The sequence below is a fragment of the Homalodisca vitripennis genome, chromosome 2 (assembly GCF_021130785.1).
Source record: "Homalodisca vitripennis isolate AUS2020 chromosome 2, UT_GWSS_2.1, whole genome shotgun sequence".
Taxonomy (NCBI): Eukaryota; Metazoa; Arthropoda; class Insecta; order Hemiptera; family Cicadellidae; genus Homalodisca; species Homalodisca vitripennis.
The window spans coordinates 25,437,840-25,509,928 of record NC_060208.1 but is presented as its reverse complement, the minus strand read 5'-3'; positions in this window follow the sequence as shown (position 1 = coordinate 25,509,928).

Sequence of the window (72,089 nt, the reverse complement as noted above, 5' to 3'; positions counted from 1 at the left end):
TGTGATGCGTTACCACTTGCTAACCCAGTAGACAAGAGAGACGATGTGCAGAAACATTTCTTGTGGTGTAATACATTTCTCTGACAGTACATTTGGAGTTCTAATTCATGTTAAAACCATAATGTACATTTTATCGAAGAATAAAAAATCTTCACAAGAAACTAGATGTAATATAGAAATTTTTTGTATAATATTCACAACATAATTTTTGAATTTTTTATATATTTAAGAATATATGTTTATTTTTGTTCTCTTAGCACTTATAAATTGCACTTAGTCCTATAGGAACCTAAGCGCTGCTTCCCCAATGGCAGGATATTCATGATGGGTGCAGTTAGAATGAGGAGGAATTAGGACACTATAATCTTACAGTTATGTCCCCCACCGGAAGAAGGGGAGGCCAGCTCTGAACCAGCCTCTCTAGTCAGAGCTGGCAGGGGATGGCACACCCTCGTTGAGGCAAGGAAAAATATATATTAAAACTGACTATTGTGATTTGCTACAAAATAGAATTTTTTTGTATCGTATCACAAAAATAAATAAAAAAGTAGAACATTTCTTATTTGTACATATTATTTTCCGTAGTTTTGTACCACCCCGTCTGAGCCAAATCCGATTATGTACGGTTCATTTCAGGAAGCAGAATGCAATGTGAGATCTAGAGGTGTTACCACGCATTAAACGGCGCGGATTAGGCACGTCCCTAGCCTGTCACTGTGGATTTGCAGTTGAAATTTCCGCAATATTTAGTACCTAATTTGCAGCATTTTTTCCAAAGTATGAAATTTGTACCCTGCAGAAACATAAATCACACATAATTTAAATTTGCTGGTGCATGTCGCTGGCCTGCACAGTATGGAATTTCTAATTGAAATTTTAGCTACATTATTACCTGATTTGCAATAATTTCTACCAAATTATGAGTTTTTACTCTTCAGGAAAAGTAGCGACAGCATATTCAACACAAAAATGCTGCTACACACTGTAGGCAGTCCTTGGTGACTGCTCTCAGATCAAAATGTATAAATTGGGTCAATACTTTTGTTGCGGTTTTTGTTAAAGCAAGCAGATGCTGGTTGCCGTAGTTAAATATAAAAAAATTATTATTTTAATTCAGTGTTAGAAGTAGTGGTGTACAAGAATGACCGTCCAAAAAACACTTAAAAAGCAGTCTAACAAGACCAATAGCGAGATTGTTTACACCAAACTGTCAAGAATAAAGATTACGATGGTTATTTAATAATAAATGTTTCTGATATAACCTTACACTTAAAAAAATTATACAACTAAAAATTAATACTAGTTCCTATGTTGCACACAAATTCGGTCTTAATCGGATGACAAATTTCCTACTTAAGAATTTTAATAGTTTCAGTTTTCAAGTTATGAATTTTGCAGTTTGGTAGAAAAGCGCCAATATCCGGTACACTTTTCCTTTGTTGTCACCATAAAACCTAGAAGTGATTGTTTTAAAAATATTTCATATTCATACATATATGCAGAAATAAACAATTTAGCTAGAATTTAGTGTATCTTCCGTATATTTCTGTGTTTATGGCTAACCTTCAAACTCGGCTATATAGATAGACGATTACTTATTTTGATTACATACTGGAGTAGATTTAAATGCCGCAAAAAGTATCTAAAACTATCTATGTTTGTATTTGTAAATTGGCTGCTGCCGTTGAAAAAAAAATAGAAAAATATAGATAGCATGCAAAAAGTTTCTTCCATAATAAAGATAAAACGATTAGCAGAATATTAATAATTCTTTTTATTAGATTGAGAGTTATGCACGAAACATTGGACCTTTCTCATAATGTTGCTGATTTAAAAATGTTACTTTTTGTTCAAATAATAAAAAATGGGGGTCTAAAGAATAACTGGCATTAGTTTTGATTTGACCGTAGTAGGTTTTGATTGAATTAAGTCTTTATGAAGTGATAGGTTGTTCTGTAAGTATCATCACTGTTTGATTGATGTCTGTTTCTGATTTTGAAACATTATCAAAATATATCTTGGTTATCTAGAGATGTATAATTTCCTACTTGAACATAAAGTATTGGATAGCGGTTATAGAAAAAGGGATATATCTTAAATATTATTAAATAAATTAGTAATACATTAAGGCATTGTATGTTGTAAACAAAGTTGGAAATTGCTTAGATATAATATCATACAATTCTTTCTTGGTGTTAAAAGTGGGTTAATATAGGTGAAAATATTTTGAATTTATGTATAAGCAGCTTACATATGAAATACCATGACTCAAACCTGCAAACTACAGCATCCTTGTATATTGACATTGAAAATATATATACTGCGCTACGTGTACGAGATTAGAAGAATAGTAAATAAATCATATTACACAAGGTTTAATTAACAATTTCCCATCAAATTCGTTTTACTTAACAAAATATAATTGCCTTAAGTAATTATGTAGTAAACAGGTTACCATGTATTATATCGTTACAATAAATAAATCATGTAGGCCTACGTCCTTTTGAAAAACAATTAATTGCTTTAAATTTTAAATCTCTTTGGAAAAAAAATCTACTACCAGAGAGAAACCACCAAATAGCCTACCGCCTCTAATGAAATTGACAAGGTAAGTGCCGCTTGACAGGCCAATATCGAGTCAACAGAAATCCATTATCTTGTGTCACCCCTCATTTTTCCCAGCTTCAGGCATCAGGCGACTTTTACCGACATATCCGATTTCTGCGTTTCAAAAATAGAAGGAATTTAAACATACACAATTCACTGCTATTCAAACAAAGACTCCTAACATTTAACTTCCCAAAAATACATGATTTCCCAAGTAAGTATTTTTAAACCAATTTCACAACAAATGTTATACTTTCAACTATTGTAAAATTTAAGAAAATATTGTTTAAATATTGTTTTGTAACTCTCAAAAATGTAAATTACAAAATGTAGTTGTTATTGCTGTTTCTCTGTTCTATATTTTCTTACTTCTTCCCTCACATGAAAAGTGTAGCATGTGTAAGAGATTCGGACGACGGCACTACAACCGGACAAAGCGTAGTTGGAATTATATACCTTGGAAATATTTCTGTTTCCAGAGAATATGAAGAATCTACGAGCCGATTAAAATCGATAGTAAATAAAAACACATTTTCACATAATAATTTTATTCTTGCAAAGCCTTACAGACTCTGATTCCACCATCATGCAACTTCACAAATGAATCAAAAGTTTTTTTTTCTTCATTGCATTCAAAGAATTTGTGTATTCATCTATAGATTATAATAAGTAAAATAAATCCGTCACTTCTATAACGTTTAACCTGTAAAGTGTTGATGCCTCCCGTTACGATGGTGGATAAACGAAATGTCCACTATTCGTTGGCACTATTAAATAGAGCTCTCAATATAATTAGAGTTGTTTAAATACAAATGAAACATATGAAGAAGGAAATAGGAAAAATAAAGACGAACTACTTATTATATTCAGCAAACAAATATGTTGAATAGAAGTGGGCAAAAGTGTTAGTTTTAAATAAAAGAGATATGTCTGAATAGAAGGGAAGACAAATATAAGAACAACGCAGGCATCAGGAAAAAGAATCGTTTGTATTACACCAGAGGATGGGAGCAAAAGCATTATTCTAATACCAATACACCTACTTGTACTATATTCTATATTTTTGCGAAAATACAAACTTAAATACATCTAGAGTTAAATCTGTAGCTTACTAATATTTCAACACATACATAGAATTTACCTATTCAACATTATTCTCAAAATATTAATTTAATTTAATTACAAATTTGTTCAATACTGTTCCATGAATATACAGTGTTTGAAAAATATTATTATAATGTATAAACAACAAGAATTAATTATACACAACAAGGTGTGATTAAAATTAACAGTGAATTTTAGGAAAAGTATATTAATTCAGTATGGAGTATATGGGTTACCTTGACAAGGGAGTAAGTAGACATACCTGGAACAGAACAGAATTGTAAGTGCATGGAAATGTATGTGAATAATTCATTACAACAGATTTAGATATTTATGTGTTATACAGTACCTGGAATAAACAAACATTTCAGAAATGTATTGAGGTTGTTCTGAGAATTTTAATTACACAACATCCAATAGCAAATTTTATCTTAAATATCAAATTACAATTTTTATTTTATATCCAACTGAATATGGAATGTTACAGTTGGTGGACATGTACTTAACGACAAAATCAGTGTAATATACGTTAGTAAAAAAGCGTTAACGTTAATTTACCTATTTACACTTTTGTGGTTTAGGTCTTTTTATTCTAACCTAATGATTTGAAGTATCCCTAAGATCTTGAGAAGAGTTATATAATGGGGCTACGCTCAAATAAGACAAGATAAGAGTACACTCCGTCACGTAACAGGCTTTGCTGAGGTTGCACTCAACATTTAAGGTCTGTGGGTCATTTCGTTCTCGAAAAGTCCTTTGGACAGATGGAGAGGCAGACAATTCATCCAGAAAATTAATTTAAAAAAAGAGAGATTTTGTCAGCATACAGAGTGCCTTCAATGATGCTCACCCAAATTCCATGCACAAATATGCACCATTATAACACTCATTTGCGTCTATCTAGAATTAGAGTTTCATGTAAAATGTAAAGTATGTAGATGATTTTTATCGACCTATCTTTTGGAATGTTAGGCTATATGACTGTGTTAATTAGATTAGGTAACGGTCACATGATTGTACTCAGCTTGTTTACTTTCGAATTTTCTCATTGGTGCCATGGTTAACTATAAGAGCAATATAAAAATGTTCACTAAAATTCAATATAAACCGTCATTTACTTCAACGGACAGATGTTAGTAATTGTATTGATGTTGTAATAGTAATTGTATGTATTAAAATATATAAAATTAAATAAATTAAATTATATATATATATATATATATATATATATATATATATATATTACAATTTAATAAACACTGAATCACCACTGCAGTACAGAGTTTTTAAAATTAAATTATTTTTTATTCGGGCATTTTTGTCACATACATGTTTAAATAGCCAAACTATCATATGATCGGAATACCAAATATCTGTCAATTGTCTTTTATTGTCATGCATTAAACACGTATCAGGAGCAATAGCGTAATTTGATTTCAACAAACATTGAATCAAAAATAGTACGCTAAAACATTAGGTTATTGCCACTACATAGAGTGGAGGGAAATAATAATTTCTTGAATTGAAATTACTGGAAATAACATGCAGTAGTTGACAACGCATGTCAATATTGAACGTTTGCGAGTATTGTGAAAGCGATTTTAATGTAATTACTAACTCTAACTGTAATTAATCAGCTTCTCAAAGTACGTATCATAATGTTTATCGCTCAATTCAGTAATTAAATTAATAATATTTATATTTTGCCGTTATGAAGAGATTATACTGTTATTGAAGCTCAAACAAATTCTTGTTTGTTATAATAAAAGATAAATTAGTGTTAATATCCACCATTAAATCTAATAAATTATTGAGTAATAAATATAAAATCTTAGTGTTCCGTTTTTGAACACTAAATAGTAGTTTAAAATTTATAGAGTAAATAAATAAATAAAATGTATTCAATATTTTTTAGGTTTTACTAAACAAAATTTGATTAGATGTGTTAGTCTATTATAAAAAATGACAGTTTTAGAGAATAATGTCTTGGTTTGATAATATCTGTGAACAAACCCTTGCTGTAGTTATTGTTAATAACAGAACCCGCACAATATGTGCGATAAATATATTTGACAAAAAAAAAAAAAAAACAAGACATAGGTTAGTGTACATTTTTAAACTGTCTGTTTAATGTAACGCAGTTTTACTGTAATAAAAAAGTAAAAATTAACAAAAACGGTGAGGTGTAGCTTAGAACTTGTATACATGAACTATTGTATTGCATTCGTATTTGTTATCATATTTAACGGTATTAATTTATATACTTCTTTTTGATAAATTCTTGTTAAACTTTATTAATCCTCGTTAGTGTGAAATTTGGAATATTTATGTTTATTATTACTTATTTATTTACTTATTGAGGCTAAAATTCGTTTTCTCATGGGACGTTCAACATATTTAGAAGAATTTATTAATCTCTGATATTTATTATGGATTTCATCACTATTTCATTATTGATGTTATATAATTGTTAAATCGTATCATTACTAAGTTATGTTGTTTCCTTTTAAGTGTCTCCAGTTGTATTATTGATTATTATTATTATTAAACTGCTAGTGCTATTGTTATTATACTTCATTGTCGCATTTCATTAGTCCATTATATATTATTGTTGTTAATTTATAAATTGTTACTGTCTTTATTAATTGGTTTTTTATACTGATCTTTGTTGTCTCATATCATTATTTGTTTAACAACTGCTGATAAGAACTTACTTGTTCTATTAATTTCTCTCTTATTATGGTAGTCATTACCTTTTCAATTTTATTTTTAATTTTATTTATCAATAATTATCTTTAATGTTTATTGTTTGTTATAATAGCATTCTATCTTGCTCTGTTAGACGCTGCATTATTTGCTTTGTTATACTGCTCTGATCGTTAGTCACTTTCTTTTCTTTACCATCACTGCTTTTACACTCTAGCCATCTGAGACTACGTTGGAATGTAAATAGTTAAATATAGCTACTATAAATATAATATTATTTCGATGTAAAACTCTTGCGGGTGTGATATTTAAAACTGTAGGTTAGTAAAGTGAGCCTGTACATAAATATTTTGGGGATAAAGAGATTGATTAAATTGGAAGAAGTGTTAAAATCCATCTGTGTCATCCACTGCATGGTGCTTTTAGATCTAGAACAAGCACGTAAAAAATATTATAGGAATATTACTTTAAGATTGGCAACGATAGAGGTCAGCTCGTATAGAACTAACTTATTAATATATTTATTATTTTATATAAATGAATTATTTAGTTTTTTATAGAGCTGTAAAATAAATTTACGAAGTCCTTAATTTATGTAAACCCTCAATTTATGATCTAGGTCCACCAGGGAAAGATCGGATCAAGTAATGGTAACTTTTAACAAGTTCTGTAATCACATTACAGCACCAACGACGCCTACTTTGAAACTTTCAAGCAAGTTAGACGGTGGGGAGTTGTCGTCGCTACTCTTCTGTGGTAATTGGCGATAATATACAAATTGTATCAGTGACATAATATATATTAAAGATCCCTTTGATATTTTGTAAAGGAGGGGTACGACGAATATGCAGATAATTTGTAATGGACTAGCAAACATTTTCAAAATTAGTCAAATAAGTGTAGAGAATATCTAAAGTTGAGGATAACATTTATGAAAAACAAAATTTAGAACAAGTGCTATAATGAGAATTCCGAATTGTCTAAGAGTTCAACGTGTAAAGTTCAAGCTATCTATACCAGATACTCAAATTTGCTTGTTTTAACACTATTTAATGAATGTTGATGATTGTAAGAGGTAACACACCTACATAAATATAATGTTTTTATATTGTTATGGAAGACATCGAGGATTTCATAAAGCCAAAATCATCAAACAAGAACTATTGCAACGAAATTTTTAATTATATAGATAAATCTATACTTTCATTTGCACAAATATTGGGTAAAAGTTATTTATTTGAAATATTACAGTTTTAGTTATGTTATATTTTTTAAGAAGGAAAGTAGGTAATGGATTGCGTTACAATTTTTAAAATCATATTGATTTTTAATGGCATTCCATTTTTGTAATGTAGTTAAATGACACAGTAAATGACGTTACTGTTATCTGCTGTAAAAGTAATGTTTTATTTTACAAGGCGAAGTTAGGGCTAATAAGTCCTCTCTAACACTTAAGCTGGATACCAACTGCTTTAGGGTATCTTCTGAACCACCATCAATGGCCGGGGGGCTGCTTGCAAGGACAGGATCGCTCAGCCTTCACCCATCCAAACAGTAGCCACGCTCGACGTTGCTTGGTTTGGTTATCTCGCGATAACCGCCTTAGACTGTGCCATTGGCAACCGCACTACCGACTATATTCGCAATTCGCAATCGTTAGTAGAGAGACTTAATCGTCAGATGTCTGCCATTGTCGTGTTTTGAATCCGAGAAGGCAATATTAATACGAACTCGCAGTGTTAAATATTATATAGTAATAATAATAATAATTATATATATATATATATATACATACATATATGAGTATATATATAGTACATATATATATAATATATACACAATATTATATATATACTATATTATATATATATATATATATATATATATATATATATATATATATATATATATATATATATATAGTCAAACCGATGAATGCAGAAGCAGGAACCTCGAGTTAGAAGTATTATTTTATCATGTTTAGATTCACCAAATGAGAATTATAAAGTTATATAAAGCCGAAGTGGTTACAAAAATCTTTTTAGATAGTATAAACTGCGTTAACGCTTAAATGAAAATAATACTTTTAGTATTTTCATCTCAACATACAACATCAAAGAAGAACAAAAACTTAATATACGGAAAAACATGGCACGTAATTTATTACTTTCGCAAACGCTTACACCTACTACAACAAATCACTAAGTGTGGTGCAGAACTCTGCAATAAACAGATGACTACAGGTGGGAATATTCTTCTCAGAACATAAAAGTTTGCATAACTTCGAGTTATATAGGTAAAAGTTATTGTAGGTTTTACTATACAGGTTCGTATAACTAGAAATTTGAGTTTCAAAAAATGAAAAAAGTCAAATTCTTATGCTGTTTATAACAAAATACTCCCCTTATAACAAAAACAAAGTACAGGTAGATTAGACAATTTCGAAGTTTTGAAAGATTTTGTACTAAGTTTATTCACAGAGAAAACAATTAAAAGTAAAAAAACCAGTAACCTAGCCAGTAAGGTTAATTAGCGTAACCAGTAATCTTAACATGTAAACTTTATTGGAAAACGAGGTAATGATATGAACCTGGTTGCATTTTTATATATTCCGTAAACAAAATTTAAAAATCCGACTGAAAACATTGAAATAGTCTTTTTATTCCCATGTTTAAATATTAAATATCCGAGTTTAAACTATAAATACTTAAATAAACATGTAAATATTTACGGTAATTTTGCTAATAAATATGAGTAAATAAACTCCAACATCTAAACATCTTGATTCAAGAGTAGTCCTTTTGCAAGAAGAAAATTTAAGGCACCCATTAAAATATTCAGAGGAGAATTAAGGTAAACAAAAAATTATATTGCGAGTTTCGTTTCTTAGTAAGTTTTTGTTAATAGCGGAATGTATTGGAAGTTCGGGTAAATTGAATCAGTCAGAAATCCGACAGCGGTTTAAGCTAGAGGATCTATCGGCGCGACTGACGAAATTCTCTCATAGTTAATTGAGATAGTATATTGTAATATTGGCGTCTGGTTATATAGAAGAAATTAACAAATAATTAAGAGCCATAGACGATTTAAGTTAAGTTAGGTTTCACTAACGCTCAGCAAAATCCGGTGGAGGTTCATGCACCACCATCAAACTAGATCTTTCCTGCGTAGAAATGGTTCTTGCAAAGTTTAAAGCTCAATTAACTTTCAAAGCATTCTGCGAACAGGATGACAACACAGAAGAGAATTTTGACCAGTCCTTTGTATGCTTTGCTTTACTAACGTTCAGGGAGTGACAAATAGACTGCCTTAATGAATTGACAAAGAATCGTTATTTTCATTATAAATAGCTCTCCCTTATCTGTCTTTCTTGTTACGGTAATTAACATGGAAACAACAACATAACAAGGACATAATAATGAATGTCATCTGACTTAGCTCTCTTGGTAACATTACCCACTCTCTATTGAACTATAGGGCTGAGTTTAAGGGGAGTGTGGCTAAATTTAAATAATTAAAATTCTATAAATAAGTTATAAGGTTTTTTATTTTAAAATTTTTATTTTAATCTCAATAACGCTTTTTGTTCCACTGAGATATATTGAGATATTATTCAAACCATGAAGGAAATCTTGCATGTTTTGTAATAACTTGATAAATTTACACCAAGGAAAATTTCAATATTCCATTAGATGTTACAAGACATATGAAGAATTACATTATTATAAACCTCAACATTCAAATAGAGGAACCCACTGCTGTAGATAACTAACTACAAGTACCAATAGACCTATTTACAAGAATAGAGATTTATGGATGTATCTGGCTCAGGTAATATTTGTATTATCGTTCTGATCTCCAATATTTATTGTTATTTTAGTTACATATCACATATTTATATCGTTTTTGTTATGCACATTTATTATTTGCTTTTATTATAGTTCCTGAAATTAAAATTTTTAGTTATTTATTCTATTCATATTTATGAAATAATTATTGGTTGAAGCAATATAACGGTTCTGAAATATTCCTTTTAGAATAAATATGTTTTATGTCATGAATTTCTTTTAATAACGGCGTTTTCATTTGGCTTGATAAAAAATGACGTACAGTTTGCTTTAAAATGTTTAATTTTGGATAACAATACTCACATAATGTAAAATATTGTATACAACCAATAAAATGGTAATGCCAATAAACGAAAAATAACTGTATAAACAGAGGGAGTAATATTGAATAAATGAATATGTTGTCGTCGCTTTGACACACAAATACGATTCGTGGCGTACACGTCATGGCGCTCAACACGAGTCTGTGTGTCTGATGAAGAAGGTTTATTGTAGTCCGTAAAATAATTTTTATACAAATAACCAATCTGTAACAAAAAGATCCCTTTTCCAAAAGTAAATGAATTGCGAAAGTGATTTTGTCTCTCTTGTCTTCTTGAGCCAATCTTAGGTCTATTACATAGTTTCTCGCTGTAAAACCGTCTATCAGAAAGTTCTCAGGTCACATGGACGCTAACCAAATATATAAAGACACCCAGCAGGGATCACTTCTGGCTGGTTTATACCTACCAGTTGAACCCACCACTGGGCACAGCAAAAACCGATGTGCCACTTCAATCTGGGCAACCTAATGGATGTCCAGTAGCGGCACATCACTAACCGTAAATGTTGAGATTCTGGGGTTCATGGGCAATTCGATAGGTCTAATCTACTGTGGAAGATGACTGTTGGAGTTGGTGGGGTTTGTTCCCTTACCTCAGAGGTTCTTGTTTACCTCAACAAGGGTGTGCCACCCCCTGCCTACTTTGACTGGAGAGGCTGGTTCAGAGCTGGCCTCCCCTTCTTCCGGGATGACTTTGAGATGTAGTGCCCTAATTCTTCCTCATGGATCTCGATAGGAGGCAGCCCCTACTCCCTAACCTTACCCATCCTGAATATCCTATCACTCCGGAAGCAGCGCAAAGGTTCTTACAGGACTAAGTGCAATTTATAAGCTTCTTGTCCTAAGAGAACAAAAAAAAACTATATGTATATATATAAGTATAAAGAAGAAGAGTATTTGATACGTTTCTTGCAATTAATTAGCTTTATCGGGGAAAATACTTGAATATTTTGTATATAATTATAATAGTATTGTAACAGCAACAATAAAATTCCACCGAAAAAGTCTTCAAATATTTTATTGTTTGAATACAAAATGAACGTCATTTTCTTCGTAGGATTTCGCTTTTATAAAACTCTCCAACATTTGAAATGCCGTTTTCAAACCCAATATTATAAATGTTGAAAGCTACCTCTCTGTGAAAACCATGCCATTGAGTAATACGATAAACAAATGTGTGACTTCTCACAGCATTTTCCACTTAGAGTAATGACGTCAGTCTGTCTGGAACACATAACCCATTATGTACAATTCATTACAAGAAGTGGGGATACAATGTGAGAGCTCAATGTTGCCAACCATACACACGCTACCGTCGTTTTTCCTACTGACTTATGAAAAATGAATCTCTTCCTTTACGTATATCGTAAAACACTTATTTGTTTGAGAAAAACTAATATTTTCCACGACTATCATTTGGATTTGGTCTAGAATCAGTTGTCTATAAAGCTTTCCACAAATAGAAATGGTTTTGGTCAACTAACGATCATATAAGAGTAATAGTGTATGGTTTTATGGTTTTTAGTCGAAATGTATATGATTTATATTTATTTAAATTATCATTCATTAATAAAGTATTTACCTGAAAAAATGTATTTATTTCAAAGTTTTTGAATGGATGGTTACTAAAGTGAAACAAGTGTGTTAGAAGAAATAAGAGGCTAATTTTCATTTCAAATAATTCATAAAAAGAAATATGACTCAAGTGGACATAAACTGTACGTATTTACTAAGAAGATTTATTAAATTTATATAAATTGGTTAGATAGCATATTAATTATATAGATAAGAGTTTTAAGAGATTTCAATTAGTTTTTTTTCAACGGATTTAAACGTTTAATTATAGGGAGCAAAATAATTAAAACAATTTTCATTTTTAGCTTCATTTGACGTAAAACGGGCTTTCATGAAGTTAAATTGTGGGTACTATTCTGTTATTTCAGTTATGCACAAAAAATCAGTCTCTTTTATCAGCCAGAAATGAAATAATTATTCTATTACGGTAAATATATTCCATTATTCAAGTCCACGCTCTAAAAATTGACTGTTAGTTAATTACAAGACGATAATATATTAAAAACTATTTCGTTTACTAGTTGGTCACTGATTATTACATTTTCAATAGTCAGTTACAAAAATATTGTCCTACGCCAATTTCCAAGGACATGGGACAATAATAATTATACATTAACTTAAAATACCATTATCTTGTAGATCAGATATAAAACTGATAGCATTATGTCGGAACGTAATCTTATAATATTAAACTGCGAGACAAAAGAGGAGATGTTACATCGGAAGTTTTCAGTTCAATATACAATAACTCGCTTCTGCTTGTCAGCGTTGTGTTTGAAACAAGAGATGTGATAATGTCATTTTGTGGGATTAAAGTTCCATTTGTGTCTTAATCGCATATTACAGACATATTATGAGATAATCTCTGTGTTACTTTATTCGTTCAGAGGATTCTTTGTATGTGCACATCAAGATTACTTCATTGCCATTATGTAGTTGGGATTACAAGGTAACTACAATAAATAACGGAAGTTAAATATATTCAATGTAAGTAAAGATGGTACACCAAAGAACCAGGAGAAAGTATTATTTCTGTTTTGAGCACTGGAAATTTTGGTATAAATAACATCGGTTTATTCATTTCGATTGCATTCCTCAGTAAAGCGGAAATTCTACTGGGAAACCACAAAATCGCTTTCGGATTCCGCATTTATTGGAGTGGCATTTGAAAAAAAGCTAGATTTAAGTCGACTCAGTCTATTTCGATCTATAGACGAGTAGATTAACAAAAAGTCTACTTTACATAGGTTAGTTATACGTTTTCACAACTTAAAATATAATATTAGTAGTATCGGAGTATTTTGGAAACCACGTTGATTTAATTCTTATTAAATTATTTTGAAGAATATTTTAATGAGTATGAATATTTTTGTGTGTTCTTTCTGTGTTTCAAGGATCGTACTTATTGTAATTTAGAGAATAGTCGGAAACAGTAAATAAGTGTTCTTAAAATATTTTATGAAATACCTTATTAGTAACAAGGTGTGTGTTTAAATTATATGAGAACCATAGGTATGTTATATGTATTTATTCATAAAATAGTAATTTGTGCTGCTTTTTACAATGTAGGGGTTCTAGAATGAAATTATTATTTATAGCTGTGCTATTTCTTTCTATTTTTGTGCGAATAAACAGCTATAAAATAATCTATTTATTATAATAATGCTATTTTTAACTAAACACAAGAATACATTGTTAGAATCTTAATTGACACGCAATTGGTTTCCTAATCTTTGTTTGAAGTTTGTTTTTGACGATGGAAGGATTGTGAAGGAAACAGGATTTTTCCGGACATTTCCCATTGTATAGTGATAATTTCAGTGATCACTTCAGTTAAGTGATCACTTCAGATATGATGGAAATGTCTGGATACATCCTGGTTTCATATTTTAGGGAAAATTATAAGAATTCATCAATTACAATGTGTTTATACATTATAGATCTATACAAATCGAACTAATGTATAGCATATGCGCACCAATCGTAACCTTTTTTTACCATAGAAAATGGTGTAGATAATATTTATTGTTGTTTTTATTATTCAAACTAAATCATGGGCTATACATTCTATTAAATTATACGGTAATAGTGAAAACGAGAGACCCGTTATATTAATATCATTTTGTTATAAGATAAACTTTTATAAAGTTACAGAATGGACTTAGTTTATATCAACACTCAATCTCCACCGGATGACCAACAAAAAATAACTATATTTACTATTCTCTCCCTCTCCAGATTTTAAAAGTGTGTGTTTCACCTCATCGTGGTTGTGTTCTCCTTACGCTTGCCAGACGTCATATTTGTTATACCTTTCACTCTCTAGAGTGCTAAATATTTATACTTCCGCCTCTCCACTCGTGGTCCTGTTTTTCATACTCTTTCAATTCTCGCTAGTTACGCACAACATTACCGATCCACTGTTAACCTTATCCATCTATACTAGGCAGCAAGAAATATGACGTCACATAAGATATTCTCTTTAAACTCCAGGGCCAAACATTTGTATTCAACTCTCTCACATCCTAAGGGCTTGTTTTCTTCGTGCTTACACTGCATCAGTACTCTATCCACCTGCTCAGCATTCCCTAGATGTGGATTTGGTTAAAATTAATCTTTTATTGCAATTTTATTGGTTATGATGGTTTTGAAACTTTGCGTGTCTTTCACAGTGCATTGGGCCGTATACAACAAAATTTATATAAAACTAGTTGCATCTATTTATCATTTAGTTATTACGATTGTTAATTCAGGATTTATTTTTGTTTTAGAAAATTTCTTTTGTTAACTTTGACAGCGTTGTATAAACAATATGCATTGCTGTATTAAAAACTGCGTAAAATGGGTTTATGGCATACGACATCATTCAATATTAATATTTAATACGAGTATTATGAACCAACTACGTATAAAATGAAACTATATGCATTTTTACACATCTGGTCCCTCTGTGTAAGAGCAGCAGTAGGATGTGTAAACAGGTGTCCTTATTCTTATTTATCTGGATATTTTCCTGAGGTGGTAAATCTAGGAAGACTGACAGCAGAGGTCGGGACAACTACTTTAGACAATTTTTGCAAGGTGAATAACGAGAACTAATGATGGGCCGGAAAGGGATGGTAGGTTTGTGGATTTTGCCAATTATAAAAAAATAACATAAAAATAAAACCAAAAGTATCAAACGGATTAGATATTTGTAATAAACCATTTTCTGAGTCACAGTATGGTTTTAGGAAGTTCATGCAGCTTAAACAAATGTTAAAAAGGGCCCATTCCTGTCCCCCTTCCTCTTTATTGCCGTTATCTTCTTTCTGCCGTGACGATTGCCATTAGCTATTGGTCTCTGGTCAGTTGTAGGTGGTTGATCGACGAATGCAGAGATGTTATGACCTGTATTCTGTAGTTCAGTTTTAATAATTAAAGTTGTGTTTAGTTTTTATTAAGTGGATTTTTAGAGCAGTGAAGTTGACATACAACATGGTGGTTGTGGTTCCTGACGTGTCACAACGCTCTGGTATGATTTTTTTATATTTTATATTAGCTTTTAATTATGTGTTAGGTTAGTTATTTACCTTAAGAAGAGATCAGATTCCAGATCTCGAAACGTTGTGTTACTGATTCTTTTTTTCAATGAACGTTCGCAAATGTCCGGAAAAGTCCTGTTTCCTTCACAAACCTTCCGTGGTCAAAATCTTTAAAGTATATATGATCTTCAGCAAAACAGGGAGGAGGTTACATGTAGGGCTAGAATAAAGATTACTGAGAATATATAGGAAAAATTAACTATTTAGAATATCAAACATGTCTTTTAAATAGATCTTACAGCTCTGATGTCGGTGGGAAAGGATATAAATGTTCAACAAGTATTCAATTACTTGTAATAGGCGTTTTCTGTTTCGTCCCGGAATAAAACTTTAAAATCGTTAACTTTAAATTAAAGTTTAAAAAAACTTTAAATTAAGATAAATCTGATTTGTAATAATACTTAATTATTTACGCATATATCGTCCACCATATATCGTTGTGAAAATATATATCTTGAACAGTACATCAAATATGTTTTAAATCAGCGCTTAAGCTGTAATAAACATAAAATTGAATATTGAAAACAAACCGGGGTGTATTGCTGTAATGTACAATGAATGAAATGACATATTGATCGAGTATGGAATATGTGTACTGCCGTAATGGATATTAAAACATACATCGGACAAAATTGAATTGTTTGTCAGTAGGCATACACGCAAATATATGCAAATATTGTGATATAAATGCGTGATACTGCCAGTTCACAGGCCACAATCTGTCATACAATATTTCGCATACAGACTGGCGTTAAAAGCACCAGTGCTAAACTAATGGAATATTTCTCTTCCATTTTAAGTTCATCTTCTCATAAAAATACTGATATATTAATAATATGATATCTGATAAATCTATACACGATCACAAACTATAGAGGTGTGGTTATTTTGGAAATGATTCCTCACAAGAAATTTTTTTCTGAAGTAATTCTTATTCATAACAAATAGTATTATTCCCTTTGTTTCAGTTTGTTTTTGACGATGTAAGGAAGCTTGTGAAGGAAACAGTAATAGCGTAATTGTAACTCTACATTAAACAATTTAAACTACCTCCCATAAAGTCCATTTTGGGAAAATTTGTTCGCTTTTTTTCTAAAGCGTTGTCCTGAATTATATTTTCCTATCTTTGTCCATTACATGTTGAGCAGGATCCATCCGTGCTTTTTACTTAATTAATTACAATGAGCTGCGATTTTGAACTGAGTTGAGAAAGAAAGCTCTAGTTTTCGCTGTAGTTTGTCTTTTATGAAGACCTTTCAAATGAGGTGTCATTTAAACTTAATCTTTACGTTTAAAAATATTTTGCCGCACCCCCAAAAATCCCATTTTGGGGAAATAGGCCAAGTTGTGGGAATGACTAATATTTTCATTTCTATTTCCTAGAAAGGTGTCCCTAGTTCCATCCCTCCATCTTTATCCATCAAAACCTAACAGAGTTTATCCATACTTGTAAAAAACTCATACCGTATACGATCGGTATATATTTCACTCTCGCGGGCTGAATTTATTTTACAGGGGCTTAGTAATACCTAATTACCCCTTTTGAAATTTAGGTACTAAGTTAACAATGTGTCAACATCCAATAATAACAGGTGTTTGCTGAAAACTTTGACAAGTTTAATCAACAATTCCAATTAACTAAAGCGATGACATAGTTTACTGCAGTATCACACGTGGAAGTTATAACATTACATTGTGCAGTAGTATAACACTATAACGAAGAGATTGTATACGTTTATGAAATTATACACCTTCTCTTTGTTCGCTTTGATCATTAAACTAGTTTCACGAACAAGCAATCAAACAATGCTGCACGTGCAGTTTTATTGTTATCCGTTTTAGCATTTTTATGGTAGTTACGGGATTTCCCTATTAGAATCATATGAACTACAAATCAAACTGCACTGCAAATTCCGTGAAAAGATTGTATATACAGATATATGTATATATATAATAGAAAGATAAAGATAATTGGAAAGAATTAAATTTGCTTGAACATTTTTAATTACTTTACTTTTTATGTTAGAACTCACATTGCGAGTAATTTTGTAAGCAATTTTACATTACTGCTTACTAGGAAATAGCAAAATTGATAAAGATAGATAATACAACTATGAAATTAATAGAATTAGGAAAATATATTATCTTTGACTATAGTTTAGGAACAAGCTTTACTTTTATAATAAAACCCGCGCCTTCACAAGAAATTCCATAGGTTTGTGTCCTGTATGAGAAATATATGAGTGAATTTTGGTTTCAACGCCCATGTTGAGTTAACCTTCTTGCCATGATCAAGAAAATACGTAAAAAGGTTTATCCATTATTATTAATAGCTATTGCAATTTAATTCTTTTGTAGTATTTTTTTCACAGATGATTCTTTCTTGTTTATATTATATATATATATATATATATATATATATATATATATATATATATATGTATATATGTATATATATATACATATTCTAAGTACTTTATAACATTTAGAGCTGGAACTGGTACCTTAGTTCAAATGCATCATCCAGTTTTAGTCCAGTGAACTTTCATCTAGCATAGTTCTTGCCAATTGCTTTAAAGCGAGTCTTTGGAGTCAAATTCTGACCATCGTTTCAGGACCTTTTATAACGTAAATATGTACTTATCTAATCGCTGAAATCTATAAACGGCTTGTTAACTTATGTTTACCCCTTGAAGAATTTACACACTATAAATGTAGTGTATAACCATAGATTCAGAAAGTGGTTAATTGAACTAAACATATGGTTGTAATGTTATAAAATAATATTTATACAGGACAGTTAACTATATTAAAAGGCTTATTTAAATAATATTTAAAAACTTTAGAGACCAAGATTTGATTTTTACTGCTTTAGTAACCTGTTGGGCGTATGCCGGATGATTTTTGAAATAAGAATAGGTCTATATACATCCTAGGGATCATAAGAATTTCCATGTAGGGTTTCAGTGCAATCAGCTGAGTAGTAACCGTGTGAAAGCAAAACAAACAAACAAAGGCACTTTCGTATTTATAATTTATTAGGATTATTGATGGTTATTGTGTGGGCGTTAGTGATACCATAATGACAACGAGAAACATAAAAAAAGCTAAGGAACATTATATGACATTATTTGATCACGTGACATACTAACACACGTAGCCTAATAAAATAACCAATTGATCCGAAATTCAGCATGCAACCTCTATACGACTCGTCGTGTTGCGTACTCTTACGCTGTAATAGTTTGTTTTCATAAATTTCATTAATAGTTGATTTACCTTTTTCTATATGAAATAAAATAAATATTACTCTCTTTAAATCGCAATAGAGTTTGTTGTGAAGAAAGTATTTCATACATTATAAAGTATTGACTCTTTATACGCAACATTTTTTAATTAGTGTAATGTAGCCGGCGTGACGGGGATACAAAACCCATTATGTTCTATTCATTACAAGAAGTGGAGGTACAATTGGAAAGTTCAATGTGTCAAACGTATGCCGCCCAGCTGGCCGGTGAGCTGTTGAACATGAAGTTTTAATTAGTGCTTCATAAACATTTAGACTGTTCTAGTTTTTCAATGAACAGTTTCCTTTTAATAGTTAAACAATAGAGTTAATTCAAAATCCATGTTGTTTGCCTTTATATTAGTTTTGAAAATTTAGAATAGATTTACTGTTTATTTCCCAAAATATTTGTTCTTATAGTGCTTTAAATTCCTGTTATTAAAAATGTAATTAGTCTATAACTTGTGGAACAAGAAAGTTTTTATATATATGTCTGTGTTTTCTCACGATATCTCGAAAACAAACTGACTTATAGACATGATATTTTACATGACGTCTTATTTATATATTGGCAACACTGAGTTTTATGATGATCCATATCTCTCCATGGGATTTGCCTGAGCATTAACGAAAAGTGTTACATCATCGTTATGAGTAAACATGATAGCAAGGGTAAAATAGCAGAATGAATACATTTGAAAAGCATTTTTTTTTGTAAATAAAAGTAGAAAAACTTGTTCGTAAACAAACTGAATCACATAATTTAGGATGTGACTTTTATTCGTAGAGTAAACAGAAATGTGAAAATTCAACGTTAAAAGTCGGTGGCAAGATTTGATTTCAGCGCACTCTTGCGTTGGAGTACCCTCTCTAGGTCAAAGGGACTTTTATTGTTTGGAAAGAGCTATGATACCTTATTTAATTTAATGCATTGTTTGCAAAATATCTTAAGGAATATTTCATCTGTTGACTTTAAAGTTAGCGTAAAATGTAGCGGCTGAAACGGGTTTTATTTTGTCTGCCAGAAGGAGTTAAAAAACACACACACACACACACACACACACACACACACACACACACACACACACATATATATATATATATATATATATATATATATATATATATATTGAGATCCCGAGGATTAAATGAGCTATAGACTTTAAAATTTTCCTACGACCTCCGAGAAGCCTCTTACACGACAGCTGGTGATGGTGTCCTAATATTAGGACAGAAGTTGAGTGTTGAGTCAGAAATATGGTAAAATATTATAAGACGTGATTGTAGAGCTAAAAATAAGAAACAAATGTTAAATAAAGGTAGGTCCGGAAACGCTCCATTACTGAGTAATGGATGGCGAAAGATTTTGCTTTGTTTTCAGTTCACCTGGTGAAATTAAGTGATTCTGAAATGTTTTGTTCTTACTTTTTAACTCAAATAAGATGGATATATAAGTAAAATCACCTGAAAAATGAAATAAAACCACTCTAGAGGTTGTAGTGTTAACAGTTTTTGAGAAAAAGTGTGAAATTTGCCAAAAATCTAATAACAAAAATACCGTCTTAAATGTTTGATGTAGAATAATATTGTTAAATGACCAGTAAACAAATTGTTTTTCCTAATACAGATTGTAGAGAATTTAATTCTGAAAACAACCATAATAAACAAAGTTAACTAAATGTGTAAAAAAGTTTTGAAATTGATTCCTCACGTATTACACTACACAGCAAACTTCTGCTGTTTTATAATAAGGAATGAGTGTACTAGTGATTGGTAACAGCTGGTAATAATTAATTATTTGAACAACAACTGTTTAAACATTTTTAAATAATAAATAATCAGCTGGGCATTTATTATTAGATGACATATGTCACCTCATTGTTGAACAAAACAACTAACTGTAAAGATACTATGTGCTTGTGTTAAGTATTTTAACCAGTTATTTCCATCCATTTTGTTAGTGATTTTGTGTTGTGTTTCATTTATTAAAAATGGAAGGTAGTATTTATGTGTATTCAAACTCTGAATTAGCAGAAATGCATTTTAATGTATGGTTTGGGACGCTGCAATAGTACTTCAGCAAGACGTCTGTCTAGCAAGAGAACTTTCCTAACCGCAGGTGTCCAAGCGCAAGATTTTTTTCCACTATTCATCAACGCCTATCTGAAACAGGTTCTTTGAAGTCTTCGGAGCATAGTAATGCAGGCATCGCCCGATCATGTAGGACTGTTGAATTAGAAGAGTTGGTTCTTAATGAAATTTCTGATTATCCTGAAAAGAGCACTAGAGAATTGTCACTACAGTTCAATGTCAGCCAATCTAGTATTCGGAGAATACTATACGAGTACCAGTTACACCCATAACACTTCCAGCATGTTCAAGCAACTCCATGTTCCAGCAACTCTTTTGCCACAAGACTACGCTCCCCATGTTTTTTTCTTTTTGTCAATGGCTCCTGTTAAAATGTGCTGATCCAAACTTTTTAAATACAATTTTGTTTACCAATGAGGTTCACTTTACAAGAACAGCTATCATTAACTTAAATAACAACCACATTTGGGCAGACAGAAATACTCATGCTATCAAACCTAATCGCCCACATCATCAGTTTGCAGTAATTGTTTGGGCTGGAATCTTAGCAGATCCTTTTGTCGTATTCGTGCTTCCTCCTAGGCACCCCAGGCCAATGGCGTGGTGTACTTGAACTTTTTAAGAGACGAGCTACCTAACCTGCTTGATGATGTACCTCTGCATTTGCGCCAAAAAATGTTTTTTATGCATAACGGGGCACCTGCGCACTACTCTCTGGCTGTTCGTGGACACCTAAATGAGAGTTTCACAAATCAATCGATAGGCCGAGGTGGACCAATTTCATGGCCAGCAAGATCACCGGACATAAAACCTTTGGACTTTTTTACCTTTGGGGACATTTAAAAACATCAGTTTACTCTTCCCCAATAGATACCATTGAAGAACTCCGATTAAACATTTCTAATGGAATAGAAACCATTAAGCAGACACCTGGAGTTTTTGAACGGGTCCGAAACTTGATGAGAAGACGCCTGAACGCGTGCATTTTGAACAACGGAGGTCATTTAGAGCATCATTTTTAATCTTCCGGTGTGACTTAAAGCGATTGAATATGTTTATTGTATTTAAAAATAACATTTTGAACTAAAAATGTTTATTTTTCACCAGCTGTTACCAATCAGATACTCATTCCTTATTATAAAACAGCAAAAGTTTGCTGTGTAGTGTGGTACGTGAGGAGTCAATATTATAACTTTTTTTACACATTTAGTTAACTTTGTTTATTATGGTTGTTTTCAGAATTAAATTCTCTACAATCTGTGTTAGGAAAAACAATTTGTTTTATTGGTCATTTAACAATTTTATATTCGACATCAAACATTTAAGACGGTATTTTTGTTATTAGGTTTTTGGCAAATTTCATACTATTTCTCAAAAACTGTTCACACTAAAACCTCTAGAGTGGTTTTATTTCATTTTTCAGGTGATTTTACTTATATACCCATCTTATTTGAGTTAAAAAGTAAGAACAAAACATTTCAGAATCACTTAATTTCACAAGGTGAACTGAAAATAAAGTAAAATATTTCGCCAGCCATTACTCAGTAATGGAGCCTTTCCGGACCTACCTTTATTTAAATTTTTTTTCTTATTTTTAGCTCTGCAATCACGTATTAAAATATTTTATCATATTTCTGACTCACCCTGTACGCGTACAAATTAGCAGCGACGGAAAATATAAACGAACATAAAAATTATAAAAGTAATTATTTCCTTAACTTTTTAAGCAGTTTAATTTTAGATAACAAATCTACTACCAGAGGGAAACCACCAAATAGCCTACCACCTCTAATGAAATTGACAAGGTAAGTGCCGCTTGACAGGCCAATATCGAGTCAACAGAAATCCATTATCTTGTGTCATCCCTTATTTTTCCCAGCTTCAGGCATCAGGAGACGATTATCAACATATAATTTAAACTTAGTCCAAAATATTAAGCGATTCCAAATATTTACAGTTATAGCTTTGTATTATAATACCCAGATAAACAGCAAGGTCAAGCGAAAACGGTGGTAATTTATTAAATAGTAGATAGAAATGTTCTTATATGATCTTATGTTGATTTTATATAGCTCTAAATATACGTTTTAAGAATTGCTGATTATTTCTCAATATATCAAACCACCATTGCAAAAAAACATGCATTTAACATTTTTAGTTTTTGTTGTGTAAGAGTTAGATTTAGATGAATATAAGAGTTGTACTTTTACTTTCCACTACAGCAAATAAATAAATATTTTAAAATAAAAAAAACTTTTCACTCTCCTTGTTTGTCATAGCACCAGGTAATATACTAGTTTCAAGACTTTCTGTTGGTTTTTACAGTCTTTAGCGAGCATTCTATAGAGCCACAGTATACTAACCATGTAATGGGTTAAATCTCTATATTATAATGAACAATATTTTATCTCATTTCAAAAAGAATAATACTATAACATTTGGTTTGAATTAGTATTTATAAACGTTATCTGTTGGGTCTAAAATTTAAAAATAGTGTAAATTATTCCCACGTTTTAAAATTACGTTTTGCTGGAATAATAAATCGTGCCTATATGTCAATATTTATGGAAATGCAACCACTGATTTTTAACTACTTTTTAACTATGACAATACGTTCAGTTATAAATATTTTATTAAAAACATAAGCATTTATTAAAAATTTTAAAAAATAATTAAGGCATTAGAGTACTAAAAAACATACACGCAATTTAATAGCAAAATAAAAGTTTAACAACTCATTGAAAATATGGAAAATAAAATAAAAGTTTAAATTTGTTGATCGAATACAAAACTTCAACTCTAACTCTTTTTAATTTTTTTTAGTTTTTTTTATTAATAAAAAATGCATTGCTTTTAAATAATATCAATACACGGATAAGGATGTTAACAAGAAGGCAATGCAACCTTAGCAAATCGCTGTCACGTTTCTTCCATTAGGAAACGGGCTACTACAGTGTAATCACAACACAATTGATACAGTTGTTTCATTCTACCGGACATTACTTACCATTTCAAATGATTGCATCCTTTACCATACTATCACGGTTAAACAAAGAATCTGTGGTATTCTGATTTATATTCTTAGAATATGCACATCAACTTCTTTTGTAATACTCGTGTATTATTCATTTTCGTAAAAGCACATCGGTTTACATCAAGATATTATGTGACTCAAAGTTTTCATTGAACACCGTGCACCATTTTTTTGAGGTAATGGGTTTGAGAAAAGGTCTTGCTGAGACGGTTAAATTGTTTCTACAATTTATGCTCAAAAAATTTAGTTTCGTATCAATAATACCTACAGTCTTTTGTTCTATATTACGTGTTCTTTTATATTTTCTAAGTAATCTCTGTCTAATTTTATACTTATTCGCTTATAAAAAAGTTCGCATAGCTACGAATTGATAAAAATATATTAGGCTATGAACAGGTTTTCGTTTAAAAATGTAACTGGCATATATGAAAAATAAACTAGACGAGTATACGTCAATTTTAGTATACGTCATACATAAAAAATCAGCTGTTCAGTAATACACTTACACAACAATTTTAAAAATCCACCACACATTCAGACACGTCATGTTTTATCAGGAATTCGTCATAAAATCGAACTCATACACGTCATATTTGATGTGTGCACGACACGCACTCAAGGATAATTTTGTAAATTTTAAGCAATAATCCAGCCCAACCAATAATTTTGGAAGTAAATTGTCCCTAAAGAAATACGAAAACACTCTTTGCACGAAAGTAATTATACCCACCTAATATCTTTTGTTTATAAGAAAAATCATAATTTCATTATGAAGAAGAAATAAATTTTAGATCGTATTCAACAATAACTTTACGAAATCCTTTACATAAACTAAAAATGTACCGGTACAATAATAATCAACTGCAATAAATTATGTTCGAATTAATACGTTAGCATATCACTAAGGTACGAACCGTGAACCGAGATTATGTAATCATCATGTAATTGAAACAGTTTGCTGATTATTTCTGTCATTACCCAACCTATCGAAACATGTAATTTCACATCTAGTTTGTACGGTTTAATAACGAATATCCAAAATTTCTATATACATATTTGATTGAATATGCATAAAAACAAACAGTTGTGACATATTGGATATTCTTGTAGATTAAAATAAAAGTATGTCCAATAAAATAAGTGAGCTGTATCGGTTTTTACGCTCTTAACGAAAAGAAAAAATGAATAGTAAATTTAAGTAATATAAATCATTGAATCAATATTGCAGTTAATGTAAAAATATATAAATACTGGACATATTCTATTCCATCCCTCCACACTCTTGCAAACTGAGGGTTAAAATATGAACGGGATCGTCAGTAACAAAGTGCAAGGTATGAATTATGTAATTTGTTAGATACATGTTACAACATTTTCAACTATGTGTCATAACATTGTATAGTTATTGTGTAATGTCAACTTTCGAGTCAATCCTAACGAATATTTAAATGAAAAAACTTCAAGTACTAGAGTATATTCCAAACTGATAGCTTTGTTTTAGCATCATACGTACGATATGAGCTTGTGAGACAAAGGAAGTGACGTTACATCGGATGTCTTCTGTGAAATATATCTGGCTTCCGGTTGCCAGTGTTGTGTGTGAACCAAGAAACGTGATATTGTCATTCGTGAGATTACATTTTCAATTGTGTCCCAATCACAAAGCAACGTGTTTGAGCCACATTGTATGATAAGCTATGTATCACTGTGTTCAGACAGTTTTCTATAGGATGAGTATCGAGATATAATGGTGACTAAATTTCCTGTATAACTTATATTGCATGTAATAGAAATGAATAAATAGACATATAAAACAAGTGGACATACTATTTCTACTATAAACATAAAACATTAGGTGGATATTATCAAATTTTTTTGACGTGACAACGTCTTAAATTAGGTTGCGGCTTCGGAGTCACTCATGAAAAAGTGTAACGCCCGGTAACGTTACGATGCCCGTCCAGTGGGTCCGCCGCACGGGATCCGCACGGGATAAAGCAGATAACTGTGGGTCCGCCGCACGGGATAAAGCAGATAACTATGTTTATTCGTGAAAATGTGGAGTGCTTAGATTCGTCATTTACAACAACTACAACAATAAAGGTAAATAATTGTACACTGATATTTCATTATCGTAAACTATGATTGATTGATTAATTGTTAGATTGACACAAAAGTTGAGAAACTGAGTTTATAGGTTATGTCATACTATTGACAAATGTTGATAGTGTTAAGTAAATTATTAGTTTAAATCACTCTGCAATCAATCGTAATTCAGTCGATTGCGAAGAAACAGCGCGTATTGCTAGTCAAACATTTAAAATAACAAATTATAACCTCTAACCTGTCATAACAGTGCGACCAAACAAACGAACTAAACCGACCAATCACCACGCGCGGAGTTAGAATTTAACTGTGTTTAGCAAGAATTTCAAATTCCAATTTTAGTAAATGTTTTATTCAACTTTACCATTTACAATAACAAATTTTAATTAATTTCAAATTATGTACAATGTTTTAGTAAACAAAACATATTTCTATAGTTAAAATTTGTGCAATTCTTATTTTCATTCAATTCCTTGTTCCTATTGTGCAATTTAATAATATTCATATCAATAAATATTCTACCGAGAAAAAGACGTTGTCACGTAAAATCTTCGCCCGTAAAACCGACTTTACAGGCAACCATAATTTTTTTTTTTTTTAATTTTTAGTACAAAGTTGAATGATGGGTGTATCACAAAAATGGCGGAAAGGATCTAAACTACCGCCGAATTAATCTCAGTATTTAAAAATTAGGCAATTAATCAGATCAGCATCCAATTGAATGGATGCATGAAAAGTAAAAAAAACTTGAATGTGATTGGTTTTAACTATTGTGATTCGTAATATAACGAAAAGACGGTTGAAGGTACTTGCGCATGTTATGGCATTGTCACTCATAAAATAACATAACATAGCAGTAGCAGCTATTGCCACTCTCGGGTAGCTTATAACAATTAGGGCAAATGATAGAATATCTTGATGATCATTGAACTAAATAGACCCCTTAAAAAATTGTAAGAAACGGAATTATATAAGATTTATGGACTTTTATAAAAAGTCTAGCCTTAATTAAAACTATTTAATTAATTGCACAACATATAGGAAGTAGAATTGAAAACTTAACGAAGCAATTGCGTACGATTGAATACTTTTTCCGTTTACACTGAGATAAATTATTTTGAATATTATATACAAAAACTTTAAAAAATAAACGGAGAAGAAAGTAGCGCTTAGAAGCTAAATAATATTGGATTGTAAATAACATTGAGAACTTCTCATGAGAAAATTAATATGAAATACCAGATAATTTTCATTACGTTCCATCTTAATTATAGTTACGTGTGAATCTCATAGATCATAACAAAGAAGACGTATTTTTCCGTTCATAGTACATATTGACTGGAAATGAACAAGCTTTTTATAAGAAGATGTTTCATCTTATGCGATTTGTATTAAGAATAGTTTGGAGCATATTTTAAAGAAATGTTCTTCCTGTATTTGCAACACTTGTTTTATTTCACTAAAAATAAGTTAGTTAAATTGCTTCATTCTATAATTTATAGGTTAACATTATATATGAGTATCTAACCAGAAATAATTAACGCTCAAACAGTTCTAATTCCAACTCAGATGTCTAAAATTGTCAAATGAGTTAATTGAATGTGTAAACTAATGAATTGAATGAGAATAAGCATTCAATATTTATATACCGGTATTATTCTTGTAGCATGATTTTGCATGTTTGAGGAAAAATTGTACATTTACTTTCATTTATACATACGTAAGATCGAGTTCCAGAATGATATATGACCGTTGCTGGAATTCGCTGAGCGTTTGCAAATCCTATTTCTTACCCAATTTCTATTCTATATATTTGTCTTTCTGTCCTCATGAAATCCAGAGAGCAAATTGGAATTTTGATTCAATCTTCATTTGTACATAAGCGACATCAAGTACGATAATGGTGCATGTCCCTCCTTGAACATATGTCATATTCCCTTTTGTTTTAACAAGCAAGTTTCAATGCCTGAGCTCCCTTCTTGAGGTTTTTTTATAATTATAATCAAGACTATGTATTTAAAACTTTAATTACAGTATTTAAACTATATGGATATAAATATTAAAGTACATAATATGTACTCGTATTTGATAATCTTCTATGCACGTTATGATACGAATGCTCCAGTACGTAGTATGAGCATTACGTTAATGGAGTGGTATTAAAACAACTGGAACAAAATAGAATTGTTTGTCAGCTCATGCAAATATATGCAAATATTGCAATACAAATGGGTGATACTGTCTTGTTTGTTTGTCGCCATCTGTTATACACGCACATAGTTATACACATGTGTTTGTTATATATACCCATATTTAGCGCCCGCGATGCTCTTAAGACATATTTTAATATTAATCTGAGCATTTTAAACAAAGCATAGAAACTTTACTACAAATATAATTTTAAAGTATACATCACAGAAAAAGTGAAAACCAACTCAACCTATAACATTTTATAATTGGTAGGTTTGTACACTACGAATGAGTATTATAAAATTGTTTAAATGCTGAGATTTATTTATCGATATACGATTTTGTCATTCAATCATGAAATCTGACTTTACCGTTTTTAATACAATGGGGAAATCTCTGGACGAAAGTTTGCTGAAGAACAAGATTGAAGGCCCATTTTTTGAATTGATTTGTGCATAAGTGTAAGCATATAAACCTGATTTTGGCTGTTATAAAGTAACGTAGGTTCGTGTACTCATATGAGTAAATTTCAATTTTTTAATAACCTATGAGAAGTTTTAATGCTATCAACTTTTTCTCATACGTGGGTAAAAAACCGCAATTATTTGAACAACTACAGTTTTATAAACTTTTTCTAATAAGGATATTTTTATCTCTTTTGAAGTTATAATAAATAGTTTTGGTAGTTATGTGCCCGTTAGGAAAGTCTATCACTCGAGGGGATGTACTATCTTCGTCCCGAAGATATAATAAGAAATAAACTGACAATACATTTAAAATGCTGCAAGAAATTTTATTTATAACTCACAAGCAACATCAAGTTCGATGATGCTGCTTGTCATTCCATGGGATTTGGGCCTTATGAGTAACCATGATGACAAAAAGAAATTCACTGAATAAATATAATGCAAACTGAGTAAAATAATATGGGACTTTGGTATATGACACATTAACATATGTAGCTTTATTGAATGAGATATTGGCATGAGATCATGCATGCAACATCAGTGAAGCCTAAATAACTGTACACGTGTGGTGTGAGCAATCCGACCTTGTAAATACATAGTTACGCTTTATATATGCAAAAATGAACAAGTTTTGAATACTGATATATTAACGCATTTACTTTGACACAAGGTCCTGTTTTATTGTTCTACATATATTTTCCAAAGTATATTTCATCTGATTAAGAACTTATTAGTCTTTGGCCTATTCCTTACAAGGTACTATATTTCGAAGAAGGCTGTGACCAATAGTATTAGTATTATCTCTTTTGAATGATGTGCGGTTATTGTATGATTATTGCGTATAGGTCTAATAGGTTATGATGTCAGGACAAATTTGTTTTGGTGGTACGATGTTAAATTTGTCTCAATCGAATGGAAAGAATTTTGAACTTTAAAATGTTTTAAGTTTGAAAGTATTTTCCAGTGAAGCGTTTCCTGAACAACTTGAATACGGACACATTTATCTATTTGTAACAAAACTGCTTGACAAGCTCTCTCATATTAATAATGATTTCGAGTCTATTATGCGTAAAAGCAATTTTCTTGCAATATTTATTAAAATACTTTAATACGTTTTTTACATATATTTATTGATATTATGATAAGCTAACAACCTTGTAAAGTTTTTTATTTATTTCATAGATCATAGATAGTTATTTATTTAAACTTCATATAATTAAATCAAACCCAATCATTTAACACCTCGGTTTTCATAAGCCTCTGTAATTGATAGCGAAATTATTTCTTTATCGAAGTATACAATTATTAATTAATATTCGCACCACTATACGCATAACTTCACATAGCTGGGCTACAAGCTACACTGCCCCAAACTTCGCTTTATCAAAGGCACACAAAGTGCTCTCTCTATTCTTGTCACATCTCCCAGACGGTTCTTGTGTTCTGTCTAGAGTGGTGTAATTAGTTCTGTCCTGCTATGTACAGTTAATCCTTACACTTTCAGTATCGCTGTGAAACAATCAGCTAGCTACAATCAAAATGCCCTAAAACTTCGCTTTATCAAAGGCACACAAGTGCTCTCTCTATTCTTGTCACATCTCCAGACGGTCCTTGTGTTCTGTCTTAGAGTGGGTGTGTAAAATTAGTTCTGTCCTGCTATGTACAGGTATCATTAACACTTTCAATATCGCTGTGAAACCATCAGCTAGCTACAATCAACATGCCCCAAACTTCGCTTTATCAAAGGCACACAAGTGCTCTCCTCTCTATTCTTGCCACATCTCCAGACGGTTTTGTGTCTTCTGTCTAGAGTGGTGTAATTAGTTCTGTCCTGCTATGTACTGGTAACCTAACACTTCCCTTCCAGTGTTGTAGTGAAACCATCAGTTAGCTACAATCAACATTCCCCAACCTTCGCTTTATCAAAGGCACACAAGTGGCTCTTCTCTATTTTTGTCACGTCCTCCAGACATTCTTGTGTTCTGTTCTGGAGTGGTGTAATTAGTTCTGCCCTGCTATGTACAGGTATCCTTACACTTTCAATACTTTAGTGATACAATCAGAAAACTACGAGCTACATTACCCTAAACTTTGCTTTATAAAAAAAAAACAAATTACTCACTGTATCCTAGTCATATCTCCAAGCTGTCTTGCGGTTTTTCTAACGTGGTGTTATTAGTTCTTGCGTGCTATTGTTCTGGCAACCGGACTCCTCAAGTATTTGTAGTGAAACAACCAGCCTGCTATAGGTATTTTAAACACATTGTAAGGAACAGATAGTTGATAAAAAACAATAATTGTAAAAAGGTGTCATTCCATAAACCATTATAGTTTCAGAGGTTAAATTTTGCAACGGACAAACTTATAAGATCTAATTTTTGGTCTCAGTGAACAAAAATTAGATCTGAGACAAAAAGTCCTGTGTTGTGATTTTGAGTTTGTTTTTGATGATGGAATATGGATGATGGTTTAAAAGAATAATAGGATGTGGTATATTTGACATCATTGTAAGTTGTAAAATCTTAAGTGTCTCGTTTCGGCCGTACTATTAGGATGTGTAATAGGTGTTCTTGAATCTCGTGCCTCGAGACGTCCTCGGGACTTGCATCCTGGGTAATACAACGCCTGGCTACGTTTTAATAATTTAATTTTTCTTCCATTTTGATTTCCTTTGTTTCTTTATTTTGTACTACTACGTATCTTAGAGCCTCAATTAGAGGATATATTTCAATCCTTGATACTTTGTACTATACATTATGTAACATATAACGATGTCAAATGTTCTGAAATCCAATTATCTTTTCAAGAAATTTCATTTCTGTCATCCTTTTATTTTTTCATTTTTGCCACAATAAGTTCCATACTGGTTTTCTCTCAGCCCGTAAGTTCTACAGTGTGTAGATATTTCTGATCGAGTGCCCTTTTTTTTAAATCGTTGTTACCTGCTCTAACCCTGACCTATATAAGCTTTTTTACGTACACCACGGTCCTATAAGCAACTATAATGCTTTGTACTATATGCTTATTAGTGTTTAATTTAGTGTGTGCTGAATATTATACTTTATCATTTTTGTTCCCCCTGAAGAGTTTTGATACATTATCCTACATTATAAGAAGTTTTCTATGGGGGGTGGGGGGGGGGGGGGGTGGGGGGGGGGGGGGGTGGGGGGGGGGGGGGGTGGGGGGGGGGGGGGGTGGGGGGGGGGGGGGGTGGGGGGGGGGGGGAACTCAACATCCAAACGAACGGTTCGGTGTTGAAATCTTGAGTAAGTTTAACTTATAGACACTAGGAATATCATGAAAGGTTTGTAAGTCATAATGGGAACATCTTAAATCATTACAATATATTTGGACAGTAATTACGTTACCGTACAGTTTGTTAAATTTTACCGTTGGAATAATGAGAAAGAGGCGAAAAATACACTGATGATGAAGATCTACGTAAATCTGTGTTTTAAAACAAGTCAAATTCTTCTTCTTACCTATTTTTTTTGACAAGAAGCTTTCCTGTCCTCCTCGTTTGAGACCGAGATTTACTGAAGCCACTGAGGTATCTCTGGGGCGTGACAATGTTTTTTTAATTGAAGTCGGGGGCTTGTGATGGAAATCGAGTACCCTTACTCTTATTTCGTTGCCAAAGAAATCTGCTCTTTAAAAACTAAAAATTTTTTATAAAGATTCCACATAAAGACATTTGACCGTTGATTTTTCATTGAAACGTTAATTAAAAATACCTATTAATAAATTACATTCTTTTATTTGCTGTTAGTATTTACTTATAACATGTTTTTTATAAAGGAACCACTGAAATTAATCAACCTTTCTTTCCAAAAACACGATAGATAATATGTTCCTGGATTTTTCTTATATTGATATAATGTGATTACGTTACATTTACATATTAAAAACAGTAATCTGCTTACCTATCTAATAAATGTATTAAAATGAAGTTCTAGAATGTTGCATTTAGGCCTAACCTGTTCATTTGTTGGGGAAAATATGTAGAAATTAAAGGCATACAGTGATTTTTGGTTCCCTATTTTTTAATCTCCCCTCACTGAGTCAGAACCAAGATTGTTACACAGTTTTTTATTGAATTATAAACGTATAATAGGTAACGAGGCGTGGTTTCAGATAGCAGTATATAAATAGACCACTACCCCACACATGTTAGAGTAGTTTAGCATAAATATTCAATTGTAAACAATTCATGTATTCACTCGGTTAGGTGCGATTGCGCATGATCATGGAACCAAACCATAAAAACACAGAGCCATACGAAATGTGGCAGATGTTTAACAAAACAAACAAATCATGCATAGTCATATAGTGTCATTTTTAGTTATCAGAGTTGTTATGACATTGGCCACGAATTGGGGGTGAGGGTCTGTCTTGCTCAAGCATTCGTTCATCTCCGCATCTACTACTAGTTGGTAAGGGTTCCTCTCCGTATACGATAACAGCATTTATATCTTCGACCAATTTCACCATATGGGATAGCAGTATGTACAACAATTCTTGCGCTCGATAATATGGTAGTATTTTTGTGTAGCTGTACTAGGGATCATTGCTAATCTGTTAGTTGGTATTCCAAATGTCTTATTGAGAGTTTTTTGAATTATAGATTTTGCGGAAAAAAGACTTTCGTGTCATGGCCCAAGTCAGCACTCGGGTTATTTTCTCATAAATATCCTGGGAATTTTTTTTGGAAGTCGGTTAATATTTCTAAAAGGAGAAATCGTACGAGAAATCGTACGAGAAAGAAAACAGCAAAGTTGATGCCTGCTAGTTTCAAAAGATAGCCAATAAATTTATGGTTAACAAAATTAATATCGAAATATTGTATGCCCAGGGGTTTTAGGTGTCTATTTTAGCCAGAGTCATATCCTGTTCCTATGCATTTGCCGGTATGGTCACAAATAAACATTCAACATAATCATGATTTGTTTTGCATTAATATAATATCAAAAAATTCCAAACTTTATCAGGAAAATCTTTACTGGCAGTTTACGAGTCAATTAGTCAAATGAACGAATAAGAAAGCATATATTGTTCAATTGGTTTTTTTTTATTTTTTTTTTATCACTGCAATTTTTATAGGCCTCTTTCTGTAATAGTGTAAATGTACTAAAAATTACTAGTAAATTTAAACCACGGTGTTATTTGTATAATATCTATAATAGGTAAAACTTGAAAACCCAACGAAAGAGAAAATGAATACAATACAATTTTCTGTACAGAAATTGAAAATTATAAATGTTTTGAAAGCATGTCCATTCCCAGACACTTTTGACTTTCAGGAAGTCAATTTTCTTCGGCTGTCCGTATCAAAAAACATCAACTAGCAAAAACAAAAACAGCGGGTGGAATAAAATATCCTTCGTAACTGTAAATATGGCTACTTTTTTTTCGTATATATTATTTTGAGTTGTATCAATTTCAAAATAATAGTTACCCCCAACAACTAAGATAATTATAATATTTATCACATTTATAGCTAGTAGTTATCTTTTATAAAAATTATATAAATCTTCGAATGTTTTTTACTCAAATGTAATATTAATCTTCATGGTTGATCCTATTGTTATTCATGTCTTGTTTTGGCTGTCCTGACTGACTTTTAAGTTATTAGAATTATAAAATGCAATTGTATTTAACTCTTTGACTTGTGGGTATTAATGAACATTACTCCAGAGGTACAATTTATAAGTTGTTCACCCTTACGTCAGAGAACGAGGTAGTGTATTTCCTCGCCAACCCTTGGTTGTTATGACGTTGAATAAATATCTTAAGAGTACTCTTGTTTAGAGAATTCACATAAAATTAATTATTTAGCATTCTTATAACTGGTTGTAATTTTATTTAAAATGCATCTCACTGTATTATTGCAGAGGTTTATGGCAGAGTTAGGAGTGCTAAATGGGTTTATGAAATCAAATCGTACGTTCAAGCGGGTTGCCCTGGGCAATGTGTCCTAAAAATGGCAGACGGGAGGACTTAAATCAACTGGTGTGGTGGTAAGGCACGGCACGGCGATACGCTTTCAATCGATTCTCGTTTGTGCTTGTTTTGAGTGGTATTGTTTTGGAGGGAATTCCCGCCGAGATTATTGACTGGAAGATTGAGTGTCAGGCAAAAGCACTTCTTATATTTTATGCTGACCACCCAAAATATATGTTGAGTGTTGTGGGACTCTGGACTCTTCGGGCTTGTTGCTTTTGAGAATAATTGCTCACAAATTACCTCTGGGAAAAGTTAAAAAAAGTGTTGGGTATTCACAGTTCAAAAGACGGACTTCTAAATTATGAGGAGATAAAATTATGACAGCCTCAATTCCACAAGTTGCCTGCACTTTAATAACACTTGACACAACTTTACTAGTTGTTGTGAACACTGGTTTTACAAGTTGTTGTTGAATCTACTGGTTTTGGATGGGGGGGGTTTTTTGGAGTGCTGCTTAGGGGATGAAGCTGCTAGATTATGTTCGTTGTTATAGTTGATGTGTTGTGTGGCACTTTGATTGGCTTTTTGTAGTTTGTATAGGTGTTTGTTGTGAGTGAAATTGAGCGAAATATGATATAATTTTCTTATGATTGCGAGATATTGAGAATGGATTGGTAGAATATATTATATATAAATATATTTTTTCAAAATTCATATCTATCATATATAATATTATCATTGATTGGATAATTATAATAAATCATAAGAATTCATATAATAATCATGCGGCTTGTGTTATTTAATATCATAATGATCATATTATATATTAAACGGCCGGGGGTGCGCTTTGACGCGATGCGGATGCCGTGGGAAACTATCATCCTAAATACAAAAAAATATATCATATATGATTAGTGGGGCTTAGTATAATATCATATCAAAATATGGATGATTATATCATCATAATATGGACAGATCATATTGATTTACTGCACTACATGTGTCACGCGAGGAAGATCACATTTGAAAAGGTTTTGTCAAATGTGCCAGAGATTGGAGGATTTACGATATAGACGAAATTCTCATATTATAAGTAAGTTACTATAATTCACGAGATAACCAAAATTCACTCAATCGGCGTGATAATACTGTTACTGTTTACGATTTTCGGATGTTTTATTTATAATAAACGTTATCTTAATTGTAATGCTACGTATAAAGGGTATTCAAAAAAGGGTGTCACAAACTTCTGTGGGAGATATGTATTCATCATTTCAAGCAAAAATTTTCCATAAATATAAGACGGCAAAGTGTGTTGTTTAGCCGTTAGCCGCCATTTTGAATTTTTATAAAAAAGTAAATATCTCTAGTATTTAAAATAGCCTTCTGTTGAAAATATTTAAAATCAAATAACAAAAAAAAGTTTAGTTATAACAAAACAAATACTATTTAAAAAATGTAAACTACAGATTTCTAATCTATCGGGTACTTGCTTGACACAAAATAACGGCAGTGCATAAGCGAACACAATACTTTAAAAGTACGCTTTCACATAACGCGCAGCAACAAAACAATTTTTGTTTTTTCATATGAATCAGTTGTTTTACATAAGTTAGAAAAAATCAAAAGGTTCCAACTATTTTTAATTTTTTTTTAATTTCACCACGATACTTAGTGTCAACGAAATCTGTCAAACGCATAAGCGACCACGAACACATAAAATATACGCTTTGGCATTAAGCCAGGACCAACAAACAGCTGATAACTCCCAACTGTGACATGTTGGGCACACATTTTCGACCTATATTTATAGAAAAGTTTTTCTTATTGAAATGTATGAAATACTATCACCCATAGAAGTTTGTGACACCCTGTTGTCAAACATTCTGAATGTTATCAAAATTTCCGGTCTATTTCATTTGCATAAAGCTCTTTTGATAAAATACTAAAATAATACCTCTCAATACATTCGATTTTTGATAAACATATTACTATCACAGCTAGGCAGTTCACGATATTATTGATTTTCGGTCAGATTACTCCTCTCACACACGAGTTTGGTGTGTGGGAGCACTATGAATAATTTGAATGCGCTCTATCAGACGTGGTCCGGAGATTTGCCTATTCCGACGACGGGAATCGCTTTGAAAGGCTTTTATTATAATGTAAATGCCGGAATCATTTCCTCCGTAACGAGCAACGAAGCTGAACTCTTTGCATAAAGAAACCCACTTGTTTGTTTTAAACTGTTTATATCTGTTACAGTTTCTTAATATATAGACATGATCTTGTCACTTTAGAAAAATATCAATAAAATTTACATTCACACAAAAGGAACAGCTCCTAAATTAAGAAATGACAAATGTTTTATAATAGAATAATGTATTTACGATACGTAACACAGGCAATTATGCCTGTGTCTTTATTTAAAGGACACAAACATAACCTAACTATCTCAGGAAAAATAAAAACAAAAATTAACGACAATGTTATAGTAAACTTTTTGTGGAGGAATTTTATCATTTAAAACACCTGATATTTCACAACTAAATATATCATAGTGGGTAAAGTATGTTAAGAAAAAACATGTTATATGAATACTTTAAATTGTGTATTAGAGTTTTATACAAGAATGAGGTTAACATAAAGCTACAGTAATTTCGTGTCAACAATTATTTTTATGGACTGTCTGTCTGTCCATTTCTTTTCTGGACATGTCGAGAACTAAATTGAGCATATAAATTTTAAATTTTTGTTCGCTCAACCTCAGCGAAGTCCTGTTACGGACACGTTGGTGTGGCGTAACCTTTACATTACACATAAACATATTTTCTATGCCTGTAAACAACAATGGAAAATGAACAATGAACAAACATAAATAATTCTTTTACTATATTATTTTACTTTTAATGCAAAATAATCCATCTTTTAATCATTTTTTTGTTATACGTTTAATGGTTGTAAATTACGCCACAATTGATTGACTACTTAGCAATTCCGACGTACCTACTATGTTTTACTGTAGCGTATAACCTAATTTATTTTTATACGCTTACAGCATAATAATAGGCTAACCGTATACTTTAAGTAGTTAATCGGTTTATCTAGTTATTCTTACAATCAGGTTGATAATCGTTTTAAATATTATATTATCAACAATATGATTGTGTTATGATAAGAAACGCTTTAATTAATCACATATAAACGGATTTTTGTCTCGAACACATGGATGGAACCTTCTACACACGCAGTGCACGTCTCCTCTGTTTTTTTTTTTCAATCCACTGAAACATGCCATGCTATAACTGTTAACCACAACCTCATATTAGGGTAATTATGTCCATGGCCTTGGTGTGCACACATTTTAAAGGTTTCGTTTATTTGCATTTGGATTTTAGCTCTGTGATTAAAATTCTTTTTATTACTGGTTGGAATAATAGTAGTAGGGTTGATATAACACGTTGTACGCTTCCCCTTTGTAGAGCTATTATTGTATATAAACTTTTGATCATTCACTGTAAAATAAACTTTTGTATTGTGTAAATGAAATTAAATTATGAATTTACAATCGACAATTTTTATATATAAAAACTTTGTGGACAACAAGAACTTCTATACATGTAGATGGCTACCTAAAGCCCCCCATACACATATGAATAGGTAGTTTAATGTTGTGAATGAGATTGTAAATGTTAATATGGTGGAGATCAATACTGATAATCATTATGGCAAAGAAGCCTAGTGCAATACATCATTTTGAATAATTCTAAATAAATTTTACGAATACTGTATGTCAAGTTGTACTGCACTATGGTATTGCAATACACTGCACTGTTATTGTAATACACTACACTATGTTATTGTAATACACTACACTATGTTATTGTAATACACTACACTATGTTATTGTAATACACTACACTATGTTATTGTAATACACTGCACTATGTTATTGTAATACACTGCACTATGTTATTGTAATACACTGCACTATGTTATTGTAATACACTACACTATGTTATTGCAATGCACTGCACTATGTTATTGTAATACACTACACTATGTTATTGTAATACACTACACTATGTTATTGTAATACACTGCACTATGTTATTGTAATACACTGCACTATGTTATTGTAATACACTGCACTATGTTATTGTAATACACTGCACTATGTTATTGTAATACACTGCACTATGTTATTGTAATACACTACACTATGTTATTGTAATACACTGCACTATGTTATTGTAATACACTACACTATGGTGGGGGGGGGGGGGGGTGGGGGGGGGGGGGGGTGGGGGGGGGGGGGGGTGGGGGGGGGGGGGGGTGGGGGGGGGGGGGGGTGGGGGGGGGGGGGGGTAAACAAATAAATTAGTCTGAAAAGAGTACTTTGGTACACTCTCGATCAAAACGGGAAATACTGTTTCGTTAGTCTAAAAAGCCTATACTTCCGGTCAAAAAATGAGTTCTTCCGAACGTTTTAATCTATGTCCTGTATGGTGTGTTTCCGGTACCGTATTAGGTGGTTTGGTCTTCATTAAAATGATTTTGCAGCTATGAGGCATGTCTATGTCAAATTTTATCTGTATAGGACATCGGGAAACCTGAAAAAAAATATATAACTATTCTGGGATTGAAGCTTTTTTCATCCCCTAAGGGTGGTTGATCTTCTTAAAATGTTTTCTTTTTTTTAGTCCCGAGCGTGTCAAATTTCGTCTTTTATATGACATCGGAAAAATTTGAAAACAATGATATATTTCTTTTTAGGGATCCAACCCTATATTCCAATGGCATTGGTAGATCGATCTTCATGAAAAATCATTCTGTTTCTATTGAAAAACATGTGGAAAAATAGTGTAAAAATTGTATCAAAGTAGAAGATTGAAAAGTTAAAAACTAAAATATAATTTTATAGATATAGCAATACTTTTTCCATTTTAATTTTTTTATATGAAAACCTTTTAATTTTCTGTTTATGGCATAAAACATGTGTGTATCAAATTTCATCCTTGAATGAAAAAATATAGTTTTTCTAGAGTTCCAATCCAATTTCAATCCCAATGGGTGGTTGTTCCTCAGGAATAGGCCTTTGCTTTTCTTTGGAAGCCATGGGGCTTTGTTTGTTTCAAAACTTCATCTTTCAAAGTTGGAAAATAAAAAATTACAGTCATTCTAAGGGGTTGCAACCCCATTTCATCCACTATGGATGTATGATACTTAAGAAAATGCCTTTTTAGATTTTCTATTTAAGTCGGGATACATACATACGTCAAATTTGTATTTTAACTTATACCTGGAAGTCGACAAATTATTAATAGGCGTGTGAGATATTAAATGGCTGAGGGAATACAAACCTTATAGAATATACATAGATAAAGCGGTAAGGAATACATGTTGTTTTCATTACGTACCACTTTATAATTAAAAAGTAATAACCATTTCCTATAATTAATCAATCAAGGTTTTTAAAACTCGTTTTGATACACGTTATTAGACACTAGTTACTCGATACCAATAATACCAGCAGTTTCATCAGGTTTCATCCACGCCGTGTTGAGTTAATTCTATCAAATTTAGATTGCGCTGCAGTAATTAATCTAGCAGACGCTTTAGTCGGTGTATCGCTGAAAACACGCCAACTACCTCGCAACTGGTTTAGGTACAGCCGAACTTCTAATGTAAGTATGTAAAAATAATTCGTAAATGGCTCATCTATTTGTATAATTTATTGGAAAATGTGTAATTCGCGATTCAAACAATAATTTCTTACAAGCGACGTCCAATCATTCAATTACATTTTAATTATGTGTACTACCATAGATATAATAGATTTTGGAATTGGTAATTGTTTTTATGTTACATCATAGCTCTTTAAGACAATTTCTCTGAATAAATAAAAAGTGTATAGTTGTTTTTATTGCTCCCCGTGTATTTAGAGGTATTAAAAATTATGCAATTTTGTAATCAGCCCTAAATAAAAAAAAACAACTATAATGAGACACCTGAATATAAAATGTAAATTGTTTAGAATATACGTGTGTATATTCAATACAATACAATTAAAATGATTATTCGCTAAACGTTGCTATTATGTAGATTTTAGTTAATTAAAAAAATAAATACTCGTATATAGCTAATGACAATAGGTATTACTTATTACGGAAGACTAAATCACATTTAAAGATGTACACGGTTTTAAAAATAAAACTGAAAATTTACATAACTATTAAATATTACATAATACATTATATATTGTGATTAAATAATAAAAATGACATTACGGAAATGAAAAGTATTGAAGTATGCTGTTTTTGAGTGATAAGGAAACCCCTGTTTTCTACCTACTCTTGCTTACAATTGTTTAATTATATAAAAAATAAACGCACTTATAAAAATTGTAAAGCTATTTATGCTTTCTAGACTTTCATCTTGAAAAATGTCCTCGCTTTTCTCTTGGGGCCATTTTTAATACGGTTAATTTGGCGATGAATAACATATTGTATTTTGACTGGTTTTATCGTCGCTGCGTTTTGCCTGTAAAGTATTTGAAATAACTTATGGTAGCATACGGTATGATTTATTTTCGCTTCAGAATGTTAAAGTACGTGACCATTTCATAAATGCTGTTTCATACTGATATGATGTATAATCCATGATACAAGATTCCATAAAAACTACTAAATAGAAACTGCCCAGCTTGTTTAAAATAATCATGGTGATTACATATACAGTGTTTGCCGTGGATGCCTGATGGTCTATGTATAAAATATGTAACCCATGGAAGCTTAAACTTGTAAAACCTCTTTGTGGGATATAAACTGTATTTACATTATGTCTTAAAAATTATCACTCTTAGTAAATTAAAATATTTACTTTAGAGCACCAGGTTTTATTATGACTGCTAAACCAACCATATATTTTATGAAATACATACAAAATAGTTATCAAAATTAACAAAATGATTTCAGTACTGCCAACAATAAAAATATGTAAAATTTCTTTTTATAAATAGTGAATGAATTTATATTAAACATTATATTGATAACATATTGTATAAGGTAGATGAGTCGTACAAATCCCAAGAGGAAGTTGGTCGTCTTTGACCAAACTTCTTATCTTAACGACACAGCAGAGTGCAATTTCCTGCTATCTCATCTCCGACAGGACGTTGACTTTAGTTGCTAGAATGTGATACTACTGTAAGGTCATAACACATTGATGAATGATATTTCTCCTCTCTGTAAGAGAAAATGTGTAAACACAGCACTAACAGAAAAAAGGTTCTCTCCCTGTATAAAAGGTAAGATCTTAAAAAATGGACATTTTTAAACAAGTAAACATAAAGTTTGATGCGTAGGATGAGTAACTGTAAAGAGTAATTATATCATTATTCTATGTCCTTATATCACATTAAAAAATAAGATTCAAAGATTGGAAATTTAAGTTGATTCAACTCTACACAGCAAGAAACGGTACAAGATGTCCAATCATACCAAGAAATGAAGATTAATTAAAAACCACTAGTTACATTATTAATTAGCATGAAATATTCATAAATATTATTCAATAAGTATAGGAACGTTTATTATTAGTAAATGTACAGCAAACTGTAGATTTACATCATCGACATTATGTAAGTGCCTAAAAATATATAGCTAATTTCATTCTAGAAATGTCGTACGGACAGATAAAATGACGATCATAAAGAAATTATTACATCCTCTCCAGCAGGTAAAGCAGAATCACGTGTCAGCCTATTGAATCATAGCAGTCAATGTTGTTGAGAAAAATTATAGTATAACTCATTTTTGTATATACAGAAAATAAAGTTTCTCGAAAAGTTTAACTCAACGGATAGAATTTTTATCGTGATATTATCTACATCATGTAATCTCCCATTTTTTTTCTTTAATTAAGGTATCATACCAGAGTTCAAATGATAAAAGGTAAAATATATTTACTAAAATGAAGTCATTATTTTTATTAACTACTCATAAGTAGGAAAGTATCTTCAGTTTTTAATACATTTTATTTTTAAAAAATACAGTAACTGGTTATTATAAATAAACTTGGTCACCTGAAATTTGAATAATTGTTTTCCATCTTTACAGGATAAACAAATAAATGATGGAACTTTATGTGCTTAACAGCTTGTGCATATAATGGGCTTTTAAATACGAGAATTTAAATAATGGTCTGTATATAGAGACAATGTCCGATAATATGACCGATGTATCCGATAATATTTCTTTGAAAAATGTAATATAAATTTGATAATTTAAAAAATAATTTCGTTTCAACTTTATATTTCAAATTTCGACAGTATTTAATTCCTACAGTTCTTTTGAAATATTACAAATGCAATCAGCTAAACGATGACTATCAATTCGGCTAACGATGGTAACATCGACGCGGCAAATCGCTATCATGTTTCTCCCATTGGGTAACGGGCTTCTATTGTGTAATCGCTCCATAATAGATACGGTTGTCTCATTATATCAGACACGTTAGTTTCCATTTCAAATCATTATGCCTTTCCTCTCACATTATACCTTTACTATGCAATCATACACGTATAAAAGTACATAAAGTTTAAAACAAAATCTGTAGATACAAAATTGAAGTAAAATGTGGAGCAATAAAATTTGTACATTTTTGGTTCGAAGTTTGCCATTATTCAAAAGCCAATATAAAAGTAAAATAAAAATAATTTTCAGCCAGTAGGTAACATATACAATTCTTAAGGCCTAAGACAGAGACACTAAAAAAAGGCTACCTAGAAAAATAAAGAAACATTAATCTAACCGGTTTTCCGAGAAAAAGTCACGATATTGAGATTAGTGATGTAAATGAGCTAATTCAAAAAATACGTAACTGTTTTGGAGAAACCTCACATATTGGTTAGAATACGACTTGAATCTTCATTTTTAAATAGGCAAAAAAATTAGTTATATTTAACATTATAGTTTAATACATAAATTACGAAAGTTTGTATGTAGCACATAATTTATATCTTAATTATATAATCGTTTTAGAAATGTCTAGCTGATTGATTCTCCATATCTTGAGGTTTTTAAGAAAAAGGTTAAGATATGGAGAATTCCATTTCTACTAAGCAATTATTCCATTTTTATTAACTAATTAAATGTTCGCTAATTATTTTAATTTGCTTCGTTAATTTTTTCATCATTATTGCTAAATAACAGAATTCTCAAATTATACCCATAATTTATTCTACTTGAGATTACTTCATTCAATTAAAATTGTATAAAATTGATTCAATTATCGCTGAATATAAAAATATAACATCTTAAATTCCCAACTCGAGTCTGAGCACAGGCCATTGTAGCCCATGTAGGCCTTTTCCCATGTATTCTTTAGTTATACAGAAATAAGTAAGCAAAATAATTCCAATCATAAATGCTGTTTCACTAGATTCTTTTATAAATATGTTAATTATCTTTCCTAATCTCTCGATATATGGATTTATTACTTTTGTGATGTAAAGATTTTTCATATTGTTTAGTGTTTAATTATTTAAGTTTATCTATTTAGTTATGTTTTATTATTATATTATCATTTATTATCCAAAAGATACATTTGTTATCCAAAAGTACATTTGTTTTCTTCTTCAATATAAAACATTTACTTCCGTATGTTCATTAATTTGTGGAAATAAATGTAATTTTGATTTGACATAATCTTTAAATAAACTTTTTCATTTAACATAACATAAACAATTCAATTTGCAATAAATATGCAGATAGCAGTATTATTTAACAAATAACCTAAAGTGCTGTGATGTAATTTTATAAATCATTTACATCAAAACCTAGGATAAAACTCATAAAAGATTCTTCAAAGCAGCTCGCTGGAGCTTTCAATAAATCAAGGGTCAAACACAATATATTGCAAAACTAACTCAATATAAGTGAATCAGGTCACAAACATTCATTTAACTCTACTTTGGACGTTGATTGCAGTGAAAACAGATATATCCGATTTTGTTGAACTCATCATTTATAAAATTATTCCTCCTTACATCCTGGATGAGTTTATTACATTTCATGAAGAAAATTCCAAATCGTGAAGACCATAGAATTTCTTAAATGACTATCAGATTCTCCAGGAGCGAATTTTGTTAATGGTTTATTCGTTTCGGCTAGTTTTAATAAACGTTTTGTGAACCCCACATTATAAATTATGTGCTAATTATAAAAACAATGCAATGAAAGAGCAAATGTTCCAAATTCAGTTCATTGTTCATTTTATAAGTTATTTATAATTATGTGCAGAGCAAATCAGATTTGTGCTTTAAAAATCTAAGAGTAAGAATTATTTATATACTAAAATACGTTATAAATTTCGGAATATTCTGCAATCAACACTCAATTAGGAACTTTGTAAGAGATAACGTGGACTCCTTTTTCTGATTAATCTCCTGCAGGAGGACGGATAGAAAAGAACAGAAATAGAATAGAAACACTTCTTTATTGAGGCCAAATTAGGAACATATGATCCTTTCTTACATTTAACCTCTAGGATGCAAGAACTCTTATCTTATTGGGGTCAAGTATCATTTTCAGTTGCATAATTAAGTTTCCATTAGGATAAAGAATAAAAGATCAAAAATCAGCATATCGTTTGTTCATTACACGGAGCTGAATTACGTACTATGCATTCGTATGACATTATGAATTCATAAAGTTAATATGTAAACAATTTCTCACAAGGTCTATTTTCATTAACTTTTAATATGTCTCCTATGTTTTCTGAACACGTTTATATCTGTACTTTGGTATGCCTGTTCGCATGCAAGATTATCTGCATATATTCGAGTATTACAATGTAACCTATAATACAACTCTGATTATTAATAATGATGATATATATTTCGATAAGGTTATAATTTAATATATTATATAACGTCCTTAACGAAAAATGAAAACAAACTACTACTGTGACGGTTCGATATAGAATTGCCAATTTAATTTTCAATATAAGAAAAATACTCATAATGCAGTAGTTAGTAAGGAAACAGATAGATGATCTTAGAGAAGTTCACTAAGTTTGGTAATTACAACCCTTACATGTCTCCCTTTCAGTAAAGTTACCAACAGTGCTAATTACTTGCGAAAGCAAACGATTAACAATGGCAACCCATCTTCTAGCTACAGGATAAACAGTTGAAATTATACTACGTGACATGCATATTGCACATTTAATTTGAATATCTCATATTATGAGATATCTAAGTAATTTTGTTTGGTTGAAAATCAAAACAATATTTAAAATAAAACAAGAAAATAAAAAGCTACATTTAACGTAATGTACTAACATTGCTACTTTACATATACTACTTTATTCGTCCTAGAGGAAACCCTAGAGGTATACTACATGTAGAGTAAATATCATTCCATGTTATAAGTTGGGATTATGTAAACATGTGAACACGTTGAGAGAGTTGCCATGAATAGAGTAAACGTTGCCTCAATACATAATGGCATGTACAATTTTATTGTTTTTATGTTACTTAGGTTATTAAATACCGAATTGGAATTATTTTATTGTTTACTTTGTAGGAATTAGAACATGTTCTGTACATTCAACTTAACATCTCAGGAACAGATATGAACGCAGTATTTAACATGTTTTTTAAGAAATGTATGGACTCAAAACGCATTTTCGATTTATCAGTTTCCTAAATCCAATACCCATCACCGAGTATGAGCAGTTAAGATAAATAATTCTGCAGACTTACTTCAAATGCTGGTTGGAAATGAATACTTTGTTTGGCGGATTAGGAATTTTATTTAATTATTTTGGGTGAGATATTTGAATTTTACAATGCAAACTGTAATACAGTTGTTGTTCATTGTGATGACGTAAATTTCAATGAAATTGTCATTTAATATATACGTTGCGTAATTAAAAACGAAAACAAGCTACAACTCTGAGTAAAAAAAAGCTGTAAACAACATCACCTAGGATGAGCAGTTGATACATAAATCTGCAAACTTACTTCAAAGGCTGATTGAAAATAAATAATTGTTTTTGGCGGATTAGGAATTTTAATTATTATATTTTAGATAAGATAATGTGGCTAAACTCCAGGATTAGAAAACTAAACGTTGAAACCTTGAATAGGGTTTTCTTTTTTGACTCCAAATAAACAGATGACTAATGGAAACGGGATGGAATCAAGAAAAGACAATCGTACTAACAATACCAACTCTATAATTGACTTACTCACACGCATATGAAAGGGTTATTTGACCTGTAAAGCTTTCTTATAACTATACTAGTAATAGTATTCCGTATAAAATTACCTAATAGGAAATACTTAATTGATGACTTCTAAATATTTCTATAAATGAAGACATGAGGTCCTTGCTAGTATCACTGGGCCCAGTAACGACCAATTCTGTGCCAAAGGATCATAAATGTGAAAACAATGTATTAGATCCTGAAAGAAACAGGATTTTTACAGATATTTACCATCGTTCAGTTATAAAATACAACGTTCAGAGATCTACAATCTAATCTTTTCTACAGGTAAATGACTTCAAGTTTTTATTACTTTTACCTAAATTTCAGTCATGCATTATTTTTGTCATTATAGTTACCTTCCCAATCTTTACATCGCGAAAAACAAAATTGAAACAAAGTATTAGATCCTGTCGAAATTACGGCAGCTCTCTGTCTCAATCTATCAGTACTATAATTATAAAGCCATCATATGGCTCACAACATTTTGATGTGTAGCCTAATAAAACCGCAATGACTTTGATGGAAAATATTACATGAAGAATAATATGAAACGTAGATTAGATGTCATAAAATTGCCACACTGAGAAAGAATACCATAAAACGTTATTGCTACTTAAGGGCTATTTAGTTTAAGACTCAATATCAAATGAGTTCAAAGCTAGATACTTACCAGCTCTCTCGGCACAGAAGGAAGTATCGTAGGGGTTTATTCAAGGTTGATTGATCAGCTGAGAAATTAATTCATGAACTTTATTCTGTGCTTCCTTTTATATTATCTTATAACTGCATAGGTTCTACAATAAAATTGAAAAAACTTACTTTACTTTCACTGCAAAATTAATATTAGTGCTTCTTAGTTTTCTTGAGAACGACCAATCTGCTCCACGTGGAAATTTTGATCAATTTGATGCTCACTCATTTGATCTCAACATTTGGTCTTAGCCATGCACAGATTTGATAAACTATTCATAATATGTAACCAGTGCAATAGTAAGTTTTCATACGTTTTCGGTCAGTTTTGACAATAAAATAAACCGATACAACGAAGTATATGGACCCGAAGGAAGGTATCAAAATAATTATAGGACCGATTGCCTTTTTATACTCTAAAATTAATATACCTCAATTGGACCAATAAATACCTATTTATCAAGTTTTAAGTCTCTAAGACCTTTCTATCGAGAGTTACTACAGAGAAAGTCCGACGGACATCGACCAGAACAATAAGGCCTTGTTGGAGTCCGTAATATATGTTTTTCAACTTATACAACTTATCATTATTGCACCCATTTTTTGCTATTATGCCATGCTTCGTTATGTTACAGCAAGAGGATCACAACATTTCGGGTACTAGTATCTGCCTTCTTCTTCAGATCCCTGAATGTGTAAGAATACTTCAGGCACGCAGAAAGTGTGAAAAACTTATGACATGAGAACACTCTCATCTGAAAATCATGACGTTTAGTGGAATAATAAAATGTAATGGAATTAGGCCAACGAGATATTTTGTTTAGTAAAAGGCTAAATTACGGTATTTCCCTTATTAATATTACTGTACGATATACATTCTAATAATAAATACCAAATCTAATTTATACATAAAATATAATCAAACAAGAAAAAGCTATTAAATATAAAATGAACGATTGTGCTAGTAGAAACTAAATATAAATATATAGCATTTGAATGAACTTATTTTAGACACGAAATAACAAGAAGTGAATAAGTAAATTTAGTTTATTAGCTTAGATGAATAATTCGTAAAATATCGGACCAATCGTTGAGATATATTACATCTGCAGCCATCGAAGCATTCCGTGGGGATTGGCAAGTTATTAATGAGGCAGTTGCCGGGCTCTGTCAATATTCTCATGTGACCAATTTTTCATGTTAGCGTAAAAAGTGAATCGATTCGTCTTATCATTACATTTATACTTCTACAGAACGCGGTGTTTTAAATGGTATTGGTTTATTGTGTGACTTTCCCTTGCAAACGTGTTGCGTGTGTTTTTTTTATTTAGCTAACCTTTTTGTACTTATCGCTTTGCTGTGCCCATCATTACGGAATTTCTTCCCCCAATAAAGTACACTCGTTTATTTTTTTTATATAAAAGTATCAATAAGACTTACTTATGGATTTGAATTTAAATGTAAATTTGTAATTAGCTCTATTGTTTCATTACTTACTGTAAGAAAAAAGAGAGATAGCTTTAACAAAGTTCATTTTGGGCTGGTAATTACATCTCGCCCTTGTCCCTTTCTGTAAAGCTGCCAACAATGCTAAAGCTAATTACTGGCTAAGGCTGTTAATTAAATTCCATTTTATCTTTAAGTTAGGTATATAAAATATCGGTCTTTACGTACAATGAACATTTTGCAAAAGGTTAAGGTATAATCAAATAAATGAAGTAAAATCCACGTTAGTAGGTAAAAAGTAAAAGAATTACAGTTTTGCTATATAGTAATGAAATAATAAGATATATTTTTATTTCAAAGTACCTACAAAATATTGGTTTAGAGACAAACATATCAAAACTTGTGTTTCAACGGTTATAGAATGATAATAATAAATATAAATATAATTAGGGTTATCAGAATAGAGGCACTTTCTTAAAACATTCATAACTATACGAGGGGGGAATGCGTATTCCTGGAACTGTTTTCTGTGTGATTGATTGAGATTGAATTCAAAATATAATTAATAATAATAGGCTACAGTTTATTACTCTATCGTTTATTTCTTTCTTGAAATGGTCTGAGAGACAGAAACGATTAGTTTTATCCCCCGGCAGACAAATGTTAAATTATACAACCCAACTGAATGATAGGCTTCAGTAACAATCATCCCACCACCATTTATGGACACGCAACATCATAGACGGCAATGTGTTCAAAGTGGAAATTACGCGATTGTATGATATAGATTTGAAACAATATCGGTTTATCAGTACACAAGTAAGAATAGAGATGGCAAAACAAATATCCAACGGATAAAGAAACGTGGTTGGGAAAGGCCACAAATTTGTTTTATTGAACGGAAAAGTTGCTCCGTTTGTTTGGCGTCAGTTGAGGCAGATACAATTCAAGGCCTGAAAGTTTAAAAGCCCCACTTTGCCTTTGAATTCTGTTGTGGTGAATCCATGAAACCAGTTTATTGTAACTTTTTGCACAATTGTAGGCTAAAGTGGGGTCGTAACCGAGTACATGTTGCTGTTATTGAACCATTGACAATACGGACCTATCCCGTTCAACTTACATTTACAGCCATATGTATATTATTGATTGCTTTTGTTAAACATTTGTTGACTCCAAATGGCTATACATAGCCATTGAATATGTTTACTAGTGTAACTCTTTCAACAATGTTTAACACCATGTTAAAGAGTTCACGTGCTAGTTTTCACATTAACAGTGTAAGGCTACCGATTTAATTCAGTTTAGTTTTTCACCTCAAATAAGGGCATCCCAACCCCTAAGCAATTCCCAGCTCAATCATGTTGGAACGGTAACGTGAAGAAGGGCTATAAAGATATACTTGTATACAAATATACAGTCTACCAAACTTCAAATATCATAAAGATAAGGCGTCTAGCCCACGGTTCAGAATAGAAGCTTGGAAAAGTCGAAAAAACACGTTTATAGGAACCACAGCACATCAAGGGATTATCATTAGGGCTAGTCATCAATATGGCGTGTTTTATGAAATGAACCGAACCTTACCATTCTTTAAGGTTATAGGAAATAGCTAATTTCATAGACTACCGTTCATCGCATTATTGATAGATAGAACGAGAGACAATCAAAAGAAAAAAATTCTAAAACCTCTTGTAAAGAAAAGAGACATACGTTAGTCTACCACGTTGATCAGTAAAATTTCGATGGTTTGAAATGCACCAGCATAGAACTTACTTATCTATGTAGAAATAAATGTTCATGGAAAATGTCAAGTTTATAGATGATTAGTATATTCTACCACATGATTTATTCAAATTTTATTCATTAAATTGGATTCTATATCATTGTTTAAATCATAAAGAGCCCATCAACAAGCTACTATAATATAAAGTTGAATGTGTTGGGATAGTTAAGTTACATGTGTCAAAAGTCACATGTTCAAACCTCTGTTTATAAATTTATTTGTTCTGCTATTTTATCGTCACCATCATTAATACACATGAGACAGAGAGCAATGTGAAATTATTCGCAAACGCTCAGCCAAACCCCATTGAGTGAGATGCACCATCATCTAAACTCAGAGTATCTCATATAGAAATGAAGGTTCATGCAAAATTCAAATTCTGTAAGTCATACGGTTTTAGAAATATCGAGGACTCAGAAAGACAGACAGAAATGAACGTTTTACAGCCCCTCGGCTCCTAATTAAAAAGTTTCTAAAAAAAAATATATTAATGTTATTTTTCACACGTTACTTATGTATTATGAATGAATGTGCCAGTTCAATGAATTAAAAGTGACGTTGGAAATTTCCAGGTCGTGTTGGTGGTGACGTCACGCCAGATTAAACAGCTTACGTGCCAGGCTACATATACACAGACACTCGCCAACTTCGTGACAAAGTCCTTTATTCTTTTACGCTACTTCTGGATTTGATATAGTTGAAGGTGATTAGTTTGCTCCATACTTTCTCCACCTGCAGGACCAAAATTCTTACCACATAATGATGTTACTATCATTGGATAAATAGACCTGCCAAAGTTATTTGTGACTAACTTTTCTAAGTGAAAGGTATGAATAAAACGAATTGTTCCTTTAGCTATTTATTACTTAATAATGTAAACTAAATGTTAATTAAAAGTATTCGTTGTAGTAAACTAACTGCAGTCAAGTTAGAATATTCGATAATTCGTTGAAATAGATACATATAACCTGGAAATTATAACTTTACAATAATCGGATGATAATTAATTCACAACTTTTATATTGTAAACAGACTACAAAATAATATTGCATTTATATTGTAGGCTTATATAAACCTCTTTAATAATAAAAAAATTATTATTATTAACTATAATTTTTAAAGATAATAATAATATAAGCTGTAATATGGTACATATTATAATATTGTATTAAGCTATGACACTTATATAACTTAATATGACACCTAATTGAGGACTCCTTAGCCCTAACTTTGCCTGGCTATTAAGACACCTTTACTAATATTAAATAATATATATTAATAATATAATTGTTAATAAGAGGTCCCTCATGTAGCGTAAATAGTATATTGTTACGGTAAGGCAAAGTTTGTTTTTAGATGGGGGAAACAAAAATAAGGAATAAAATATTATTAATATAGTCTATGGATTAAATACTAATATGTTTTACTGCTAAAGGAAAACCTGAACTTTTAGGTAGGAAAACCTCTTGTGTATAAAGAATTCATACATATAAAAACTTTTTATGTTTGTATTGCATTTTGAGAATCCTTCATTGTAATTTTATGTGTACCGGACAGCTGTCCCTTAATAACTGTACATCATAATATTAAACCGCAACTTTTACTATGGTTAGAAATTGAATTTGAGTTATCATAATATGCAACTCAGTAAATGTAATACAAAAACGAAATGATGCTGATCTAGTCTCAGTAAATGAAGTGATATAGTGATTATCTCCTTACGAAACCAAACAGTCACGCAGTGCAAGTTGCCTGGCTATTAGTGAAGGCGCAGCGAAGCTCAGTCGATATTCCCCTGCTGGCAATTTTTCACGCTAACATGAAATACGAGCTTTTCTCCGTCATATAAACGTATTCTTCTATTCAGAGAAGATATTGATTGTAGTGTCATAAACTTTAAGTTAGGGTTAGGACTTTTATATGAGTCTCATTTCGCAGATTACTTTTCTATCCCTTTTTATTACTTCTCGCTTTTTCAACGATCCTTCAGTCCGTTAATGTCACATTGTATAACTTACTTTTAAACATGTTTGTGAAAATAAAAATTAATATGGTAATATGACTGCATTTAGGCCTTGGAGCGTATAATTTTATTTTTTGGAAAAAGTGGAACTTTTTCTTGATAACTCAACGCATACGACAGAAGTTTCAATAAAATGTAGTTACACTTTGTAATATTTGCTCATCTTGCTCTATTTACAATTTCTAACAAGACTATTTACGAGTCACAAATTGTAGTAATAGTTACAGATATTTAAGTCAAAGTAACACGTTTAACTTTGGATGTGAGCTTAGAAACTGAAAATAGCATGTTTACATAATAATTTCAACGATATTATATTTCTCTTAAACCATATTGGCTGAGTTTTTGGAACCACTACCAATCACGTAACTAAAAAAATTGTATTTCTTGATATTTGGAAGTCTAATGTACGTATACCTGCCAGACTGACTGCGATACCTCGAAAAATGAAATGGCATGTAGACTTAGTTTGCATGAATCTTCATTTATATTAGGCAAAATTAATGACGGTGCATGTCCCTCTATAGAATTTGGATCATAGTTAGTGAATAATTTTACATTAGTCTTATGGCTAACCATGATGTAGAAGAGAAATATCAGAATAAATATGCAAATAAACTAAAGTTCAATCATATGCAGTTTCACATAAGTATTCATAAACTAAAGAGTAAAAATGATATAGTGGAAAGTCAATATTAAAGTTCATTGCTAAGTTGATTTCAGGTCACTTTTTTATTGTAGTATGATCCTAACATTTATTATTTGAAAAATACTGTAAAAACTAACCTAACGGAAAATAGTGAATTTGTAATGTGGCATGATACTAAGAGAAAGGTGTCACTTATACTCGTTCAATTTTCCGTAGAACTTCATATGCAAATGAACAATAATAAGTTCTATGATAAGTTAACGTGGCCCCACGTGGAATTTGGCTAAAAGTCATTGACATAGATTATATTTATACATTTGTTTTCTGTACGTTTTTGTATTTAGCAGGACATCTCGAGGAATAGAATTTTGCAAGTAATCTTAGTGAAGCTTTTTTATATTTACTACAATAAGCAATTCATACTTTTAAACATTTAGTAACAAAAGCATCAATTCACTTTGAATAAACAGTAACACCACTCTTGACGGTAAATGAATATTTGATTTTAAGAGCATTAGAGCGTACACCAGATTTGTAGTGTTTGACTAAAAACCTAGAGTAAATACTTTGTATATTTGTAGCGTTAGGTTAAGATTATACAGTATCTTATCAGTAATACATTTAACAATATTTTTCCGGCAGAAGAGCAGCCTTTATTTCTTGTTATAATTTAAACAAAACAGAACCACTGGAATTTTGGAAACTGTAGCCCCAAACGCATAATTGTTTTAGTACAAAAACCCATGTTTAGTAATTTTATCGATGTAACCTATGTAATATTACATTACACTGTATCTACGAACCGAGAGAGTGTGTTACAAACAAAATAGTTTGTGTGACGTTCTGTTATACATAACAAAGCTCATAAATGTGCAGTTTTTGAAGTTGTATTCTAGTACTTTATATGAATATGTTTATATGCATGTTCTCATATATGTAGTGTTCAGTAAATATAAAATGTTTCATTTTAAGTTGTTCAAAATTCAGTTACTTGGTCAGTTGTGAGAAGAATTATAGACACTCAATGAAACACGTAGCTGATAGAAAAGTGTTTACTTAAAGGATTTATTAAATAAAAAATCAGCCAAATTAGCCGTAAACAAAACATAAACGTAGACATTTTATTTTAGCTTAATATTCATCAAAAACGTCCTAAACTTTGCGTATAGACTTTTGTTGCACCCTTTACAATTACATATTATAAAGAACAAATTCTGTAAATTGGCTCTTAAGTTACACTAAATCAAGTTTACAAATTATTCTACATGTTATACATAATTAAAAGTACAACATAACATGGCTATATTATATGTCTTTTGAGCGTAACCTTCTCGAAGATAGTAGATCCAAATTCAAATTCAGAATACATTTTTTTCATAATAGCATTGAATACATTGCAGTATCCGTGTAACTACATGTAATCCTCTAGCATTGCTAATCGGTGGGACCATTTGATTGAAATGTTTTTTAATTTATTATAATAAACATTCTTTAAATGCATTTAATTTAACATAAATACGATAAAATTAATTAAAAAATAATAATTGTGATAATGACTAACAAATCAAATAAATTCACAGATATTAATACAAATTCCTTCTTAAAATAACTAAATACAGAAATTTGTGGTTTGAAAATGAAGAAAAAGAATTTGAGTCATAGATTAATATGTGTGTGTATGTGTATATGTACAAAAGTTATTAGAAATATAATTGAATATTTTATATTTCATATAGTAGACATCGTTCTCAAACCCATTGTGAGTGACCTGTGACTACATTGTTTTACATTGAAAGAGAAAGTTGCTTATGGGGATATCAGTACGGTACTGTTTATCTGAAATGAAATGAGAAGATAATGTGATGGGAATCTGAATGGGAAGATATTGTTATATTTTCCATATTGTTTTTTCTTGAATATTTTTGTGTGTGAAATGAACGGGAAATGAGAAGTGACTTAGTTCTCCAGAGCTGGTGATGGAGTTAAGTACTGGCTTGTATGAGTGCTGAATAATATTACTTTGTGAGTGTATTACTGTCAGTTTATGGATTGCTAACTAATGTTATGATTATTTCTTTTTACTATGTTTGTTAAAATGGTTTTATTGAACTCAAACAATTGTCTTTTATCTATAGAGAAATGAAATAGTTTTTCAACCATTTTTCTTTCTGTTTTTTTCTTTTGAAGGTCTTGCAAGTCTCTCGGTAACAAATTTATTAGGTTCGGTATTCTAAATTTGGGTTGAAATTTGCCATACTTATTTTAAGGACGTTGAAACGGAACATTTCAGTATATCAAATTGTAACCTCGTCTAGCAAAATTCTAATCCATCCTTAAAACAATGTTTCCTTAAATCAGTAAATTTAGCTAAAGATTTAAATGACATTATACCTAGCATTTCCATGCCCATATCATAAAACAAGGTTCATTACATCCTTATACCATCGATTCTACACTAGTAATAAAAGTAACTTTGCACCAAAGGAAAGTAAATCATTTTTTTTTTTGAAAATGGAAAATATGAACTTATTTTCTGACATATAAATAAAATATATTTTAGTTCATAAGAAAGGGTGTCAATATGTTTACAAAACTTCATATTATAGTCTAAATTTAAACCAAGATGTTTGAGATTGTTATTAAAAATGTTTTTTGGAATTAATGTTGGTGGTTATCTATTAAACATTGTATTTTGTCAGTTTAATAGTTCTTTAATGTTAAAGTTCTTTATGAATATTAACATTGATTAAAACTCTTGAGTTTCTACATATGATAGCTTTTGGCTTTTTCCCATTCATTTTCATGTAGTTATTAAAAAAGTATTTAAGAACTAAATTTAAATCTTCCTTCATACATCTATTGCACATTGACAAATATTATTTTATGAGTCATATAAAGACTAATATCATATAAATATTGCAAATTGAGCTAGTAAAATATCCATTTACAATTCCCATTCAAAAGTGCAAAACTGCAAAGGCTAAAACAAATCTGAAAACGAACAAATGTGCATGATTTGATAAAGTAAATAAACGTGTTCTCATTGGTTGGAATGTTCACTCAATTTGTTTAGTATGAGTTTTGAAGCAGCTAAAAGCCTGAGGTTTAGGGGTTAAAATCCAAACTTTGATCCTTTGATTACTTTTATGTAGACAAATGTGTGGAATGTACACTCTACTAAGCGCGAAATTGATCATATCGGTTTGTGTTGCAGGATTTGTTTAGTTACATATAAAGCATCGGATGAATTTTAAATTTCTACTAGTACTTAATTGCTTTTGAAACTACTAGTAAATGATTACACTGGAAGCAAAGCTTTAGTTAGTTCTTCTGACGAGGAAAACCGAAACTTTATACTATGCAGGGTTTTACATTATCTGAACGATTTTATTAGATTTAGTAACTAAGTTTGTAGGATTTGTGTGGAAAAATTGACAAATCATTATCGCCAAAAATGTTATTATTTGATTATAGATGAATGGTATCTAATGGCATCAAATGATAATGAATACCAGGCGACCCAAAAGTCTCACCTCCTCCCTTTTTAACTATAAAACAGACAAATATCAACCAGTATCCATGAGATGATAGTTAAATGACTAAAATTCTTTGTTTTTTGGATGTGTGAGAATTCAATATGAGGTATCGACCTTTACACTTACAACAGTTTTCTTATTAATAGACCCTATAAAAAAATAATATGTATATATGAAAGGCAAAACCCTCACGCACTTCCAAATTTCCGATATCACACAAAGTTGGAATTAAGCATACGTATACGTCATAACTTAAATAGGAAAACTGAAGCATTTTTCAGCCAATCCAGTTCACTACTAGTTTTGTCCTGATGAGATTGCAAAAAGGATTTAAAATAAATTGATTAGGTCTTTTCTAGCTAACAAGGCCGTGGTTTAAATTAGTGCTGGAAGCAAATGATTCTTTCCATATTATTTGTTCCTTATTATAATTATAACCTTTACTCAATTACATTGGCGTTTAGCGTTATAATCTTTACATGCGTTAAGAAAATTACCTAAAACAGATGTTAATACATTTGCCAAAGAAATGTCAATAGCATAAATATAACTTTAAAATATAAATTAAATTTAACAATGTCAAACGATAAAAATATAAGTACAACAAGATATAAAACAAAAAGATATTTAGCAAGATTTTATCCCATAAATTTTATTTCTTACTTCAGTTATTAAAACCCATAATTTCATTAACGTACTTCTTCAAGACATATTCACAGCCCGTTATAATATGTAGTCACTTCTGTTGGTCACTCCTACTACTGCCTTTCCATTTTTCCCCGTGGAAAACATACATCCATAATCAACCAAAAGAATTAGTGACTTCAACAAGGAGCGATAGTAACCTCTCGCTAGCACACCTCGAAAGTGTGCCCACTGAACCGAACAGAGAAACGCTTTGACATCAAAATGGCCGCTATATTCCGGCTACAGATAGATTAAGCGTGATGCGACATTCCGTGACGCGAAAAGAAAGTTTTTCCCTCGTGAAAAACATACATCAATAGCTCGTGAAAATAAGTAGTCACTTTTTCATCGAAATCAAGACTTATGCTCTGTACGAGGTTTAAGTAGGGTTCAAACCCCTAGAAGAACTGCATATTGTTTATAAACCTCCATATTTCCTAAAAAGGTGAAAGTTTACACACATGTGTATTATGCACTCAATTAACAGACCTCTCCATCAAAAATACCTCATACCGGAAGTAGATTACTATAACTCGAGTAGTTGTTATCTGACCGAAGTAGTTTTTCGGACAGATTTATTTACATATCTTCTTTATCCGGATAAGAAAGCAAACGCTACTAGAGCGACGGAAATAAATAAGACAGGAGGTAGATTATTGTGATTGAACCTAGATACTTCTTGATCGAAGAAAGCTTTTCAGACTTATAGACATGTATATTTTCGTGATTGGGGCAAAAGTGAAAATGCTACTATTACACTGAGAATACCATAGACCGGAAATAGATTACAATAGCTGGAAGTAAATGCTATTTAGCCCAGGATGACTTTCCAGACCTATGTAAATAAATTTTACCTTTATCTACCAACAATGCAAACGTTACTTTAGTGAACAGTAGATTATAATTTCCAAAAGTATACGTTTTTTTTATTAAAGAAGATTTTTCAGATCTTTATGTGTCTATACTTTCTTAATTTAAAAAAAACCTTCTAAGGCAACAGTGGTTTTTTACAAAGCGGAAGGAGATTGCAAGGGCATAACTTTTTGACTAAAAGAGCACCTTTCTCAGACCGATATGTGTATAATTGTTTATCTTCACAACGAGGCTAAACTATATTATGGCTTAGTATTGTTACATTTCCACAAGAAAATAGATTTGAACAAGGAATAGTTATTAACATTCACACGAACACAGATTTGAACAAGGATTGGTTAGTAACACGCAAAACCAGAAAATAAGTCAGTTACAATTTTGTTTCATTTTGACCCTATTAACAATGAGCAATGAAATTATATGTTCATAAAACTTGTCTAGTTCCAATTCAAAATAATAATTTTAACCCGATTAATAAATTAAATGTGTTTTGGAATTCATATTGTAGTTTACTCTTTGTGATTCTGTTTATTTATTTATAAAACGGGCTGAATAACGGAAGTGGTATTCATCAAAGACTGGCTCTGTAGAGTTAAATATAGTACTTTGGTTACCTGGTTGGTTCCAATTCTCGTTTTAAATGCGCGAGCAAGCGAACCAGAAATTTCATACTCTATTTAATTTCATACCAGTTCGATTGCAATGTTCAGTTGATGAGGACATTAGCTATCAGGAAGGCTTCAGACGTGTGGCGCTCGCCTCTATTGGCTTCCCACTGGATGGAATTAAAACGTTCTCTGGATACCAGATAGAGCCACGTACCTTAATTTAACTAATTTTTCATCCAATATAAATTTCATTTATGTGCAGTCATTGTCGCTTCCTACTCCCAGTTAGCTTTTCTTTATCTAGTTGGATTTCAAAATAGAATTCTGATGTGACCATGAAAACTACACGAGAAAAAGCCAAAAGTATTTACTTCTAATAAAACAATCGTCTTATTCATCGTGCTTTTTCACGTTCTGTTAGTGTACAAATATTTGAGATGAAATTTTATTATTATTATTCTACACAAAATTTTTTAAATAAAATGCATTTTATTGGTTCAGCTTTAGTGACTCCGAATTTCCAACACTAAACGTATGTTAATGGCTATGGTTATGTTGCAGCTGAGCTTTAGTGAAGCATATAACTTGAGGAGCTGGAAAAATGTCTTTTCTCTCTGTGTGTCCGATTATTTGCCCGTTTGCACGAAATTGTAAAAAGATCTTACCTATAGACGTAAGAGTCTTCATATAGCTTTAATTATATTTAGGTGTTACTGAGTTCGATGCTATTGCATGTCACTCCAAGAGATTTGGCTGAGCGTTAGCAAATATTTATGCATTGATCTTATCGGTTTCCATGATGACAACGAGAAAATATCCAAATAAATAAATAATTTAAGTGAAATGCTTTTGACCGCTCGCAAGAGATGCAAAGCGAATCTTAAGAAAATTATGATTGGGTAAAGAGGTGAAATATATTTTTATTAAGTTGATATTTAAAATATAAGTTTCTTAGTAAAAAAAAATAACAAGGTACTACTCTGAAGGTTACGTTAATTTTGATATTCAAATTCTAAATTAAAGGGAGAAAATTACAATATAGTATTTAGTGAGGAAGCAGTTGGATAATCTTAGACAAGTTTACTTTGGTAATTACATCTCTCACTTGTCTCCTTTTCAGTAAAGTTATCAACAATGCTAATTACTTGCCAAAGCAAACAATTAATTATAATCCATCTTCTAGTGTACTATGTATAGGACAACAGTTACCAAAAAATTTACATTTTATATACAAAAGATATAATATTCACTACTCGACTTTTATATTGTAAGGTTAAAATGAAATATTAAAGTAATTTTGTTTGGTTGATAAACATAACAATACTTAGTGTCTCTATTATTATATTATTAGAGCACAACGTAATTATATATAATATTAAATTAAAATCATGTTTCAAGTATTACAAGAAAATTAAAAGTTACATTTGACGCAATATACTAACAGTGTTACATCACTGTAAATATTTAATACGTTTACAGTGACTTTATACGACCTAGAGGAGACACCCCAGAGGTATATTATATAGTAAATACCATTCCATGTTATACGTTGGGATTAGGTAAACATGTGAACAACATGTTAAGAGAGTTGCCATGTATGGAGTACAAGTTGCCTTAACACGTAAAGGCATGTTCGTTTTTATTGTGTGGTTTTTTTTTTTTTTTCTCTTAGGACAAGAAGCTTATAAATTGCACTTAGTCCTGTAAGAACCTTTGCGCTGCTTCCGGAGTGATAGGATATTCAGGATGGGCAAGGTTAGGGAGTAGGGGCCGCCTCCTATCGAGATCCATGAGGAAGAATTAGGGCACTACATCTCAAAGTCATCCCGGAGGAAGGGGAGGCCAGCTCTGAACCAACCTCTCGAGTCAAAGTAGGCAGGGGGTGGCATACCCTTGTTGAGGTTAACAAGAGCCTCTGAGGTAAGGGCTCACAAACCCCACCAACTCCAACAGTCATCTTCCACAGTAGACTAGACCTATCGAATTGCCCATGAACCCCAGAATATCGACATTTGCGGTTAGTGATGTGCCGCTACTGGACATCCATAAGGTTGCCCAGATTGAAGTGGCACATCGGTTTTTGCTGTGCCCAGTGGTGGGTTCAACTGGTAGGTATAAACCAGCCAGAAGTGATCCCTGCTGGGTCCTTGTTTTTATGTTACTTAGATTATTAAATACCGAATTGAAATGTTTTCCAAGTACTCTATAAAAAAAATAGAACATATTACGTACATTCAACCTAATATCTCGTGAACAGATAGGAACCTATTATTTAACACATTTATGACAAATAACAAACATATGGACATTAGATAGACATGTGAACATGTTGAGAGAGCTTCCATGCATGTATTAGAAGTTGTCTTACTACGTAATGGCATGTAAACGTTTATTTTCATGTTACTTACATTATTAAATACAACATAGAAATTTTACGTACATGAAACCTAATATCTCATGAACTAATAGGAACGTATTATTGAATATTTTTCTGAAAAATAACAATGAATGTACTCGGACATATTTACGATTTATCAGTATCCAAAATCCAGTAACCATCACCAATTATGAGCTAATTAAGGTAAAGAATACCTTAATTCGTGTATATTAAACAATACATACGAAATATTGCCGGACATGTAACTCACTGGAACCAGCAGTGGTCATACATGTGCAACGCCAACTAAATTGCGTGCAAAAGGAGCGCGTACTGCTAGCAGTGCAGACGAAGGACACCAACCTAACCTTTATTTTACATTTAAAGACAGATTAATAGCCATTTATAAAACCTTAATTAGTCTTTGGACAAAAGTAGGGTTCTCAGAGCTGTGTATGTATATATTTTGTCTTGATCAGAAAAGAAGCAAAATCAGCAATGGAACAAAAAAGACTAACATCGAATTAAATTACAATGACTATAAATATACACATTTTAACATATATTCTTGATCGTGGGAAGAAGATAAACTCAAAATTAGCGCCGGAAATATAATTCATTGGAACTAAAAGTGCTCATACATGTGCAAAACCCACGAAACGCAAGCTAAGCCGCGGGTAACTGCTAGTTATAAATATATTTTCTTCCATTATTTATAAATTACATATAATTAGATAATAAAAAGATATTAAAATATAAACTGAACATTATGAAAATAGAAACTGAATGGAAATGGTATTATATTTTAGTGAACTTACTTTAAACTCGAAATTACTGAGACTGAATAAGTTTTATTTATAGGCTTAGACGAATCATTCGTAAAATATTGGACCAATCGTTTAGATATATTACATCTGCAGTCATCGCAGCATTCTGTGGGGATTGGCAAGTTATTAATGAGGCAGTTGCCGGGCTCTGTCAATATTCTCATGTGACCAATTTTTCATGTTAGCGTAAAAAGTGTATCGCTTCGTCTTATCATTACATGTACAACTCTAGAGAACGCAGTGTTTTAAATGGTATTGGTTTATTGTGTGACTTTCCCTTGCATCATTACATTTATATATCTAGAGACTACACAAGCAGTATTTTTTAATTGTATTAGCTTATTGCCAACGTCTTTTTTGCCAACGTTTTGCGTGTGTTTGTTATTTAGCTAACGTTTTGCACTTATCGCTTTGCTGTGCCTATCATTATGGAAAACGTTTTAATAACTTACACACTCGATTTTTTGTATACGAATGTATCAATCAATGTAAAAACTTACTTATAGAACTGAAATTAAGTGTAAATTTATAATTGGCTATATAGTTTCATTACTTACTGCATTAGGTATTCAAGGAAAAAGAGAGAGATAGCTTTAACAAAGTTCATTTTGGGCTGGTAATTACATCTCGCCCTTGTCCCTTTCTGTAAAGCTGCCAACAATGCTAAAGCTAATTACTGGCTAAGGCTGTTAATTAAATTCCATTTTAACTTTAAGGTTGATAAAAGGCACAAAACATTATTGTCATATATTAAGAATACCATAATCGTACATTTTAAACATTACATAAGAAATACTGCCAAGACACAAACATATTCTGACTTATTTCTAAACGGTTTTCGAAAAATAATGCATTGTTTTTCTGTTAAAATTAATGATAGAAATATAATTATGGTTATAAAATTAGAGGAACCTTCTCGAAAACATTGATAATTATACTAAGTAAAAATGAACAGCACCTTTTTTGTAAAGTTGCCAACAATGCTAAAGCTAATTACTGGCTAAAGCTGCTAAGTAAATTCCATTTTATCTTTAAGATTCTTGTATAACAGCTGTAAGCTTTTATATTCGATGGTCATTGTACATAAGTTGAGTTGCACACATCGAAATATATTTAAGGCTATTGTAGTTGATATGAAGCTAGAAACAGTTTTTTTATATAGTAAAGAATACCATAATCGTATATTTTATGGGTTTATATGAAAGATAATTTTTAGATACACAACGCTTATTACCTTTGGAATTGTTCCGTTATATAGATGATATTTTTTCATCTGGGATCATGGAGTCAATTTATTAACACAGTTTCTTAATCACCTTCACGAATTCTCTTCTTTAAAAATTTTTCATGGAAATATTCAAAATCTAAAGTATTTTTTCCAAATTTAGATGATTTAATTGAATCTGGATTTCTCAAAACTAAACTACATATAAAAGATACTAACACTATGGATTACCTACATTTATCCAGCTTTACCCAATGTACGTCAAAAAATCTATTACAAAAAAATTTGTCTGTAAGAGCAAAGAAACTGTGCAGTAGCCAATCTGATTTCTTAAACTACATCAAAAAATTGGGTAAATCTTAAGATTTAGTTTACCCCGAAAAAATAAAATTAACAAACCAAAATTTCCAAAAAAATCCATATTATTACTCAAAAGCACCTAAATGTATTACTCAATTCTTCCCTGGTCTACACAAAATGAATTGTACTATAAAAGTTTTATGTAGTTTACTTCAAAGACCCCCTGACACTATTTTTATTTAAAAGCACCAAGAGTAATTTTTAGAAGTCCTCCAAATTTGAAAAAACAAGCTGGTTAACACACGAGTTCCAAAATCTATCAACTATACGAGAAATGTATGTGATCTGTGTAAAAAAACACGCTGTGGAAAATATAAAATTATAAGTGCTTCAAGAGAATTCAATAGCAATAATATTAGAATGACCTATCCTATAATTGGCAACATCGACTGTAATTGTAAAAATCTAATACACCAAATTAATTGCAAGTTTTGCAATACATGTGCTAAACATCTAACCATTTAAGAATCCGTATGGCAGGGCATAGGTTTCATACTTGCCATAAAGATAAAAAAAACCATTGGCAAGACATTGTCTTAGAACACAAACAAGACAACATTGTGGAGTTATTTACATTAAAAGGAATACACACTATGCCTTGATGAAAATTATAACAAATTAAAATTAAAGCACATAGAGCAAGCTCATCACATCATGTTGAAAACAATACATAAGAAATACTGCCAGGGTAAAAAACACATTTTGGCTTATTTTTAAACGGTTTTTAGAATAATAATGCATTAATTTTTGTTGTTAAAAGTAATGATAGAAATAAAATTATGGTTATAAAAATAGAGGTACTTTTTCGAAAACATTGATAAGTAGACGAAGTAAGAACGCCCGCCACCAAGTTTCCCGTAACTGGCTTCACTGTCATCCCTCGGTAAGCAAAAGAGAAATTATGTCATCCTACTGAGTAATGGGCTTCAGGGACGCTCAGCTTAATCCTAAGGATGGATATGATCCATCATACAAATAATTCATTTCCAAATATATTTATATATATATATATATATATATATATATATATATATATATATATATATAAAATTCCATGAAGTATATAAAGATTAAATCTTTTTCAGGATATCTTGAGGATAATTTGGGTTCATATATTAGGGCCCTATTATATCTTATTTTAAATTGTAAAAAAGACAGAAATACAATTTGTTCAGGCCTTAAAGTCTGTCCAAACAATAAATCGAGAACGAACTGGCCATAGAGTTAAATATTATGGATGAAGCTTTATTTTAGATAAACGAAACGCCGAGTCCCATCATAGTACTCTATGAAATTTAGCAGAGAGTTCGTGAAATTTTTACATTGGCCTTACTGGTAATCATGACGACAATAAAACAATCGGGGAAGGAATAAATTTAAAAACAAACCGAATCCAGTCATTTGATATTTTTTAGAATGTGATTTTTCTTCATAAATTAAAACATGGAAAAGAGTAGAAAGTTAATGTTAAAACTTGGTGATGATATTTAAGTTCAGAAAATTATTGAAGTCATGACAGAAGTCTATGACATAAATATATGACATTTCAACGTGTTACATAGTAACACATGAAGCATACCACCTCAGCAAAGCCTATTACGTGACGCACGGTTTGGCATACACCTACCTTGTGTAGATATGTCAAAATTGATGAAGTGTCAGACATTGGTCGTTGTAAGAATTTAGATTTTTAAAACAATATCACTTTATAGGCACACGATTTATATTTGAAAGTCTGAATAGAGTTGGCAAAACAAATATCCAACTGACAAAGAAACGTGGTTGGGGAAGTATACAAATTTGTTTTATTGAACGGATAAGTTACTCCGTTTGTTTGGCGCAAGTTGAGGCAGCTACAATTCAAGGTCTAGAGATTGGCCCAAACTTTCCTTAGAATCCAACTGGTGAACCCATGAAAACAGTTTATTGTAACTTTTTTTCCGAAACTGTAGGCTAAAGTGAGGTCGTAACCAAATAAATGTTGTTGCTATTGAGCCCATGACAATACAGCAAAAATAGTTAATAGTTAATACAAAATAGTTATACCTAGCTAGAATGAAAACTTTTGCTAATGTACCACTTTTAGCAATATTTCCACATAATCGGTAGGTAAGCATACAGATTAAAACTAGTTTACTTTAGTACCTCAAGTAAGGGCATTCTGATCTCTAAGCAACTCGCTGCTCAAAGACTTTAGAATGGTAATGTCACGACCAGATATGATGAGTATTTTATAAAACTTATATAAAGCATGCGATCTGTCACACATCTAATCTGGAATGAATGATAACAGGTATAAATAAGGCGTCTAGTACATGGTTTAGAATAGAAGTTTGGAAAAGGCTAAACCCCAAATTTTTGCAAGTCAAAGTTGAAAAAAGGCTTATTATGAAGCAGAATCATCAATATATCGTGTCTTATTGAATAAACCAAACCTTACAATGTCATCACGTGACACCGTGTAGTGTATCCGGTTGGTAAAAGTTGCATGCAAAATTTCACGACTATAGCTCATTGCGTTGTTGGCAGAACAACAGGCAATCATACAAAAATAAACTTTCTCCAACCTCTGAAGGAGAAAAGAGAAATTTTTAGTGTACTGATCGATAGGCTTCACCGAAAATCAGCGAAAGTATATGGTTGGACATGCGCCAGCATAAAACCTATTTATCAATGTAAAATGAATTTTCATTACAAATGTGTACATTGTAGAAAAATCCTTCTCAAGTTATCCTACCACATGAATCATTTACATTTTTCTTAATTAATTAGGGTTTAGTATCAGTGTTTAAATAATAGAAGTGTACAGTACAGTCACTAAAAATGGAGTTTTATGTGTTGGAATAGTTAGGCTACATGTGGTAATAAGCCACATTCACTATTTCTTACGACTGTACTATGATTTTTCTAAATTGATTTATTCTGCTATTTTCTCCTCGCCGTTATGGTTGCCGATAAGACCAATGTGAAAATATTCGATAACGCTCAGACAAACCCTATTGAGTGAGATGCACCATAACTGAGCTCACTTTACCTCATATTAATTAATATAAAGCTTTATGCACAATTTCAAGTTTATAAGTTAGACTATAAGTCTATACGTTTTCGAGATATTTTGCGCTCAAACAATCAGAGAGAAATTAAATTTGTTCAGCTCTTACTATTTCAAGCTTCGCTAACGCTCAGCCAATTAAGGATTTTCTTTAAAAAACTACATTTAATTAACTTTGTTTAAATTTTTACCCCTTACACATGCTCTTAAAGTATGAGGAATGATTGCGACAGTTCAATAAAATAGAACTGAGGTTGGAAATAATGTGTGGAGTGTTGGTGGTGACGTCACGCTAGATCAAACAGCTTACGTGCCAGACTGCACCACACTACCCACATACTTCTCGCCACCAACGTGACAAATCCCTTGTCTGCTTTTATTCTACTTCTGGATATGGTCTGCATGGCATTTATTAGTTTGTACCATACTTTCTCTACCTGCAGGGCTAACATTCTAACTATCTGACTTGTGTAGCGCCGCCGTTGCTTCAAGCGTTACTCGGATGTCACTATTATTGGATAAATTAACCAGAAAAAGTTATTTGTGACTAACTTTATAAAAGGTTTGAATACGAACATTTTAAATCTTTGAGTTATATTTTAGTTTATTAATATATCAGTTAAATGTTTAATACAAGTATTTTCGATAGTAAGCAAGCTGCAGTTAAGTAAGACTAGTCGATAATTTGTTCATGTATAAATACCTGTACAAGAAATCCCAACTTTAATATGGTCGGAAGATAATTTATTTACATTTTTATAATAAAATACACCACAAAGTAATATTGAATATATATTAAAAGTATATTGTGGAGGTGCATACATGAAATCTTGAATATAAAACTAATTTATTTTAAATTATTAGCGTTTTTGTAAGATAGTAAAACAAGTTTAATATTAAACTGTACTATGTCACGTAATATGATATAATACATATTATTAATATCATCACTGACAAGAGCTTTCTCAAAATGTGTAAATAGTTTAGTGTACTGTACTATTACAGTGAGGCAACATTTATTATGTGTGGGGTAACAAAAAAGGATAAATACAGTGATACAGTATGTCGATCAGAATGCTGGTATATTTTACTGCTAAAGGACAACCTAAAATTGTAGGTAGGACCGTGTACGCTAAAACTACATTTAAATGAAATAGTGATGTTGAACGAAGCCAGACAGTCACGCAGTGCAAGTTGCCTGGCTATTAGTGAAGGCGCAGCGAAGCTCAGTCGATATTCCCCTGCGGGCAATATTTCACGCTAACATGAAATACGAACTTTTCTCCGTCATATAAATGTATTCCTATCTTCAGGAAAGCTATTGATTGTAGTGTCATAAACTTTACATTAGGCTTAGTACTTTCATATGAATCTCATTCCACGAACTAGTTTGCTATAAATATTTTATTATTTCTCACTTTTTCAACGATCCTTCAGTCCCTTCCTTACTGACAACTTGTATAGATATATTTTTAAATGTATTTATATAAATAAAAACTAATATGAAAATATAATTTTACTATAGGCTATAGGGCATGTAATATGAATTTTGGGAAAAGTAATACAAAATTACATGTCATCTTAACAACGCAATGCATAAGAAAAATAATTTCAACAGAATAAATAAAATAAATAGATTTGCGCTTTGCAATATTTGTTCATCTTTCTTAGTTACAGTTCCAAGAAACATATTCTGGTGCCAAGTATTGAGTAGTAATACGTATAATTTGGGCATTGTATAAACCAAATGTTAATTTTATTAATAGTTATAAACATTTTATGCCACTTTTAACTTCTGTATTTTAGTTGTGAACTTTAAAAATGAAAATGTTTCTATTTAAACATTATTGACTGAGACTATCACACGAGGGGTCGCAAAAATTTATATTTCTGTCTGTCTGTTTGTCTACATTTCTGGCTGTCTGCTCTACCACGAATACGAATTGACGTATAGACTTAGTTTACATGAAGCTTCATTTATATGTAGCCAACAATTATTCAACATAGGAATTAGATAATAATAATTTTACATTAGCAATCATAAATGAATATTGATAAAGTAAACTCTCAAAATGATTGAGTGGAAAGTCAATATTAAAATTCATTGCTAAGATTTTATTTCAGGTTACTCTTTCACTGCAGTACCCCTCTTAGCTCATAGGAACTTTTATTACTTAAAAGCTGCTATGAAACTTTACCTATGGAACCAAATTATGAATTTATTATGCGGTACGATACTCAGAAAAATGTTTCCCTTGTGGAAGTTCAATTGTCATGAAACATATTAAAAAAATGGACAATAATAAATTCTATGGTGGTGCATGGCCTAACATGGAATTTTACTGAGCGTTATAGATAATATTTATAATTTTTCTGCCGGATGGATTTAAACATTTCTTTTCTGTACGACGTTCTATCTGACAGGACATCTCAGCAATAGATTGAGAATATTAGACAAAATTGGCAACCTCGGCGAAGCCTTTTTCAATATTAGGTACTATAAGCTATTTATATTTACCAACTAAGGCTGGCATCATACAATTATCATTGAACAGATGGTAAAACCACTTTTAACGGTAAATGAATAAGAGTTTATTTTCAGAGCATTGGAGCGTACACCAAATTCATAGTTTTTCACTACAAACCCTCCTGTAACACTTTTTATACTTGTAGCGTTAGAATCAGATTATACGGTAACCTATAAATAATTCATTTCCCAATATTTTCCGGCGAATGTTCGTATAGACGCATAAGTTTTGTTCGGTAAGTCTTACATTTTTCATCAATCAAAATTTATTACTTAGCCTGCTCTGAGAAGAATTAGTAGGCATTTAATTAAACACGTAGCAGATAACAGTGTTTTGTATGTGCTGATTGATTTAAACTCTTTAACTGTTTAACTGTTTCCTTATCGTAAAGGAACCTGAGACTAGACATGAACGGTCGGAGTAAACTTGGAAAAAAGTTAGTTCATTCTCATCTCAATGTAACGCGTAAAGTAACATTAGAATTGTCAAAAAGGTTTCTATAAATTGCTATTTTGCTACTTTCAAGTAAAGTTATTACTATTTTATCTTCAATATTTTAATGACCACTTAAATTGCCACTAAATGGACACAATTTTGAAATTAATTTGAAAATATGACCACAATGTTTTATTTATTGCTAATGTAAACATAAAAATGTAATCAAGGTTGGTTAAAGTTGGTTTATTACATAAAAACATAAGCAGCCAGACTAGTGGAAAACAAAAATATATTGGAATTGGGTTTCATTTGTTTTGCTTAATTTTAATCAAAAAAAATTTACATTTTTGCACGGCCATTTAATACATCATGTGCACTTACATATTACAACGCAAAATTAAATAAGTTCATAAGTAACTCTGAAACAAGTCTTAAACTTATTCAATTTTATAACACCAAAATTACAACACAAATTGCCTTCACCAGAATAGTAAAAGAGTTTTGTCATGTACTATTTCCATCCAATAGAGTAAAACTGCTGTAGTTAACACACATCTGAATACTGACAAAAGTGCACAATTTGAAAAAAAGAAAAACAAATGTATTTCATTTGATAGAAAGTTCACCCAATTAGTTTAGAATAAATTAAAGCAGCTAAAAACACCTGAGGTTTTGGTGTTGAAAATCACAACTTTGATCCTTTGATTGCTTTTTATATAGTCTAATGTGTGGAATGTACAATCCACTAAGCACGTAAGCGATCATATTCACTTTTTGCTGCAGAATTTGTTTTGCTTCATATGATCCATCGGAACTTTCTTCCTCTAATATTATTTAATAATTTTTAAATTAATAGTAAGTTTTGAGGTTGAGTGGTAGAGAAGGCTTGATAACCTTAATTCTGCCTCTGTAATAAAGGCATTTTTCATTTCAGTAAGTGGTTACATTTTAAGCAACGATTTAGTTAGTTTTTCTGACGAGGAACTCACAAAAATTACAGTCTGCAGTAACCTCTCACTGGCACGCCTGGATAGTCACTGAACTGAACGGAGAAGCACCCTGACTTCAAAATGGCTGCGATAATCTGGCAGCAGAGCGAACAAGCGTGACGTGAAAATCCGAGAAAATCCCTAGTAAAAAAAAAAACATTTATCCATAGCCCACCAAAAGAAGTAGTAACATAATAAGATTTTCCATCGAAATCAAAACTTATGCTCTATAGGAGAATTAAGTAGGTTTAGAAACCCTAGAAGAACTATACAAATTGTTTATAAGACTCCAAATTTCCTAAAATGGTGAAATTTGACACATGTGTTTTATACACTCAATCAAGATACTTCTGCAATTAAAAATACCTTATAACGAAAATAGATTAATATAACTGGAAGTAGTTACTTTTTGACCAAAGTAGACTTTTCGGAGGAATGTAGTTACATATCTTTTTTATCGGGATAACAACCAAATAACACTACGGCATCGGAAATACTGTATATAGATTATTATGATTGAAATTTGATGCTTCTTGATCGAAGAAGGCTTTTCAGACTTATAGACATGTATATTTTCTGGGTTGAAAAATGTATATATTAACAATGAAAACGCCACTATTACACTGAAAATACCATAGACCAGAAAGAGATTTCAGTAGCTGGAAGTAAATACTATTTACAATATTAAATTTAAATCATGTTTCAAATATTACAAAAACATAAAAAGTTACATTTAACGCAATATACTAACAGTGTTACATCACTGCAACTATAGGATAGGTTTACAGTGACTTTATACGTCCTACAAGAGATACCATAGAGGTATACTGTACATGGAGTAAATATCATTCCATGT